The 72,089-nt window shown below is 35.0% G+C and overlaps 5 protein-coding genes and 1 non-coding gene across 11 annotated transcripts; 3 read left to right on the top strand and 3 right to left on the bottom strand.

Annotated features, from left to right (window-relative positions):
- Nucleotides 1-4,362: 4,362 nt before the first annotated feature.
- On the top strand, nt 4,363-4,435 carry TRNAR-UCU (transfer RNA arginine (anticodon UCU)). Its single transcript has one exon. It is a non-coding gene; the product is annotated as a tRNA-Arg (tRNA).
- Nucleotides 4,436-5,560: 1,125 nt separating this feature from the next.
- Nucleotides 5,561-10,152, bottom strand: LOC145581680 (D-cysteine desulfhydrase 2, mitochondrial-like). Of its 4 annotated transcripts, none has more exons than XM_081638706.1 (8): nt 10,026-10,152; nt 9,748-9,879; nt 8,791-9,117; nt 8,327-8,369; nt 7,860-8,201; nt 6,568-6,697; nt 6,321-6,488; nt 5,561-6,085 (listed from the first exon to the last, which is right to left on the bottom strand). In XM_081638706.1, the coding sequence occupies exons 2-8, from the start codon at nt 9,832-9,834 to the stop codon at nt 5,842-5,844; spliced, it is 1,341 nt and encodes a 446-aa protein (XP_081494832.1). In that variant the 5' UTR covers nt 9,835-9,879; nt 10,026-10,152; the 3' UTR covers nt 5,561-5,841. The 4 variants fall into 4 exon arrangements, with proteins under 4 accessions (XP_081494832.1, XP_081494834.1, XP_081494833.1 ...); XM_081638707.1 differs by having other exon boundaries at nt 5,897-6,116; XM_081638709.1 differs by having other exon boundaries at nt 5,956-6,085; nt 6,294-6,488.
- A 2,316-nt stretch (nt 10,153-12,468) lies between these two features.
- On the bottom strand, nt 12,469-28,373 carry LOC145581679 (oxysterol-binding protein-related protein 1D-like). The gene is made up of 8 exons (XM_081638705.1): nt 27,339-28,373; nt 25,610-25,963; nt 24,168-24,255; nt 23,092-23,549; nt 15,853-16,008; nt 15,307-15,615; nt 13,699-14,043; nt 12,469-13,146 (listed from the first exon to the last, which is right to left on the bottom strand). The coding sequence occupies exons 1-8, from the start codon at nt 27,990-27,992 to the stop codon at nt 12,961-12,963; spliced, it is 2,550 nt and encodes an 849-aa protein (XP_081494831.1). The 5' UTR covers nt 27,993-28,373; the 3' UTR covers nt 12,469-12,960.
- A 7,972-nt stretch (nt 28,374-36,345) lies between these two features.
- LOC145581678 (actin-related protein 3-like) lies at nt 36,346-45,510 on the top strand. The gene is made up of 9 exons (XM_081638704.1): nt 36,346-36,844; nt 37,841-38,303; nt 39,583-39,729; nt 41,230-41,322; nt 41,413-41,532; nt 44,082-44,192; nt 44,375-44,500; nt 44,576-44,674; nt 45,081-45,510. Exons 1-9 carry the CDS (start codon nt 36,795-36,797, stop codon nt 45,159-45,161), a joined length of 1,290 nt encoding a protein of 429 aa, XP_081494830.1. The 5' UTR covers nt 36,346-36,794; the 3' UTR covers nt 45,162-45,510.
- A 12,635-nt stretch (nt 45,511-58,145) lies between these two features.
- LOC145582767 (uncharacterized) lies at nt 58,146-62,874 on the top strand. Of its 3 annotated transcripts, none has more exons than XR_014099936.1 (3): nt 58,146-58,361; nt 59,329-61,430; nt 62,027-62,874. XR_014099936.1 is itself a non-coding variant. In XM_081639781.1 (2 exons), exon 2 carries the CDS (start codon nt 59,374-59,376, stop codon nt 61,273-61,275), a length of 1,902 nt encoding a protein of 633 aa, XP_081495907.1. In that variant the 5' UTR covers nt 58,147-58,307; nt 59,329-59,373; the 3' UTR covers nt 61,276-61,653. The 3 variants fall into 3 exon arrangements, 1 of the variants encoding a protein (XP_081495907.1); XR_014099935.1 differs by having other exon boundaries at nt 58,147-58,307; XM_081639781.1 differs by lacking the exon at nt 62,027-62,874 and having other exon boundaries at nt 58,147-58,307; nt 59,329-61,653.
- Nucleotides 62,875-70,650: 7,776 nt separating this feature from the next.
- LOC145580654 (uncharacterized) lies at nt 70,651-71,831 on the bottom strand. The gene is made up of 3 exons (XM_081637782.1): nt 71,627-71,831; nt 71,349-71,554; nt 70,651-71,226 (listed from the first exon to the last, which is right to left on the bottom strand). Exons 1-3 carry the CDS (start codon nt 71,829-71,831, stop codon nt 70,651-70,653), a joined length of 987 nt encoding a protein of 328 aa, XP_081493908.1.
- Between the last annotated feature and the right edge of the window lie 258 nt (nt 71,832-72,089).

The following is a 72,089-nucleotide window of genomic DNA, read 5'->3' as shown; positions in this document are numbered from 1 at the left end:
TCCACTGCTTCAGTGAGTAACATTGAAAACACATTCATCTCATCATGACTTCTTCAAACTGTTGTTGTACCTCTTATGACAAAACATATCTATGGTAAATAATGCCTTAAAGTTCTATTAGTAAAGTTCTATTATTGATACAAGTAGGATGTTACACGAAGTATATTACTCTTCCGTCCCTATATTACATTCCTACTTTTGACATTTATTCCTCACATAATAGAGAGAGTAGGAATGTAATTTAGGGACTGACGGAGTAATAAGGAGTATAATTTACGGAGTATTGAATGATCAATCAATCTTTTGTACATTGATACACATTCTGTCTTATACGAGTCACTAAGCTTAGAAAGAATTCTAGCAAAACTTTCTTATTCAAAACTAGATTAAAAAAGTGAATCTTTTATCAAAATGGCTAATTTGACAAATGTTTTTATCAAAACGACTAATTATAATATTTAATTTCCAAACTAGCTAATTTATTAATTTGGAAGGAATATATCTATTTCTTATTTTTCTTTGAACCGGTTTGGTTCACTTTATGTACGTAGTATATTTATATTGTAGTACAAAGTACTGTTAGGACTACTACGTAGTATAAAGAAATACAGTGCGTACTTTGTACTACGATATAAATATATTACGTAGTCCTAAATATAATACGTACTTCCAAAAGAATTTCCCTTATAAAATTAAGTCCTAAAATTTATGTACGTAGCATATTTATATCGTAGTACAAAGTACTGTATTTTTTTTTTCGCTCCTTAATTTTATAAGGGAAATTCTTTCATTTTTTATAATGTACTCCTTAGTAGTATATTATGTTACTCGAACTCTTCATTTCACCTCACGTAACCGTGTCGTACCCTCGACACTCGGATATGGGTATGACACCCGAACACTTTACTTTTAGTTCAAAATCATGGAATTTTTTCACAAAATAACAGAGTTAGACGCTTAGACACGTATCCGTGTCGGATATGGGTACGTAAGTCCAAGCAACATAGGTAGTATATAGCCTTTGAAGATCGACAGGCATTCCTTACGGAAATCACTGAAATTAAGCTAGCCTATTTTATTAAAGACCTAATTTATTGTTCTTCAGTTTCTACTTTATTGAATTTAAATTTGTATGAGTTGTAACGACGACAATCATTGAACAGTTACATCAAATTAAACTTGCTATCTTCTTTAATAACATGGACTACGAATGGTCATAATGTATCCATGTATATAGCTCTTATAGGTTGAACAAATAATTTATGTTGATGTCTACACTGGGAAATTATTTTATTCGTTAATCACAAAAATAATTATACAAATACTCCTAGAGCCTCTCGTTTGGATTGAAAGACATAAGTCGCGACACAAAATTTTGGGCAGGAAGGGAATACTAATAGAAGATATTCTTTCTTAGGTTTAATTAGGATATACTCCGTATATATATTTATTATTACACAAAATATTATGTATATATCCTCTATCAAATACAATTACGTAATCTATTAGCCACCTCTATTTAATCAAATTAAAGGTATGATATTACTGCCTTAAGACGGAATGTTTTACTAAGCAAGGAATAGATGCATGCATGAAAAGCTTCATGCATAAAGATTGGTGGACTATATATTAATTACAATAAATCTAGATTGTTTGATATGATAAACGTATTGATCATATTCTATACGTATAAGAGCAACTCCAATGGTTATAGCTAGGGATTTGCTTGCAATTTTAAAAAGTCTCTAGCTACTAGCTTGACTATTGGAGCTAAAAAATACAATTAGTTTGGTCGAGCAAATTAGCTTGTCTAAGCTAATTTGTTTGACAAAAAAAGTTTCCAAAATTATTAGAGATTAATATATTAAAATAATTAAATTTCTAGGACTAATTGAGAAAGTCAAGCTTATTTAATTAGCAAGCTAGTAGCTAACCATTGGGGCACAAAATGACTATAAAGAAAGTTAGTTTGTGACATGACAAACTAATTTAACAATTAGCTTACCATTGAAATTGGTCTAAGTTACAAAATTATAGCACTTCATATATACTAAACCTAATTGATTAAATTGAGCAAAAAGAAGAATTTGCATTAAAATTTGTCCCCACTAATTGGAAGTTATTATTTCTCAAAATGGGGAATTAGGGTATACTGTTTAATTTATGTACGTAATATATGAATTTTCTGTAATTTATATAATATATGATCAGTGGATTACTTTTTGGGAGGCATAAGGGTAGGTTAGCTTTATGGTGGACAACTTACATGTATCCGACCCCTTGTATATTTTGGTGATGATAGAAAGGAGTGATTTTCTCTTTTTTTGAGGTGAAACTTTACACTATTGTTTGGAGGTTAGGGATTTAGTATCGATTTTCATTTATTAATCAATTAAATAAATAAAATTTATTTGGCCGTTTTCTAACCTAATTTACATTAGTTGTTACATTGTCTACAAGTCAACAAAAGATAATTCTATGGTCCTAGTTTCTTTCTTTTTTTTTTTTTTTTTTTTTTTTTTTTTTTTTTTTTTGTCAATTGATATTAACACGAACCACATTGAATTGGAACAATATGTAGTGATCGAGTATGAATTAGTTGATTGTTTTTCATAAGTGTTCTACAAAATCTCAACATTTGACCAGATTGATAACTCACAATTAACACAAATCAGAAAACACTACATGAATCAAATTGAATGACTCATCACTCAAATATGACCTAAAGCAGAATGTATATATGGTTTATTATATATCCGAACAAGACGTGAGCTAAGGTTATCCGATATCATTGACGTGTCTGGCTGTTTGTCACCTCTGATTAAGATTTATTTACATATGATAAGTACTAGATTAGCAAGCTAATACATGCACAAAAAGGTGATGGTGGAGAAAGCAATAATACAAACATAATATGTATACAAGCATGGACAAAATATAAATGGGGGACCATCCTTTATTGCCTCACCCTTGTTATCAGGAATGTTGCCAATTGCCAACTCTTTGTTCTTCGTTTTTATTTGTAGTTCAAAAGTTATAAAATCTGCCTACCCCCCCCTTTTTTTTTCTTTTTTCTTTTTTCAAAACGTAATATTCTTTTTCCTTTTTTTTTTTTTAAAAATATTGTTTTTATGTAATAAAAATTATAATAATATGAAGTGATCATATATTATTTGATATGGTCCATACTATGTTCCCAGCATTGTGGCGAATCGTTTTTCATCTTCTACTTACATTATACTGTGTGTTGGGACTGGGGAACTGCCTCAATTCTGATCAAATTATATTCATTATTTATAAAGATATAAAAAAATATTTAGTACTATTATATAGTAGCATATATTATAAAATATAATAAGGTAGTATAATGTTAAAAAGGATGGCAATAATTGTGGTTTTTGTTTAGTTTTGACAGTTAGAAAAGTACGAGAACTACTCCATGACCAAGAATTATGTTTAGTTTGATGTTATAAAAATTAGTTGCGGTTATTAAGCCCAATGTAGTGATTATTGTTTCACTTTTGTACTTCCTATATATTCCATCTCCACTTCTAGCTTGGTGCACGTCCACTTTGCTTCTCTTTCACTAGGATTTGTGCGTACAACTTTTCTACATCATTTAGAGTCAAGTCTCGAGTTTTTACTATCCATTGAAATTTTAAAAGTGGATTTAACTTGTAATTTGAATTGTATAGTTAATAAAAACGCTTTAGGGCCTGTTCATATTTACTTAATTTCAGTTCAGTTCAGTTCAGTTCAGTTCAGTTCAGCTCCAATCAGTTCAGTTCAGTTCCAATCAGTTCAGTTCAGTTCAGTTCAGTTCAGCTCTTAATTTCCCTCTCACATAAAATATTCATTTCAGCTCAATTCAGTTCAGTTCAGTTCCAATCAGTTCAGTTCAGCTCCAATCAGTTCAGTTCAGTTCAGTTCAGCTCAGTTTAGTAAATATGAACAGGCCCTTAATTATAGAACAGTTTGTAACATTCTTATTTACATTTTTTTTTTGTCATATTTGTGATCATTATTGTGCAAGAAATACAAGCTATATATTATAAAATGTGTAAGGAAACAGTGAAATAATTTCTAGCTTGTTTATTATGAGCCTCAAACATAATTACCTTTGATCAGACTAATTCATAATAATCCAGAGTAGCATTTACAAGCTTATTATTAGGGGTGCATGCAATAAAGCGAGAATGATTGATGATGAAGATGTGTTATTAAAATGATAATGATTATAACAATAGAGGCCCCATGTCATACGTCTTTACTCTTTACAAGGAAAAGTTACCTCATTAAAAATGGGGATAAACAAGTCACAAAATACGATATAAACAAAGAAAGTGAACAAGAGCATAAGAAGCGCTCGTGGCCTAATGGATAAGGCATTTGACTTCTAATCAAAGGATTGTGGGTTCGAGTCCCACCGAGCGTGCTATTTTTGGCCCCCCCCCCTTTTTTTGGGATTTGGTCTCCCCTCCCTTTGACAATAACTTTTATTTAGTCAAGCCAAATTAAAAATGAATCCCTTCGGATAATAATTTCTCTAATGTCTCTCTCCTCATTATATGAATATACGATATGAACTCTTATTTGCGTGATACTAACTTGAGAAGAAACACTTTTTATTAATATCTATTTCCTACAAAATACGAAGTATAAAATTTACATATCAAAACCTCCCATGAAAATAGAAATTCCTACATCCAATTAAACATTTTTTGACGTATCCTAGAAATAAAATTCACTGACATTGAAATTTCCTTAGAATAAATACTTCTTACATTTAACCAAACAAGCACTAAGTTACGGCAAACTGTCTACAAAGGGAATCAATTTTTTTAATCTAAAAAGTTTGACCCACATTCCTAGTGGCAGTTTGCATGATAAATTTTGTTAAAAACAACCTGCAAAAGATTGGTGGTGGAAAGAAAATGCAGGAGTACAAGTAGAGACTAGAGAGTAGTAGTAGTAAGAGTAGCTAAGCAATGCAATAGCAATAGACCCCAGTTGAGCCCTTTGAATGCCGTCAGGCATAAGTCTTGTCCAAGTGTCGGTTTAGTGGTTCAAAGGATTGGCTTCCACTATTCATTCAAATTCACTAATTAGCTCACTCACCCCTGACATCTTCTGTAAAAAGAAACTGGCCCATCTTATTTACTGAAAATCCTTTCTTTTTTTAGTATTGCCAAATTACTGAGCAGTGGTGATCCACCATCAACTACAGCTTCAACGTAAAAGAGAATTGAATTGGCCTACAAATTTTTAACTGTCCCCGGAACGAGGTGTGCCCTTGAGTGTTTTTATACGTACTACTCTTTTTATCAGTTTCGCTCGTTCAAAAATGAGCAAAATAATCCCTCGGTTACACGCTTAGTCGCTGCTTACACCGAGCCCTAACCATTCAGATAGAGGTGCTGAAATTGTAAAATAAATTCCCCTGGAACAAGGTAGAGGTGTTGAAACGGTGAAATAGATTCCCCCGAGAACAAGATAGAGGTGCTGAAATAGTGAAATAGATTCCCGTCTCTAAAAAAAATAAAGACATTGTCATGCAGATCTCTGACCATTCAAACTTCAATCTGGGGACTACATTGTACAGAAAAACCTGTATTTTTCTTGGCAAAATTTGAAATCAATTCAGGTCATAATTGAAGTGTCATTCTTAAAGTGAATGACTGTCAAATTGTCAATGAAGATCCTTTTTACTGAGTGCTTGATATATATATGCATAAAACAATGTACATACAGGCAGCACATAGATGAACAAACACAGGTAGAGTAGAGTGTCGCACTGTCGTGTCATTCTACGAGCATCTAGCAAGTATCATGACGAGAGAATTATTGGGGCGGCCCGTCTTTCAGCGTACTAAAGTAGGATTTGTATCTTTGTGCTAGTCCAAACATGCCTAGGGTGCCCCCTGTATGTAGCATCACCACCTTTTCTTCTTTGTCTGGTTGCTTCTGGCTTAACTGAACAGCTAGCTCCCATGCTGCCAATGTGTATATTGGATCAATAGGTACCCCTGTTTGATTAGCTACTTGTTGACATGCCTTTATTTCTCCCTCCAGGACATTGCCAAATCTGCGATGAGTGAGCCTCTTGGCTTAGCCAGCTAACAAATGTTGATAGTCGCAACAAGAAAGAGAGCGTAAAAAAAGGGGACAAAAGTATAGTGGAGGGAATTATGAGAATGATATGGCTTACACACTAATGAAAAGAGAAAAAGATAAGCAAAAATCAAATAGTGATGAAACAACTACTCAATAAGAGATTTAGAGTAACTATTCACCAGAGAGTACTTGAATTTGTAACTCACTTTCTCGGATTTTCACGATTGACCCACTGAACAAGGTCATCCTTCAACTCATAATTCCTAAGATCGGCTGGTGCATATCTTTTAAAATCTGAAATCAGACGATTCTCCTGATTCTTGTATCCATCATAGGAATCAGCCAGCATTACAGCAGTTACCTTCCACGGCAGCCTGATTATTATCGACAGCATGATTCACATGTTTCTACAAGAAACAACGCAGTATCTTAAAACAGAAATTTGAACCATACCCAAGAATTAAGGCTCCAAGGGCAAAACCAATTGCTGTTGTCCCAGTACCCGCATCAATCACAAAGTTATATGGCCTCTTTTTCCCTAGTTTATGGCTTTGGGACAAGTACCTCAATAGGCGAATGATCCCTGCATGAATCAAAGTTTAAACAGATATAAGCAATCCCTATATCACTATTATCAAAAGGGAAAAAAAAAATGTACAATTGACGTTTTAATTCAAACAGATTAAGGTTCAAGTAGAAGGGTAAGAAACATTGAAATGACACTGATATAAGTCATCCCGAATGAGTGCATGCTGCAACTATACAATTTTTTTTTTTTAAAAAATATCTATATTACCCAGACTTTTCACTGAACCTCAATTACCCATGTTGGATCATCGCCCTATGACATGAATATGGCCACTTAGCACTTTATTTTTGGACCAAGAGCATGGATATTTTTCATCAATTAACAGAGTTTGACACTAAGAAACACGAGTGGCGTAAAGGCTCCTAAACAGTGCTTGATGTTTGTCTAGCACTTGTGGTTCAGTCCTAAATACTCCAACATATTCCTAATAAAAATACTCTGACGTATATATAACAAGTTCATGGTAACTTGGAAGCATATTATCTCAAGCATTGAGAAGATACGAACATACTCATTACATACATACATAGTATTAATCACCTGCAACAACTATAATAGGCCAAATAAGGATATGATCATTTAGGATGTGCACAATAATTATACAGTTAAGACATGCTTGGAATGAGGGTAATATATTAAGGGAGTAAAAAGGTCAAAGGTAAAGAAAATGGACATGGATTTAGGTAGTTGTAAGGAAAAATGAGGTAGTGATGGTGTGATTGCAAGGATCAAGATATAGTGGTGGTGTGATGATTAGAGAGGGAGGTGAATTTATTACCCTCATTTTGAGGGTATTTGTTATCCTAGAGTGGTAGTGGTAACTATTAACCTTATCACGAGGGTAATAATCTTCCCATCTCTCTCTTTTCCTCACACCACCACTAACATCTTTCATTTATCAACACCCATCCTCTTTAGCATCATTTACATCTACATTAATTTTTCTTGGTTTGACCTTTTTTTTTCCCCTTAATACATAACCTTCAATCCAAGCATGTCCTTGGAGTAGAATATTATGCATTTCATCAAGATATAAAAAGCATCTCAGAAATCAAATTCAGCAACTTTATGTATTCAAAGAAACAGGATGATATGATATACCAAGTTATCAATGATTTGGGAAACCTATCAATGCCTAACAGATGTCCATTCTCACCTAGCAATGCCACAGCATCTCCTGCACCCTCCTTAACAATTACAACTTTCCTCATGCCATCCTCAGTATTTCTATTTGCCTTTGTTTGCATGCAGTACTTTCCACTTGCTAATTCAGTGAAATTATCAAGAATATCAGTGAGCCACACCACAGAACCACTGGGACCTGCAATAACATTTGCATGCCTATGGAGCATTTCTTCTCTCTTGGCATACAGGGATCTTGGCACATATATTACATTTCCGTATATAGATGATATTAGGTTGAATCCAGTCAAAATCTCTGGCTCTTCTCCTCGAAGAAGCAAATGTGACCTTAGACCTCTTTCTGCACATGATACAGCTGCAGAGAATAAATCAAAAAAATGAAGCCAATCATTGCATCTCATTCCCTTAGATAAATCAGCAATTCCTAATAATAAACAGAATCTTAGTATGTGGAAGAGAGCACCAATGCACATGACCTACCCACAGCAGCTGCATGTGCACTTTGACAACCTCCACAGGTAACCTAGAAAGCACATCAGTCGAGTATTACATGGTCACAAACATTGAAACGCAGAGATGGCACCTATAGCTAGTATGTTGTAATGATCATTAATGCTAAAGCAATGATGCAACAAGAAAAGATATGATAAAGAACGTACAGAGTGAATGAAACCACAATATAAAGAAAGCAGTCAAATGTTGAATTGTTGAGCTTGACAGTAATAGCCATACATCTCAATTGTGGATAGAGCAAAGATAAACACAAAGCATAGAGGTATTCATTATTCTAACCTAACAGAATTCAGTAGCATCATCTTAGCGTAAACTGATTCTAATTCACGAGTACAGCGACAAATGACTATTAAGACAGTTTAGAATAGCTTTTGTAGTATCAAGTTACTAAAATGCTATGATGGATACAGGGAGCAAAAGCAGCAACTCACCACATCAGTGCCTGAGCAATCTTCAATCATAGGAAGTAACGCATCTAGTTTCCTTGCTTTGTTTCCATTGACAAACGGGTGTAAAAGGTCATCTCTTATGACGAAAAACGAAGGATCTTTGCATCTTTCATCCATCATAGCATCACCCAATTTAGGATTTGCATCCATTGAAAAGTTCACATTCCCAAAAACCCCACCCTTTGCTGGTGTTTCCTTCATTGAAATTGTGATCAGGTGAAGTTTGGTATCTGGATTTTCTAATGCCCATCTTCTGTCTAGCAATTTTGACACAGATTCCTCGGGACATAGCTTCAGTTGAGGAGCATTCTAAAGGTTCAAAGGATATAAAACATCACATTTCATGGTTTCACTTGCCAATAAAAACATAATTAACACCCCCAAAAAAAGTTACTACCTTTGTTTCAAATAATTTGCAACAAATGAGTTTGCATGGACTCCTACGCAAAATTTGTAAGTGAGTGTTAAATGGGGAGGGAAAAGATTGAGATACATGTGATGATGAGAGAGATAAAGTGAAATGACAACTTACAAAGAAAAGAAAACATTTGTTGCATGTAATATGTAAAGCCGTTTTTAGTAAAGTTGCACATAACAATATGAAATGGATGTAGTATTAACTTTATTGGTCAATGAAATACTACATTGCCCATATTGGTATTGCCAATTCATTAGAACTACTTCATTTTTCATCAAAGTGTAATTAAGGCCTTGTTCTGTTCACTTTATTTCTACTCCATCTTGGGAGACAAGTTGAATAAAACAAGTTCCGATAAATTATAATAGGGGTTATCCAAGTTGAATTTACAACTACTATAAGTCTATAATTAGTGTTAAATGGACCCTAAATTTTAAAAATTTACAAGGAAAATTAAACATAGTATCAACATGACAAAACTAAAAAAAAAAACCATACATTGAGAGAGATGAAGAAGAAACCTGGTAACTGTTTACAAAATTACGGGTGAGAAACCCATTTCTTTTAGCTGCAACAACTGAAATTTTTGGCCAATGATGCTGCTTCATATTATGCGGCAAATGAATAACATTCTATAATTGAGAACATTGGGGCTGCAACAAAATTAATTCAAACTCAATAATCAGCACTTATAATATTGACAAAGATAAACAAAACCCAGATTCAAAATTCTGGAAAAAACCAACAAAATTCGATAGACTGGGTAATAATAATTCAGCAAACTCTTAGGAGTAATCACCTTGATGGAATGAAGAAGTATATACTCAGTTTCAGATGGATTTGAGGATATACAGATAGAGCCCTCTTGTCTGTTGACAAAGATGAGTCTTGGCAAGCTGAGTTTTGAAAAGTGAATTGCTATTTGCCACAGTACAATTACTCAAACTATGGTATTAAATGACCTTCATGCCCATTTTAATTTTGAAAATTACATACTCATCCAACCACCACTAACTTTGACCCACTACATTAAACTTGACCCTCCAAGCTATGGTTCCACCTTGACCGTCAACTCCACCACAAGTACCGCTACTAACCCTAACCATCCACCACGACGGGTCCACCTTAACAACTAGCTTGACCACCAACATTGTAGATTCAAGACGGTTGACCACCAACATTGTACTTTCCGACTACTAAAATAAGTCGACGCTGGTCCGCGTTCATAATGGAGGCACTTGGTGGGGATGACTACACCATGGTACAGTTGCATATTACATGCGGTTGTGTACCGTTTAAATTTTTAATATATTTTTTTAATAATAATTAAAAAATAACAAAACACATTTAATTAGTAAATTTACGAATTTTTTTTTAATTTTATTTTTTTCACATGAATTTAATTTAATACTCACATTTAAATTTAATTTTAATTTTTTTTTAAGAAAAAAAATTTAATTTTAATTTTTAATATATCACGTAATAGTTTATGAGTAAAAAAAATAAATAAAAAAATTGGAGGGGGCATGGATGGTGAGAAAAGGGGGGTGGGGTCAAATATTAAATTGATAAGGGTAGAAAGGTCATTTAATACCGCGGCATAAGTAATTCCATTGTGGTATTTAGTAACCCCCGAAAAGTGAATTGATTCTAACGCACCTGGAGTCGTAGGGGAGCTCGTGAGTCGTGCATATAGTACAGTAGCTTTTGAATATTTTGGGCTCGGCTAAACTTGACTCGACTAGTTTGTGTACATAACAACTCGAGTTTGAACTTAAATTATGATTTGAGTTGACCTCGTGAGCTCATACATATCTTTTTGATATTACGAGTAACAGAGTATATATGACAAAATTGTAATACGAATATATCTTTTAGGAAATTTTGACATTTGCTACCAGGGAAAACACCTCGCTTCACATTTGCTACCGGTTTATTTATTTATTTATTTTTACTTTGATACCACCTAAATCGGAGTTTGTTAAAAATCACTACCATTCCGTTAAGTTTATTTTGATTCCGTTAAGCTTATTCAAAAATAAAATAAAAAATTAAAAAAAACAAATAAAAAAACAAGCCACCCTTAAAAACCTTGCTTCTCCCGTTAGCCACCCTCCCTCCCCCTTACTGGCGGCCGGCGCCCAAAGCTGCGGCCGACGTCGGTGATTTGTGGCGGAATCGAACCCCTCCCCTTCCCCCACCCAAAAACCGACACGCTAACCCTAAACCACCAGCTCGAAACCACCCTAAACGAGTTTTGGGTTTCACTTATGGTGGTTTTGGGTGGCTGGGGAACTCCTTCGTGCGTCATGGTTGCGATTTGTGGCTGATTGGTGGGCGTGAACTCCTTCAAACCCACGAAACGACATGAGTCGAGATTGGGGGAGAAAGGATCGGTCGGAATGGGGGATAGAGGAGAACGGATCAGTCGGAATGGGGCTGGGATCGGGTTTTCGAGGGGAGGGGGCTGGGATCGGGTTGGGATCAGGTTTTCGAGGGGAGGGGGCTAGGATCGGGGTTGGGATTGGGTTTTGGAAGGGAAGGGCTGGGATCGGGGCTAGGATCGGGTTTTGGAGGGGAGGGGCTGGGATCGGAGCCAGCGCCGACACTGTCATTGGGGGCTGGGTGGCTGGAGTCGCGGGCAGGGGATTGGGCTCAGGCGACAGTGGCGGTGGATTGGGCAGCTGGTGGGTGGGTAAGGAGTGATGGCTGGACGGTGGTTGGGCGCCACTAACAAAAATAGTAACGGTGTAAGATTCAGGTAGTGATTTTTAACGAACTCTGATTTAGGTGGTAGCAAAGTAAAAAAAAAAAAAATTAAACCGGTAGTAAATGTGAAGCGAGGTGTTTTCCCTGGTAGCAAATGTCAAAATTTCCTATCTTTTACCTTAATTACAAATTTCTTGTTCAATTATATGAATAGGTACTAATTACAAGTAAACTTGAACTCAAATTATCTCCGCATCGTTTTTCTTTTCTTTTTTTTTGGTTTCTTGAATACGGAGTAGTGGAGTACATAGGCTGCTTATAAATGCATAATATTAATTTGTCACTACATTTATCTTTTCATTCGCACCAGCCGAGAATCGAACCAGGGTAAATGGGTAATAGATTCCACAACAATGTAGCACTGCTAATTTCTTTTTTTCAACATGTGTTTGCAACACTCGAGGATCAAACCACAATCATAGAATGCATACAATATAGAAGTAATAGTACTGCATTTTTTTTCAGCATGTATTTGCACCAGCCAAGAATTGAACCTGTGTCTAATGTAGCACTTCTATTATCATATCATACAAAATCTGCATCCAACTCTGAAGGAAAACATAGATGCCAAGTAGTACTGTTCAGACTTGTGTACAAATGACTACAGCTGCAACTTTATATGTTTTTTCTTTCTGAATTTTTTCTTGGGATAAATATTCATACGAGTATAGAATACCAGCCTCAATATTGGCCATACAATCTGCTGCATTGGCTAGCAGCAAGAAGGCCAGAAGCACCAACATGTAGAACTCAGTTAAGGCGGGGTAAGAAACCGAGGACCTACAACAAATGATCTAATGCAACTTACACTAACTAGTAGCTACACCTACACCTAACAACCATGGTGGTACAATTACTTGAGGGATGTCAAGATATCCCATTCCACTTAAAGAAACTGTGAACAGGAAGAAGAAAGAAAAGACTTTCTGGAGAGGAAAATGATAGTTCAGTTCAGCCCAGATCACTCATTCTTCTTCTGGTATACTATTACAGGATTGGAGTATGTCGCTCCTCTGTCCAAATATATCAGAAATTCCTTCCCAACTACCTTTTTCCCTTGTTTCCCAGTAACCACCAATGTAACGATAACATCCATCCTCATCTCTCTGGAACCATCTTGGTTGCCATCCACTCTCTTGGATCCTCCTTGCCTGCAGCAGGTTTAAAAAAGTTAACACAAAAAATCAAGAATCTGTATCTGCTTTGTGCCTTGTTGACAGACAAACCAAGAAGATTATGCTCAAAACTGATACCAATGAAGCAGAAATCTAAGTCTATTTAGATAACTTCCGACATAGGTAAGGCATGTGCAAAACCCTTTAACCTGACAAATATACGTGAGCAAGTGACTGGTGACAGCAGAAAGAAATTTCAATAAAAAGCCAGCTTTAATCTAAGAGGACATGATTTCAGGGGCAACACTTAATACTTGTGCTGCATATAGTTGGCTTAACCAGGAGGCCAAGACATTACCATATTGAACTTCATGTTATTTGAACAATAACGCTATGTATAAATTCTAGCACAATTATTACTATTACTCGTACAATTATTATTGCCCAAGAGACATTCATCTCTGGACTAGCATAACTAGCTTTTAATCTGTAGAACATCCTTAGGTAATTGGTATGGTAGGTGGGGTGGGTAGATGGATGTCTTGTAATGAGTATTAATTAATGAGCTTTACTCGGGCAAACACATACCTGTCTTTGCAACTGTTCAAGTCTGAGTTTCTCTGCATTTGCCAGCTCATATTCACCATTTTCCAAGTGTCTCTGATCTGGCCTAAGCCTTGAGTCAGTTGGTGGTAGCTTCTCTTGCAAACCAGGAGTCAACTCATTCAAAGATATTGCAAAAGGCGTGAGGTTGTATCTAGTCTTTGTAGCAGTTTTTTCTCTCTCCCAGAGCAAGACAGCTTCCGTCATCGGATCATAGCCCTTTGGCTTTGTGGTTGGATCCCCTAACACATAGTACATCGCCTCATCCCATTTTCCTACCAACATTGCAACCTTCTCACCAGTTCTGTTGTCTTGGACAAAACCATGAACCTGCAAGCCATAGAAAATAACAGGTGACATAAGATCATGTATATAAGCAACATAGCTTGATACTAAAGCAAGACAATTTGTGACCGCCCTAACAATAGCTCCGGGAAACAACTCAAATCCGATTTGGTTCAAGAAGAGGTATGAAAATAAATCAGTTATAAGTTAAAGGGGTTTGGGGTTCAGTTATCAAGCAGTTGTAGCTTCATTTGAGAAATGGGTTCCAATTTCCACAAGTTGCATGTATAGATAAAGAATGAATAGGTTAAAAAGATTATTCATCCCTTTCCAAATAAAATTTCTTGGATTGGAAAAATAAGTAAACATAAGTAAACAAAACCGTTTAGTATAGAAAATCATTAAACTCAAGTTACTCCGTAGCAAAAGCGAAGCCTAAAAATAACATAATTCTGTATAGGAAAATGTAAAACAAATCAGCAAGTATAAAAATAAATGAACAAAGCTCATAGAATTATACATGACTTGCTGGCATAATTTGAAGAAAAGATCTGGAAAATGAAAGAAAAATTTGGGGCTACAAGATCATTGTTTCTCCTTCAGACTATGCATTAACAAATTCATGCTATACTTCCTCTAGCATAAATGCATAACTTGAAGCAACAAGAAGATAACCAGCAACAAAAATTGAACATTGGCAACCGTGGCAGTTTGAGCCAAAAAATTGGTTTTTGGTCCCTCTCAAACCCCAGTAAATAGGAACAAAGTAAAGCGAAATATCACTGAACCCCTGTAATGTAATAAACTTAAGCAAAATGGGGAGCTAGACATGATACTTTGGGGTTATAGACTTTTAGTGTATCTGACTAGACCCCAAAAAAAAAAAAAAAAAAAAAAAAAAAAAAAAAAAAAGCAAACAGTAAGATTGAGATTCATATTTCCAACCTTTTTCCTAATATTTGAAACCAAAAAAGGCTTATTCTTGGGGGAAAAAAAAAAAAAAAAAAAAACTCAGGTCTCATCCCATGGCATGGATTGATTTGCTAAATCCTAACATCGATACCAAGTCATTACAAATAAATTTGTAACTAATCTCTTATTCACATTAAATTAAATTTTGTGTAAGAAGATTTAGAGAACTATAGCTTAAGTTCCTTAAAAATTATGACACTCTAGCAACAGAGAAGGGCGCCATAACAAATTATCTAAGTGCAGGAATGTTGACACAATACTTTTTTTTTGGACAGGAACATCAATCTGCTTCTTGACATCCATATTCAAGTTACATAGCTATTTCAAAAGGGTTACCTGATGTGGATTTCGTTCTATAATAGATTGCTCTTTGAATTTCAGCTTGCAGGAATAATTTCCACTGCCTTTGATGCGCATGGTTCCATAATGATCACAGTAAATTTTACCAATTATGATGTTGTATATGGAAGTTGTCACCTTGCTCCACTGAAATGTCTCACCATCCTCAAACTGAAGAGTAAGGGCACCAACAGGATCCAGTTGGATGGAGCGCCCCCAGAATTTACCCTTGAGATTAGAGTCAGCCCAGAATCTCCAGCCTTTGCCCTCACAATGACAAGCGACAACCATAGGATGGTGGCTTACCTGCAGCTTCCACAAGTTCCAGTTAGCATCTGGCAGTGACAATAACTAATCCAATTATACCAGCTTTTGGCGGTAGCAGCTAATTATATCCCAATCCATAAAGGCAAAACACTATAACCATTTGCGAAAAACTTTACAAAGAAAAAAAATTTCAATCCAAATACTATAAATTCTTGACTTGAAACAGGTTCTAAATCACACTAACTATAAAGTTTCAGCATACAAGAAAGCAGTTACCTTTTCAGAGAAGAAACGAAGGCCTTTGTCTGGGTAGTCAGCCTCATAAGTCTCTCCAAGAAGGGGATTAAAAGGTTTGCATTGGCGACCTTCAGTTGAAGCATAGCCAGATACTGCGAACGCAGCTACATGCAAGATTCTCATCAAGTCATTTCCCTACAATAATGCAATCATTCTCTTAGTATAGAACTTAATCATAGAAGTAGAGGACTTAAGAGCATCATAAATAATCAAGAAAGATTGAAAGTGAAAGCAAAGTCAATGAAGAGAATTAGTGTGCAAGACCATCCCACAGTCAACAATTTCAAGAAAAATTAAAAGAGTGTTAAGAGTTAATTAATTTAGTCAAGGTGTGAATGTCCACACTCCAATTTCTTCATTGCATTTAATGTAGTAGCCAACTCTAATTGCCACCCTCTAAGGTTATAGCCCACAATGTAATAGTGGTTCTTACTACTATAAATAGCCATGTAATTTCACTTGTATGATGCACAAAATATTACCAAGAGTAATACATAAAAGTAGTAATACTTCTCTTATTACCTTCTTCTCTTAATCCTCTAATTTCTATATATTTCATAACACGTTATCAGCACCATCTTCAATCAGGTATACTTATACCGATTATCCAATTTTTACAAAGATTCAATTTCTTTCACAAATATATTTTGAGGAGTATGCTCTATAGTTGCCCATATGGGATCCTCTATACCAGAAACTCACAATATATTTCTCCACAAAATTACTCTACATAATTAGCCATGTTGATTAAAAATGAGGATATCAATACATACCTTATTTATGATACTTAGTTTGGTAACTCTCATGCATGGTTATAGAAAGTAATATATAATTACTTTTGCATGTGGAAATATTTGTTGTATGCATGTTAATAGAGTAAATTTCATGGTCACACAAATCATGTTTATACTTACTTGTGCATAATTACTAAAATGAAAAAAAAAAATGATGCAGCCTTTATATTTATTTAATTTTTAGATTACACACTTTTATGTTTCTTTCAGTTTTCGAACCCTTGACCTCATGAATAGATTAGGGTTCTCGGACCACTACGGCTTGCATCCCAGTGTGATACTTATTTACGTTTGTAAATATTAATAGTTTGATTACGATTATTTTACCAGTCTACTAGAACATTGTATGATATTTTTACAGTAGTGTAAAGCTGAAACAGATAATTGACCCCCCTATAAAAGGCGGATTACACAAGTATCTCCGTAGAACATCATTTTACATAAGTAACGCTCGGTTTTTCGACAAAGGGAATTCATGCATGTAATCTCCGTAGTACTTCAAGTTTTTTTTTGTCTTCTAGGTAGAATATAAGTGCATTTTGTTATAATAAATGTTCCTTTTGTCTTATCATTAATGTATGTCATTAATATTATTATTATTATTGTTGTTGTTGTTGTCGTCGGTGATGTAGTGATAGTAGTAGTATTTATTGTTATTGTTATTTTTATCATTGTTATTGTTATTATTGTTGTTGTCGTTGTTTAATTAACGTAATTATCATGTTTAATTTTAGCTTAACTTTATGTACATCATAATAATAACCCAAGGGGGAGAAGCAAATATGTTTTAAATGGATTATTATTATGATTACAATTTGATTACTTTAATTATCTCTTGCTTAATTGGCTTAATAATAATTACCTATTTGATTGTAGTTAAAATGGGAGACTTGATGAAAAGACAATTTGACGTATTAGACTTGTCCGGACATAATTATCTTGAATGGACAGTTGATGCCCAAATGAATTTGAAGGCTCAGGGATTGGAACATACAATCAAAGAAATTACCATCCCAGGAAACGAAAAAGATGCCCCTGCTCAAGTTAAAGTTCCAACTGATCAAGAGAAAGCAAAAGCTATAATTCTCTTAAGGCATCATTTACATAACAGTTTAAAAACTGAGTATTTAATGGTGGAAAATCCCAAAGAACTATGGGATAGCCTGAAAGGAAGATATGACCACCATAAAAGGGTACTCCTTCCTTCAGCACAGTTTGAGTGGACAAACCTGAGATTTCAGGACTTTAAATCTGTCAGTGATTATAATTCATCACTATATAAAATCGTATCAATATTGAGATATTGTGATCAACCAGTCACTGAAGTGCAAATAATAGAGAAAACACTCTCTACATTCCATGCTAACAACATTGTATTGCAACAGCAATACCGTGAAAGAGGCTTTGCAAAATATTCTGAGCTTATTTCTACATTATTGGTTGCTGAAAAGAATAATGATCTTCTGTTGAAGAATCACAACCTAAGACCAACTGGGTCTCAAGCATTCAATGAAACAAATGCTGTAGAAAGCTCAAATCCACCCGAGACAAATGTTGCTCATAGAGGTGGACGTGGAAAATATAATAACCGTGGCAGAGGTCGTGGAAATTTCCGCGGACGTGGCCGTGGACGTGGTTATGGCCGTGGTAGAGGCCAATTTCCCCCTAGAAACAACACTCAAAGGGGGCATCAACAAGGAAACAAAAATCAAGCCACCACAAAAGGAAAAGACACATGTTATAAATGTGGCATGACTGGACATTGGGGACGTACTTGTCATACGGCCAAACATCTGGTAGAACTATACCAGGCTTCCATTAAAGGGAAAGAAAAACATGCCGAAACAAATTATGTTAATGAAGAAAATGTCCCTGGAATTAGCCTTGATGTGTCTGATTTCCACATAGACAATGATGAAGCTGGTGGTGAATTTATCTTTGGAGAGAATAATCATGTTTAGATAATTCATCAATTACTATGATATGTATTATGTTTTCATTATGTACTTTTCTTATATGTTTTTTTTTTTCATGTTCAAGTTATGTACTCTTAATTTTTCATCATTAATAAAGTAAGTCCAGTTTAATTATCTTAAACTAATCTTGTACTTATTATTTTATGAAGATATGGATCTGCCCGAAGTTGGTTCCAAATTTCAATGCCTTTTGGACAGTGGAACAACACACACTATTCTGAAGGATAGAAAATATTTTTTAAAGTTAAAATTATTTCAAGCAAATGTTAATACCATTTCTGGGTCAGCCAAGCTAATAGAAGGTTCTGGAAAAGCTTGCATAATACTCCCAAATGGAACAAAATTAATCATTAATGACGCTTTATATTCGAGTAAATCTCGAAGAAATCTTATAAGTTTTAAAGATGTGCGTCAAAATGATTTTCATTTGGAAACAATGATAGTGGATCAAAAGGAATATTTATGCCTCACGGCAGAAAAACATGGCAAGAAACATGTGTATGAGAAATTGCCCAGGGTTATATCATATAGATATACGACCAGTTGAAATAAATTCGATATCTAACCAGAAGTTAGATAATAAGAATCTACTAAATTTATGGCATGATCGTTTGGGTCATCCTGGTATAGGAATGATGCACAAGATTATAGCAAATTCAGTAGGACATTCAATTAGGAATGTTAAAATCTCTCGATCAGATGAATTAACATGCTCTGCATGTTCACTTGGCAAATTAATAATAAGGCCATCTATGAACAAAATTGCTACTGAATCTCCAACATTTTTAGAGAGGATTCAAGGAGACATTTGTGGACCAATTAATCCTGCATGTGGACCATTCCGATATTTTATGGTATTAATTGATGCCTCAACTCGATGGTCACATGTAAGTCTCTTATCTAGTAGAAATGTTGCTTTTGCAAAACTCCTTGCTCAAATTATTAAACTAAGAGCACAATTTCCAGACCATACAATAAAAAGAATAAGGCTTGACAATGCTGGGGAATTTACATCCCAAACATTTAATGATTATTGTATGTCGATTGGAATTGTTGTAGAACATCCAGTAGCTCATGTTCATACACAAAATGGACTTGCTGAGTCATTAATTAAGAGACTACAATTGATTGCAAGGCCATTATTGATGAGATCAAAATTGCCTTCATCTGCTTGGGGTCATGCCATAATACATGCGGCAACTCTAATTAGGTTGAGACCAACTGCTTATCATAAGTTCTCACCACTACAATTAGTTTTTGGTCGAGAACCTAATATCTCACATCTAAAATTTTTTGGTTGTGCGGTGTATGTTCCTATTGCTCCACCCCAACGAACAAAGATGGGTCCACAAAGAAGGCTAGGAATTTATGTTGGGTTTGAATCACCCTCCATAATTAAATATCTTGAACCAATGACCGGTGATTTATTTACGGCCAGATTTGCCGACTGTCATTTCAATGAGATAGTATTCCCAGCCTTAGGGGGAGAGAAAGTGGACCCACGAAAGAAAGAAATAGAAATCATTTGGAATGCAACACAATTGTCAATGTTTGATCCACGAACAAATATGTGTGAACAAGAAGTTCAGAAAATTGTTCATTTACAAAGCATTGCAAATCAGCTGCCTGATGCATTTATAGATGCAAAGAAAGTGACAAAATCACATATACCAGCTGAAAATGCCCCTGCACGAATTGAAATTCCATCTGGTGATAAGATCATTGAAAATGAATCTCTAGCACGCCGAAAGCGTGGAAGACCACTTGGTTCAAAAGACTCTAAACCAAGAAAATTAAAAAGACCTGATGAGATCAACAATATTCCCCTTACAGAAGGTCAAGAAAGACAAAGTACAGATGAGAATAGAGAAAAAGATGATAATCCGAAAGGGGATGAACAAGATGACCATGACATCGATAACAATGAAACTTCAATAAATTTTGTTTCTACCAGGAATTATTGGAATAGAAATGATGTTATCGTAAATGAAATATTTGCATATTCCATTGCAATTGAAATGGCATCTGACGAAAATGATAGTGAACCAAGAACAGTGGAAGAATGTCGTTGCAGGCATGATTGGCCAAAATGGAAAGAGGCAATGCAGACAGAGTTAAAGTCACTCGAAAAACGAGAAGTGTTTGGAAAAATAACCCTTACACCAGAAGGTGTAAAGCCAGTTGGATACAAGTGGGTATTTGTGAGAAAACGAAATGAGAAAAATGAAATTGTTAGATACAAGGCAAGACTTGTAGCCCAAGGTTTTTCTCAAATTCCAGGGATTGTTATGAGGAGACATATTCTCCCGTAGTTGATGCAACTACGTTAAGATTTCTGGTAAGCTTGACAGTCTCAGAAGGACTAAAGATGCGATTAATGGATGTAGTAACCGCATATTTATATGGGTCACTCGATACAGATATTTATATGAAAGTCCCAGATGGACTAAAATTACCAGAAAACCACAAGCCTAGACATTTACTTTCCATAAAATTAAAAAGGTCACTTTATGGATTGAAACAGTCTGGGAGGATGTGGTATAATCGTCTTAGTGAATACCTTATGAAAGAAGGGTTCAAGAATAATCAAATCAGTCCTTGTGTTTTCATTAAGAGATCACAATCAGGGTTTGCAATTGTTGCAGTTTATGTTGATGACTTGAATATCATTGGAACCCCAAATGAACTTGAAAGAACTGCAAAATACTTGATGAAAGAATTTAAGATGAAAGACCTTGGACAAACTAAATTTTGCCTTGGATTGCAAATTGAGCACTTAAATAATGGTATATTCGTCCATCAGTCTAACTACACCGAAAGAGTGTTAAAACGTTTTTTCATGGACAAAGCGACCCCAACAAACACCCCGATGATTGTTCGGTCTTTGACTATGAAATATGATCCATTTAGACCTCGAGAGGAAAACGAGGATGTCCTTGGTCCTGAAGTACCATATCTAAGTGCAATTGGGGCTCTAATGTATCTAGCTAACAATACTAGACCAGACATAGCTTTTTCTGTGAATTTGTTAGCCAGGTTTAGCAACGCACCAACGAAGAGACACTGGAAAGGAGTAAGACACTTACTACGATATCTACGAGGAACAAAAGATCTTGGTTTGTTTTATCAATCAAGGCAAGATGCCACCCTCATCGGATATGCAGATGCTGGATATCTATCAGACCCACAAAACGCCAAGTCACAAACTGGATATCTGTTCACCTATGGTGGAACTGCAATTTCTTGGAAATCAACAAAGCAAACCTTAACTGCGACATCATCAAATCATGTTGTTGATTGCCCTTTATGAAGCAGGACGTGAGTGTGTATGGCTAATGTCAATGATCGGCAATATCCAAGAAGAATGTGGGATGAAAGAAGTAACTGAAAGTCCAACCATCATTTACGAAGATAATACTGCATGTATCGCACAAGTAACTGAAGGATATATTAAAGGTGATAGGACTAAACATATATCCCCAAAACTGTTCTTTACACACGATTTGCAGAAGGAAGGGAAGATAAATGTCCAACAGATCCAATCATCTGATAATCTTGCAGACTTGTTTACAAAGTCCCTACCTTCGAAGAGTGTTGAGCGGTTGGTCCACAAGATTGGGATGCGTTGTCTTCATAAACTATGTTAAAATCAGGGGGAGCATTATATGCACTGCACTCTTTTTCCCTTCGATCAGGTTTTTATCCCAATGGGTTTTTCCTGACAAGGTTTTTAATGAGGCAGTACACTAAAGCATATAGTAATATATTGTTGTACTCTTTTCCCTTAGCTATGGCTTTTATCCTAAAGGGTTTTACCTAGCAAGGTTTTAACAAGGCAACATATACCCTATTCTGTATGGACATTCAAGGGGGAGTGTTAAGAGTTAATTAATTTAGTCAAGGTGTGAATGTCCACACTCCAATTTCTTCATTGCATTTAATGTAGTAGCCAACTCTAATTGCCACCCTCTAAGGTTATAGCCCACAATGTAATAGTGGTTCTTACTACTATAAATAGCCATGTAATTTCACTTGTATGATGCACAAAATATTACCAAGAGTAATACATAAAAGTAGTAATACTTCTCTTATTACCTTCTTCTCTTAAACCTCTAATTTCTATATATTTCATAACAAAGAGTACCTATTACCCCATTATTCTTATATCTAGAAAATTATAAAGTGCATACACACTTCTTACAAGAATGCAGATATATAGGTATAAAATTACACTAGCCATTCGAAACTCAATAGTTTAAAATATTAAGGTACCATTTTAAAACATTTATACATGAATCATATTATTCTCTAGGTTGGGAAAGAGGGGGGGAAAAAAAATTAAATAGCAGAATAGCTACATTAGTTTTAAGAAAAAAATAAATCTAATAACATAATAATCACCACAAGGAACTTTTAAGGAAGACCAAGAAACTGGTAGATAATCTTACCAGCTTCCCCCATTCAAGAGCTCGATCCACCAGGTTTGAATATTCCAAGTCTTCAAAGCATTTCTGCAGTGAAGATAAGGGTTCATTGAAGTAAACAGGAAGACAAACTCCAGAGAGATCCTTCCCAATATTGTCCTTGATAATTGACCACAAGCCCATGGGTTTTTCCTTTTCCTTCGGCTCTGGAAAACTATCCCTTCTCTTTACGTAAGGGTACTCCACAGGTCTAATGCCCATTTGAAGCTCCTGTGAACAATCCTGCCCCAGTGAACTGCAAGCGTCTGCAAAGGATTCCCTTCCACGACAAGAGGCACTTCTTAAAAACTCCGAAGCCAAGTAATCATTTGTATCAAAATAAGCACCATCTTCTTCATCTGATTCAGCATCCCCCCCATCTTGACTCTCATTCTCAACATCAGAGTCAGATCCACTACCCTCAGACATGACAGAATAAAAATCTGTAAGGTTTGAAAGAGCTCGGATTATTTGTAATAGTAATCAGACTTCATCAACAAAACAGAGTAAGAAACACTCAAGCACGCATTCAATAATTTGGGTTTTGAGGAAGGGAGTCAAATTAATACTCTGTATATTTTTTACAAGTACAAACAATAGGTATCCATAGCTCATTAATCTTGCATCAAAATTTCAAGAAAGAGGAGACTCCTGGTTCTCTTAAAGCAAAACTTTATTAAATAGGCAGTGAAACTTGAAAGTCTATGCGACAATATTAACAAGTTCTGAAAGATACATAAGAATACGTAATGAACTTGAAAGTCTATGCAATATTAAAAACAACTTAGAAAGAGATGAAGTATAAGAACATAAGAAGGCGTGAAGTACAGAGCATAAAACTGTAGGTGTAACAGACAACAGTTCCAAAAATAGATGGTTTGGTAAGATACTTCACAAGAACGAGAGATAACAGCAATGGTTACAGGGTTAATAAGAATTTCAATACAATTACTGCTGGCTGTTCCAACTCTCACCAGCAGGTGTCATAGATGAAACTGAAGGAAAAGAATAATGAAGGCAAAGGGGGTAGGATAGAGTAATGAGACAAATGCACCACTAACCGCTGAATCTTCTATTTCCTTGCCCACAACAAGAATCTCTCCTCTTTGTTTCATCTACCACAGTAGTCTCCAATTCTATCTTCTCACTCTGAAATCCAGGGAAATTCACAAATGATCTCACCATAAGACGCCATATAACAAAATATTTCAACTTGTAACATGGATTAACTGTATCAAAATGGAGACAAATTAAGATTATGTTCAAATTTGAGCATTTTCCATTCCATATGAATCCATCAATCAGTACAAACATATCCTATATGCCTGGGTGATCCATGATCTTTGACAGGAAACACAGATATCAGATTCAGGGATTGGTGATTAGTGATGACTGAGAAAGTAACAACAATATAAGTTTAATTGCCCATTTTCCCTAGATGTCCAATGTGCTATAGAAATGAATTTGGAGATTAAATCCCAATAAATGGAATCCACGTCATAAAAAGGCAAGCAAGGAAACAGAAGTTACAAATTAAACTCTCTACAACTCAAAAATCAAGATATCATGCAAAGAACTAATGTAAACAGTATATATATGTGAATTAAATGTCAAACGAGGACCTCAAAGGAAAGTATATTCGGTAGGTTGATCCACAAAAGAAGAAGAAAAATGTATATATGAAGATAGTAGCAGTTATTAAAAGAATATAGCAAAGAACAAAAGGCAGCAAACAAAAGTATAAATCTTATAGTTTACTTGTACCACATCATAAGTTATCAGGTCATGTCATTAGGGGTGAGCAAAAATTCCGGGTATCCGAAATTGGAACTGGAACCGGTTAGGAACCGGCGGGTCCGGATCTAGAATTGGACCCGGTGGTTCCAATTCCGGGTAATAAATTTAGGAACTGATTGCAACCGGTTCCAATTCCAATTCCAATTCCCAATTTTTTGGACCCGGAACCGGTTGGTTACCCGGTTACCCAATATATATTAAACAAAATATAGTTTTTTCTTAAAAAAAAATATGTTAAATGTATCTGGTTAGTAAAATGAAAAAAAACATATTATTAATATCTAACTTAAATAAAATAGCTTCATGCAATCATGCATATATAAATATAAGTATTAAACGCTAAAAATGAAAATAGATCAAAATAAGTATTAAATTTGTATTAAAATTTAATAATTATGTACATAAGTGGGTGCCCGGAACCGGACTCGGTACTCGGCAGTTCCAATTCCTAAAGTTTAGGACCCAGTTGAAGTGGTTCCAATTCCAATTCCAAATTTTAGGACCGGTACCAACCAATTCCGGGTCCGGTTCCTAAAAATTTGACCGGGTACCCGGTTTGCTCACCCCTACATGTCATAGCACCCAGGCACCACCATTTATTTCAATAGAATTGCAAAAAATTAACTCTACTACTTCAATGCTCAGACAGTCAGACTGCTTTATATTAGTCAAAGAATGTGAGAATTCAAGTAAAATTGGGTGATACCTCTAACCGTCTCAAAGTCTCCAGCAATGAGACATGTTTTTGTTGAAGAGCTTTAAACTGATTTTTCAGCTCAGAGACTTCTATGAGCACAATAGACTCACAATCATCAATCACTGGCTCAGCAATGCCTTCCTGCAACATCCTTCGTCGAAGCTTATCTGTTGACACAACAATGTCTTCAGTGGCAAATTCATTGCTCGTCAACACCCGGGGGAAAAGATCTTTTGCAGCTAAGAGTGCCTCAATCCATGCTGCTCTGTCTTCTTTGGAGACACATCGTAGGTGAAGAGTTTTGGTACCCGTATATATACTCAGTCTTTTATCATCTGACTTGCTTGCGCGAATGGAAGAAACCTGTAACGCACCAACAACAATAAACAAGCCATCTCTGGGGAGAATAACAGCTAATCAACTATCACGAGCTAATAGCATATTTGCAGGAAACTAAAGCTTCTACACAGGAAGGTCACGCCAACTTCATTTCTGTAACTGCCAGTTCCAATACAGAACGAATAACAGACAGATGTCAACTATAATACAAGCATCAGAACCCTTTCCTCGATATGGAATAATTAATAATGATAAATAAGCACGTCTCATCAAAATTGGAAAAGCACATAGTATGTGAGTGGAAGGATAATGAATGCTTAAACTTCAGACTAAACAGCGGCACAGCAAATCAGAGTTCTACCAAAGGAAAAATGTAATTAAAGGGACTAACGTAATATCAAAGATAAAGTAGACCTCAGGAAAAAAAAACTTCAGACTTAACACAGTCTCGTAAAATCATATACGGAGTATACATTGTTTTGTTCAGACCTTCCCTCAAACATTCTATATACAATACAGTCTTTAGTTCTTGACCAACAAATTGTCCCAGGAAACTTATCAAAAAGAGGAATAATCTTGAGCATTGCAAAAATACTAAAGATTATCCACTACACCTCTCAAAAGAAGAATCTTCCTAAATCGATGGGCTAAAAAGGATTCAAAAACATACAAAAAAAAAAAAAAAAAAAATCCTGCAATTGCAATGCAAGAACGTTCCACCAAAAGGTGTTGTCAAAATATTGAATTTTCACTTCAACCACAAAGCCAACCAACTCTTCCCCTCCAACCTGCATGCATTGAAATGCTTCAACAATACTTTCGCAGATAAGTCACCACTCACCACACGTTTTGATTCAACCAACCAGACAAAGAACTACCTTAATCTTACACTGAACCAATCAAAATTTTCTGACACTAACTTAAATTCAAATGTGATTTCAATCTACACACTACTTTTTTTTCCCAGCCAAAGTGCCTAATTCAAGTTTATAACCAATAGAATCAATCTCTTTGGATCCACACCAACATTGGTCACGCCCGATTTCTTAAAGTTTTCTTCTTTATACTCTATGTCTCTATCCAATGCAATGTTTTAGCAGATGAACCAGCAGATCCAATCACACTACAATCCCCGCCCCCCCCCCCCCCCCCCAAAAAGCTAAGATTCCATTATTAGTCCAGAAAGGTCCAGATGTACACAATCTTACAGCCTAACCCGAAACCGGCCTTAAAAACACACAAGATATCAAACAACCAAACACATTACCAATCACTCTCAATACACCAAACACATAAATACAAACAACAACAACAAAAATAACACAACAACAGCAACAAGAAAAGCTAAAATTTTACCACAAATGTAAAGGCAAAGACAAAGTCAAAATCAAAATCACACCTTCAAATGTACTTCCCCATAAGGCTTCCATTGCTTATTATAAGTTGACAAATTACTAAAACTATTACTAATCCTAAAACCATTACTATTATTAGTACTAATTCCACTACCATTATTAGTACCATTCTTCCCCCAACTATTATTCTTCTTCATATACTTAACAGATTCTTCCCCAATCACTCTCACCCCTACCTTCTCCCTCCTTGGACTCGAACCCGAACCCGAACTCGAAACCACAATCTTATCCGGACCATGCAATTTATAATATGATAACACCCCATCTTCCAACACAAACCACCTTGACCTCCACCCTTTTCCATAATTCACCCATTTGTAAAGAATCCCAGCAACCGCACCCCCACCATTACTACCATACACCCTCGAATCTCTACCACTCATCACCATCACATCTTCTGCTTCGTGATGATGCACCTGATCCAACGCTGCAGTACTGCTACTCACCGACGATACTTGCGCAGAGTAACTATGCCTGGAAAAACCCAGATTGATTCCGCCATTGTTGCCGGTGATTTGAGTTTGATTCTGGTTTTTAAGGGATTCAAACCCGATTTCCGGCGGTTTTCCAATGACATTACCGGTGGGTGGTTTTTCACGATCGACGGAAACAGGAGCAATGCAGCAGAGAGGATTCATGGGGGTTTGGGAGGAGAGAGAAAATGGGTATTTTTATGGTGCTGCTAGTTCTACATTGAAGGAGAGAGAAAATGGTGGGTTGAGGAGAGAGAAAATGGTGGGTTGCAGATCCATTAAATTGACACTGATGAAGTGCAGCAGAGCATCAGAATTTTATTTAATAAAATAATGAAGATGAAATCAAATTAAGGAGAGAGATTATTAAGAATAATAAATGAAATTTGGTGAAAATTGAAAATAAATGCGAATCAAAATCAGAAAAAGAAAAGGGTATGAAATTGAATTGAAATTTGTTGGGGTTGAAGAAGAACAAAGTAGAGAAAGAAGAGAGTGAGAGAAAGAAAGAAAGAGAAAGGGGGCAGGTAATGATTGTGAGAGGGAGACAGGTAACATGAGCATAAATTGGGTATTTCTATCTTGGCCTCAACTTAAACCCATTATATTTTTGTGATTAGTCTTTTTTTGTGGGCTCTACCTTTGCCTATTCTTAATTTTTTCGACCAAGGTCATGTTCTAATCAGATTATTTTCAGTTTAGTTCAATTCTAATAAGTTCAGTTCAGTTCAGCTTTTTTTTTTTTTTTTTTTTTTTTTTTTACAAAATATACTGCTCCGTATTAACGAAAAACAGTATTACAACCTAAAATACAACACTAAACAACCTAAAAGATACACACTACTAACCATACCCTTACAGGAAGAATGAAGAGAACAAAACACTGAAAGAGTCTTGCAGCAAACCAATAGCTGCTGAGCCTGGACAACCAAGAAAACCGAACCACATCTCTACCATGGACCAAGAGAAGCCAAATTAACTTAAACATACGAGATAGACCAAGAGCGCGGATCATAAACATTGAAGAGAACCCAAACTGATAGTGACAACGAAGGAAACTCATGATGGAAATAGATGGGAGACGAAAGAACCCGAAATATGCATCCTGTTGGTGAAGAACGGACCTATAACACCATTCCACTCCTAGGGGTTGAAAAGCACATCTGCATCCAAGGAGTTTGCGAACACAACCTATAAAGTCATTTTCGTTAACGACTCTATGAGAAATCGTGCATTCAAATGCAGGTTCTCTTATTGCAACTCTACCAACAGAGAATGCAAGAAAACGAAAGACTTTGCTTAACCCAAACATCAAAGCTGGGTAGCCTCCTTCAACATATTGATTAACACTGATTACTGACCTTGTCATCACCCAAACTATTATGTTATTTGTTGAGTCCATTTTATTATTGGTCTCATTTTTAATTTATATACACGAGTTTATATAGTAACGTGGAAGAATCTTATTGTTTTGAACTACAAGGTATGGAGTAATTTTCACTTAGTGTAATATAATTATAATCGATCCTATATAGCAGTGAGAGGTTAGTTTTTACATGTTGTATGAATTGAATTAACTAGCTACTTGAATGAGGTGATTAAACTACTAAATTGTTTGATAAATTACTATGGACTAAATAGCTACAGTACTTTATTACACTATTGACCAATAAGAGTATTTGCATAATTCATTATTAGATATAACAGACTTGGTAAATGTAGTAAAATTGATTAAATTTAGGATATAAGATTAAGAGTCATTTCCCTCGACTAACAATAATAGCTCAAGTCTATACTTGTATCTATGGCAAACCAGTGCATTGATATTTGCCAATCCATAGATACTAAAATTATGAAACAAAGAAAGTACTAAGTAGTCAAAGTTGATGCAGTAGTATTATACCATAAGTTATTTTGATATCATCTCATATTAAAGTACCAAGATTTTTCCCATAATACATTACCTGAAAGTATAAATCAAGCATTCATACCCATTTTTAATTTTTTATTTTATTGGTAATTTTAATTTGCATATGAAAAGCATTGTATGGGTTTGAACCCATAGTTAAATAGTTACTGTATAAGTTATTGAACACTTTATATTAGTTTTTGAACATCTTGACTTTTGAGATTTAGGTATAAGTTTTTGAAAATTTCATATAAGTTATTCGACGTATCAATTTTTGGAATTATATGTATTTGGTGGGTAGACTAATGGTGAATAGACCCACTCAATATATAGTTTGTGTGTTGTGTGTTATGCTAACTAGTTATACTATATGCATTGTAAAAGTTTTGTTTTAAAGAGACTTTAGAATAGTTACCGAATCAAGAAAGTTTTTTATTTTTTTCCTTTTGTTGATTGGAATTGTAATGTGCATTTCATCTTAACTAGTTATACTATATATTATCAATTATAATCAAATAAGATTTTATTCTTAAGGAAATTCTGAAATAGTTGCCGAATAATGGCTTGTGGCTATAGATTTATCAATTAAGGGTATGTTCTCATTGAATGAAATGAGCTGAACTGAACTTATTAGAGCTGAACTGAACTAAACTAAACTGAACTGAAATGAATATTTTATGAGAGAACAAAGTTAATAAACATACACACTACTTTGACGTGAATTATAATCAATGATAAATAAACAACACTTTTTTTAGGGAAAAAATATGAATTAATATAATAATTTCTTGAAGTAATTTAACATATGTCGCAAATTATGTTAATATTTTCTATTATAGTCATAAATGATTGTGTGGAAACTGGAAATGTATATCAAATCTTTATTTTATTTTATTTATTTATTTATTTATTTTATTTACAGCTTTTATCTTTGTTATTAACATATGTCAAAAAAGAAAAAATATTTATAATTGAATTTTTTGAAAAAAAAAAAAACTACTAAGGACATACCAGGAGATGACACGTGTTATTGTTGGTGTGTCTTTTAGTATATAGTTATTGATTGATTGATTATTGATTTTTGGGGTATTGTATATGATAACTACTCCCCCCGTTTCATATTGTTAGTCCTATATGAAATCAATCACATAAAATAAGAAAAGAAGCATATATGGAATACAACATTAAAGTACAAAATACTCCCTCCGTTTTTTTTTATTTGCACCACTTTCCTTTTATGGGTGTTTTTTTTTTATTTGCATCACTTCTATGTATAGTAACTTTACATAATATTTTATTATTTCTCTCTCTTACTTTAAACCCCACTCAAATTAATTTATCATTTCTCTCTCTCATGATCCCCACTGCTCTATCACATATTTTCACTTTCATGATCCCCACATTACTTTTACCATAATAAATTATTCATCCACTTACATTATTAATTCATTCTTCTAAAACTCCGCGCATATGCAAGTGATGCAAATAAAAAAAAACGGAGGGAGTAATTCATAATTAATTTACCTTATTTAAGTTTTTTGATATTTTTTAGAAAAGCATAAGTCATAATGCATAATTCAAGGTAGAAATTTCCTTATTTAGAGCCATGTCATCAATCCACAACCAAATAATTCCAAAAAAAAAATTAAGTTAAAAATGGAATGTATTCAATATGGATAGATATTTTTGAAACGCCTAAATTAGTATATGGGACTAACATTATGAAACAGAGGGAGTATCAATATCCCTCCATTAGTGGCAATGAAATGGAAATGTGTTATGCATATGTAACTCAACTAGATCAACAATCTATCCAAATAATGATAGTCTTTCTTCTTGATCTCTACCCTTGTGTTTATTGTTTATTTTGTTGTGTGTTTAATCAAAATTGTCTGAATCAAATAATTTATTCTATTGTATTATAAAAAATAAAGACTTTTGATTTAATTAAATGTCAATCACACTATCTTCCCTCTCATCAAAGCTTAGGACAAAGTATAACTTGATCTCACTTCAATACCACTTTCGAACCTAAATAGTCAAAGAAAACCCTTATTTTCTCCCTCGTTGGTATTCTCTAACAACTAATCTATCCTCCTCTCTTTCACAAGTTACAACCACGGAAATGGCAAACTGATCTATCCTCCTCTCTTTCACAAGTTCACAATTTATAATAGGTAGTTGATGGCATTGACAAAAAAAATTTTTTTTTAAAAAAAAATTACTAAAAGAAGGGAGGGGAGTTTTGGAGGGAAAATACATCAATAGGAAGACATGTGTCATTCTTGGTGTATGTCTGTTTTAGTATTATGTTATTTATTGATGTTGGACAATACAATTAAAGGAAAAATAAAATACATAAAATGGTATGCATCAATCAATCATGTCATGTTTGCATTATAGAAGGTGTTAGAGCATTTAGAAACAAGGTCAAATAAGAAGTTTTTATTTATTTTTATTTTTTTTTTTATTTTTTTACAAAGTAGGAAAAGAAGGATAGTTCCCAACAGACTCGAGACTACACGTAGAGCGATGAGAAAGTCTATCTTTCTTAAATGCCCTAACACAAGAAATAACAGGGGATGAGGGTACAACTTTCATGTCCTACTAAGGCCCTGTTCTTTAGAGCTGCTCTGCTCATATCAAATCTGCTCTGCTCAAAAGAAATCTGCTCTGCTCTGCCCTGCTCTATTTTCAAATAATAATTAATAATAACAATAATAATTAATGTCCAATAATAATAATTAATATTGTATTGATGATAATAATTAATTATTTTAAATAATTATAATAATTATTAATATTATTAATAATTATAATAATTATTAATATTAATAATAATTAATATTTATAAATCATAATAATAATTATCAATAATAATATTTAATAATTCAAACTATTAAGAATTAATTTTAATAATATTATTAATTAATAATTTCTAATAATTATAACAATTCTTTCAAAAAAATAAATAATAATAATAATAACAATTAATAACAATTTCTTTTTATAAACATTTGATATTAGAATCACAATGTATAGAAACATTTTATGTGGGTATTGATTGTTAGTTCATTGAGTTGACTTATTTTTCAAATCTTTCCATACAATTTAAGAATTAAAAAAAAAGAGGTTGTTTTCAAGTAATACTTTGTATATCATTATTATTTTGAGGGTTAAAAATATATGATTAAGACATATTTATAAGTAAAATCATTATTACTCATTAAATCATTTTATTTTAAATTTTTTGTGAAATGAATATAAGGCCCTGTTCTTTTGAGCTTCTGGGCAAAGCAGAGTAGAGCAGGGGTCAACAGAGCAGAGCAGATTAAATTTCAGCAGAGCAGAGCAGATTAAATTTCAGCAGAGCATAGCAGATTTCAGGATAGCAGAGCAGAGCAGAGCCGAACCAAGCAGAGCAGATTTCAACATTATTATTAATGTTATTATTATTAATGTTGTTGTTATTGTTATTATTACTATTATTATTATTACTATTATTATTATTAATACTATTATTAATGTTATTATTATTAATGTTGTTGTTGTTGTTATTATTATTATTATTATTATTATTACTATTATTATTAATACTATTATTAATGTTATTATTATTAATGTTGTTGTTATTATTATTACTATTACTATTACTAAGTGCATATACCATTGATTTAGGTAAGTGAAAACATAAATATATGTATACCATATCTAACATATGTTAATAGTAGAAAGATAAAAGACAACGGTTTACTTATATTTATTTCACAAAAATTTTAAAATAAAATGATTTAATGAGTAATAATGATTTTACTTATAAATTTGTCTTAATCATATATTTTATACCCTAAATATAATAATGATATACAAAGTACTACTTGAAAACAACCTCTTTTTTTTTTTTAATTCTTAAATTGTATGGAAAGATTTGAAAAATAATTCAACTCAATGAACTAACAATCAATACCCACATACATATAATGTTTCTACACATTGTGATTCTAATATCAAATGTTTATAAAAGAAATTGTTATTAATTGTTATTATTATTATTTATTTTTTTTGAAAGAATTGTTATAATTATTAGAAATTATTAATTAATAATATTATTAAATATTAATTCTTAATAGTACTTTGTTAAATATTAATCATTATTATGATTAATAAATATTAATTATCATTAATATTAATAATTATTAAAATTATTTTATTAATAATTATTCAAAATAATAAATTATTATCATCAATACAATATTAATTATTATTATTGTTATTATTAATTATTATTTGAAAATAGAGTAGAGCAGAGCAGGGCTCAGTAGAGCAGCTCTAAAGAACGGGGCCTAAGTAAACTGTTGTTTTTTATCTTTATACTATTAACATATGTTAAATATGGTACACATTTATTTATATTTTCACTCACCTAAATCAATGGTATATGCACTTAATAATAATAATAATAATAATAATAATAATAATAATAGTAATAATAATAATAATGTTGAAATCTGCTCTGCTTGGCTCGGCTTTGCTCTGTTATCCTGAAATCTGCTCTGCTCTGCTAAAATTTAATCTGCTCTGCTTTGTTGACCCCTGCTCTGCCAAGAAGCTTAAAAGAACAGGGTCTAAGAGTACAAATATGGGATCTGACGATTTCCTTTATGGAGGTTAAAGCATGTTCTTTAACGCTTCTTGGACCAACAAAAACAAGAATCGCCATCTCCTGGTGTGGAAATGTTTAAATAAGTAGATCTCATATAAGTAATGGGCATGCTTGACGGAGGCAAGCAATGAATATGGCATATAATTTCACAGTCAACAAGCACTAAACAAGAATCTCAAGCTAAAGATATTGGTGCTCTATTTTATCTAAAGAGTCGAGAGCCATTTGCTTCTCTAGTATATTCGCCTATTATCAATAGTTCTAGTATTTAGCTCGTACGATGTACAAGTTAAATTTATTGGTAAATGTTTTTTTTATATAGACAAAACTTACATTTAATTTCATCAAAAATTTTATTTTATTTTTTTTTAAAAAAAAACAAAACATACATTTAATTCCATGAAATCTACCACAATAAAAAAAAAATTATTATTTGTATTAATAGGTGTACATATCATCACGAATTACATTAGGTAATTACAACATATTTTAAACAAAAAAATAAATCAATAAATTCATCAAAATTAAATTTACAAAGTATTAATTTTGCCATTCTTTGATAGATTTCATGAAATTAAAGGTATGTTTCTCTGTATTTATTTATTATTATTATTTTTTTTTACAGATGTTTCTCTGTAATTTATTTGGTAATGTATGTCAAAAAAAAATTTATTTGATAAATTCATGAAAGCTATCACAAAAATTACAAAACTAATATTTTGAATAGACTATTATATAAAAACGAAAATCAACTCATCCATCAACCCCATTATCATTTAGAACTTAAAAAACACATAAAGGAATTGGAAATGTTTAGAGAAATTAAAATGTAAAAATTGACTTAAAATATGAAATTAATATAAGGTGAAGAACACTTGTAACTAACCTTTAAAAATGCATAGAGATTATAGGTAGGAGAAATAAAGATGATTGATTAAGTAACATTGAATAATTGAAAATTAATTTATTTGTAAATATTAAATAGAGAAACTTTAGGGGAATAGTGTCATTTGGGAAATGATAATGATCGAAAGCTTTGTTAGTGTCATTTAAGAAATTAAATGATATGAAAGCATTATTGGAAGTAGAAAAACTATCAAAAAAAAAAAAAATCCTACGTGACACTCTGTATGGCTTTTATATTTTCCTGTTATTAAATATTAGTATAGATTAGAGGGCATGACTTTCGACATCATATACTTAGGGCTTGTTCACATTTACTGAACTGATTGGAGCTGAATTGAACTGAACTGAAATGAACTGAATAGAGCTGTAATGAATATTTTATGAGAAAAGGAAATTAGGAGTTGAACTGAATTGAACTGAAATGAAATTAAGCTGAAGTAAAAAGGCCCATATCACTTACGACTTGACCCTTGATTTAACATTACAACCCCTAATGAAAAGGACTTAACATTACAATCCACTATAAGCAACTCTTCTTTTCATTCACTCAATTGTAAACCATGTAGTTTTTTTAATGGTGCTCTCATATTTTGTATATAATATGAGAGCACCAAAAAAAAAAAAAAAAAAATGTCTTTAGCTTGAGGCTCTTGTTAAATGTTAAGTGCATGTTGACTGTAATATTTGCTATATTAGTTGCTCGGTTCCGTTAAATTAGGATGAAACAGTACCTATTCAATGAGCGTACGTCGATTCAAAACACTACTTATTCTTGACTGACATGCCCATTATGAAATCTTACGTTGAAAAACATTTCCATACCTGGAGATGGCGGTAATAAAAAATTAGACGAAACAAAAACTTGTGTTTATTTGCACTTTGCGACACAAATTTTTTCCCACTTATTATTTTTTTCATGTTTGATGAGGTAGAATTGGGCTTAAATCTTTAAACTCAAAACACAAAGAAAATAAAGAAGAGGCCCATAAAGTAACTATGAATGTCAGTGTGTTTGTTCAATTATTTACACAATCTCATAAACCAAGAAAGAAACAGACAAAGAAGAGAGAGAAGAGAAGAAAGAGAGAGTCGTTGAGTTGTTGCTGTTTTTGTTTAGCTGCTAAGGTAAGAATAATCATCCAACCTTCAAATATAAATTCACTCATTCAACAATCAATCAATCAATTTTCCCAAATCATGTTGAATTCAAACCCTTATTAGCTAAATTTGGGGGAAAATCATAATTCAATTGAAATGTTTGGAGATTACTATACTGGTGTCAACCCATCATCATTTTCATCAAGAAGAGAAGGTGTTAATCATCATCATATAATAACAGTAGCAGTTGAATCGAATTCATTGGTGCCCCTTTTGTGGCGCTTTCAATGACCATGATCATTTCCCTTCAATCAACCTTCTCTCGGATCTCAGTTGCAGGTCCTTCTTCAAAATCATCGTTTTCTCCCTGCTTTTGCTTTCTTTCTCTCTCATGGATGCCTCTTCTTATCGCCCTGCTGTCGTGATCGACAATGGCACCGGGTATTTCTCTCTCCCTCTCTCTCACACACCTTTTCTCTTTCTATAAGTCTGTATATATTGATATATGTGATTGGGTGTAGTGTTAAACTGGGATTTATTATTATTCGAGCTCTATGATGAATTGGGTCGATGGTAGATTTTTCATACGTTTTGTTGGTGCGTGGGAATTGTTAAAACATAGCTTGCCCACCAATTGTTTGATGAAATGCCTCTGATTAAAAATTATAATGAGATGGACCTTTTATTGTTATTTGATATTTGATTTGGATTGGGGTTGATGGTGCGTTGCGTTTGACTGTGGAAAATCTTGAAAGTTGACGATCCTACCAAATGTTTGATGAAATGTGTTAATAAAAGAAAGCTGGTGTTGTTTATCTGAAGCTTGATTGAGCTTTGAGTTGATGGTAGATAATTTTATTTGCATTGGGTCGCTGTATGAAAAAAAAAATGATTTTTTTAAGGACCAAGTGATTGATGAATTGCGTCAATGGTCAAACAGGCATTTGCCATCATCTTGAATGTTGTTTTGGAATTGGGTTGATCACAAGTTTTTATGTACTATGGGGATTTTGGGGAACATTGGATTTCAGCTAGTGCAACTAATAGTTGATGAATTGTGCTAATTATGAACGTGGTCTAAGTTCTTGAGTGTGTGTTAAAACTGAGTGTGGATGCTTATTAGAAGTTAGGAAGGTGTTGAATGCGGATTGCCACTAGGTAGTTCTGCCATTCTGGTTACACGAGGTGTTGGTAATTTGACATTTTGACAACGTCTAGTTTCAGTAGTAATGTGCACAAGGTGCTCTATGGAAATACTTCTATAATAGTGTGAGTGTGGTGACTGAGGTCTGCTTAAATGCGTGTAAATTTTGAATTCTTTTGTTCTGCTTCAGAATGTAAAAGTCATTGAATTCTAGCTTCACATCTTGAGTAAATGAAATTTCCCGGCAACAATGTGTTTTTTTAATTTAATACCTTGTCCACCAATCACTGCAGGTATACTAAAATGGGTTTTTCTGGGAATGTGGAGCCTTGCTTCATTGTCCCAACAACTGTCGCTGTGAATGATTCTTTTGTAAACCAACCGAGAACATCGAATAAGAGTAGTAATTGGTTGACTCAATATAATGCTGGTGTTATGGCTGATTTGGATTTTTTCATCGGGGACGAGGCTTTAGCGAGATCTAAGTCTAGTAGTACGTATAGTTTAAACTATCCCATTAAGAATGGACAGGTAGAGAACTGGGATGCTATGGAAAGGTTTTGGCAACACTGTATTTTTAACTATCTACGCTGTGATCCTGAGGATCATCACTTCCTGCTGACAGAAAGTCCTCTGACACCTCCTGAAAGCCGGGAATATACAGGTGAAATCATGTTTGAGACTTTCAATGTTCCGGGGCTTTACATAGCAGTGCAGCCTGTGCTAGCTTTAGCTGCTGGTTACACTACATCTAAGGTTGGTTATTTCTTCATTTACAAGTTTCAATTTAGTATTGACTATTGAGTGATAATTTCTGCATTTGTATATTGAATTATGAACTTTACACCTGCTTACCCTGAGTCCAGTCAGTTATAGGGTGACTGAATGATTGTTGCAGTTTAGCTTTATGATTTTGATGTTTGGATTCCATCAAAATGGATTTGTAGCACATTTAATAGCCTAATATGACTTTGGACTATGTATGGTGTTTCAAATCAGTTCAATGCATTATGAACTTAAACACTAGCTACTGCTGTACTTGTTTGGCACTAAATAGAATTATTTCATGGTGATGTCTTTATCCACATTCAGCTTTCCTTATCATAAAGTATGAAAGCAACCTTACTCTATAATTAAATAACATAACATACCCTATTTACTTCATTTATTTAGAAATTTAGAATAGTCTATGGCTTTGCTTCTATGATAATGTAACTATTAGCCTTACCTTATTTATCAGTGGTGCTGGGACATATGTTAGGGATTGGGTCATCCACATTTTTGGAATTTGATTAATGTAGTGGTGATGCTGTCCTTTTTTTTTTTTTTTTTTTTTTTTCCTTTCATGGCCTCCCCAGGTTTGGGGAATTGGTGATGACAGTTGGATGTATCGGTACGATGTTGAATTTGCAGAGAGTGGTAGATCTGTAGATGTAATGGTGTTGAGGATTTTTGTAATTTCTGTAAAAATATTTAAGTGACATCCATCTATTGTAAAAAAACTGTCTGAATTCTTTCTGTTAATTTGCTGCCTTTCCTGCAAAACATGCTTCTGGCTCCAGGAAGCTTGGTCTTTATTTTTCCTATAGTTAGTTCCTTTATTACTGAAACTAGGCTATTCTCTAAACTGAAAGGAACCACCAATTCATATATCCATTTATTTTGGCCAGTATGTGAGGGCTCATCCATGAAAAATCTAGTTCAAATAGATTTTATTTTAGAAGAATGTAAATCAGCAACTATAATTTTCCTGAAAATTTGCTTTTAAGAATTAGGGATTCTCGAAGTCACATGTATCATCTCATGGAAGGCACCTATTCGCTCCTCCTCTGTCTGTTATTTTAAGATGTGCATATGCAGAATACTCATATAGAGTTGCTATTAAACTTGGTCGTTTAATATGAAGAGAAGATTCAGTTTTACTTATGCATGTGGCCATATTATATATATGGATTTCCAAAGTCTTCTTTCTTTCACGTCATTTGATTTGTGTTTAGTGCATAAAGTTGATTTTATTGATGATATTTTTCATTAGTGTGAGATGACAGGGGTTGTAGTGGATGTTGGAGATGGGGGTACGCACGTTGTACCTGTTGCAGAAGGCTATGTTATTGGGAGCAGTATCAAGTCAATTCCCATTTCTGGAAAAGATGTTACCCTTTTCGTCCAACAGCTTATGCGGGTAATTTTCCATTAATTTTTCCCAATTTTTTTTTTAAATGTACTTATAAATTATAATGATTAAAAGCACTGTCTGCCAGAAATTTCAGATTTGGTATGCACAACTATAAAAAAATTATTATTCAATAATGTTTCAGTAAGTTCATACACATCCTTAAGACCACTTTTTCATTCCTTTTTTGGAAATTTTCCACACTATTCACTCACCACCCCTTGACCATCTACCTTGATTTTTACACTAGGAAAAATATAGCTATGTGGAGTCTTATTAGGTTTGTCTTGCTGTAAACTTTCAGAATATAAACTATTTTTTTAATATATACTTCCTCCATTCTTTTAATATTGCACCATAAGGGTTTTGCACAAATTTTTTGGTAGTGGGAAAAAGGAAGAGAGAGAAAGGTAAATGTACAAAATTGCCCTTGTGATTGTAAATATAAACTAAAGAGTAAAGTATTAAAAAGTAAGGGTATATAGAGTATTTGTAGTGTGAAGTTGTGAACATAAATATTTCTTTTCCTAAAATGGATATGGTGCAATATGTGTGAAACTTCCTTAAAGGGCAAGTGGTGCAATATTTAAAAAAAAAACGGAGGAAGTATATTACTTGTAGATAATTGAAGATATTTATGGTTGAAGTCAAGCATTGGGATGCATGAAACTTCTATTGTTGTGATATATAAATAGTGGAGGAAATACATTTATTTAGTCAAATTTCAATTCTTAATTCTTGGGTATAATATGAAAGCAATATTAAAGGAAAAAAATACTAAAGGAGAAAATGGATGAATTAATATGTTGAAGAAAGAAAACTAGTGAAATGGAAAAAAGAAAAAAAAAAAATCATAATACAATGTTTGAACAAGCTAGAGCCTAGAACCCATGAATTTTTATTTTTTTTTTTAAAAAAGAATTTTATAAGGCAGAGGAATTCATTTTGAACTGGGAACCAGCGGAATATGTCAAAGCATGTGATACAAAGTATATTCCTACAAATTAGAGCCTTACTTTTGCTTCCCATACGTGATAAATTGTTTTTAAAGAAGGTACACAATTCCTTCCTAATCGCTCTATGTGGATTCATCGATGGTCTGATGCTCATATAATCTGTCCTGGATGCTTTTAGCTTAGAGTGGATTATAAAGATGATGCTAGCTACCATTTATGTTTCCACCTTTGATCAATTGCTAATCATGTGTGGCGGTGTGGCCATTATTTATCCTTGGTTTTTGGTCTCAAATGCATACTTTGTGTTCTCTGCTCTTGTGTACATGCAGGATTATATTTCCTTATCTTTAACTTGTCTTTTCTTTGGAATGAAATTTACCTCCCTTCATTATCATGGATGTTGGAATGTGTTTATATATGGCTTGGATGTCCAATTCCTCTCACTTTGCTATATATGGGCTTTTTCCTATCCGTTTAAATTTCTGCAGTAGTTCAACTGTGTTCTTTCTATTTATTTATTTTTTATTTATTTTTTATTGGTTATGTATTGTAGGAAAGAGGAGAGAATGTACCACCAGAAGACTCCTTTGAAGTTGCTCGACAAGTGAAGGAGATGTATTGCTACACTTCTTCAGATATTGTCAAGGTACTACTTCAACTGATCTGAATCTAGTACAGTTTAATTGTACATAGTTGCTGAGTTGATATACTTGTCACCTAACTTTTGGTGTGTCAGGAGTATAACAAACATGATAAGGAGCCCTCTAAATATATCAAGCAATGGAGAGGAATAAAACCAAAGACTGGAGCTCCATACAGTTGTGACATTGGCTATGAGCGGTTCCTTGGTCCTGAGGTTCTTTCTTATGCCTTGTCATTTCACAGTAACGATTTACTTATATAAATTGACCTTGTATATGGTGGAGTACTGGAGTTATCTTGTTATAATTAGGGCTGAGCACAAATCTGATAATCAATATAAATGATTTCTGTATCTGATCCAAAACTTTGAATATTGGATAGGTATTTGATACCCAAATTTTGTTGTTTTCAGTGCCTTGCCTAGTCTTCATTGTTACATGCATATATTAAATTCACAACAAAATTTCTGTGCCGAATACTACTGTTGTATTATCAATTTACCATGAACGAGCTAAAGATGATTTTAGGGACAATAAAACACAAAGTATTAGAAGAAGAACTGATAAAAACACACATTAGAGCGATTGAGTGAATAATTGATTTATTACCTTACAATAAAAACAATCGATCTATCAATTAGATTAACACGCATGAATCATTAGATCAATGAATCTATGTAAGGCACTAGTTCTTGGCATTATGGTTTTACTGAAGTTTTTGGCCTTGTGGCGGACATGAGCGCATGACCTTACCTAGTTTGACATCTAATCACTCTGGAATTGGTTAGGTTTTTTGCTTCACTAGAAAATTTGCTTTGGCTTTCTAAATCTTGGCTTGGATTAGAGGAGGATGATGAGAAGAGAGGAAGGGGGCAGATGACATGAGAAATGATAGCATAGATGAGGACTTTAGGAGGAACATAAGTAGGTTTTAGGAATTTGGAGAGTTAGAAAGGGTAATGACTAATGAGGAATGAAGATGGCTGGAAAGTGGGGAAAAGGATGTGAGAAAATTGAGGAAGGATTGTGATCCAACTAGGAATCAAGCTTGATCTTTTCATGTTTTACAAAAGAGCCCTATATATTGGATATTGGATACCCGAAAATGCTAAATTACATATCTGAATTGGAATTCATTATCCGAATTCTCTGATATCTGAGTCAAATTCATTTTTCGGATCGATTATCTAGAAAATCGGATATAAAGGATTGATTTTTCAGATTTTAATATAGTTTTGCTCTGTCAAAGTTATAATGGTATGTAACGGTTGATTTTTGAATAACTCATTAGGTAAGGTAAAAAGAAATACACACCTTTGACTGCGCATAACTTTGGTTTTGCAATGTAAATAATCACAACAGGCTAATATTTTGAATATATACATTGTGTCTCATCTAAACCTAACGTGGTTATATCTCTTCGTATATAGTAGTAGAAAAAAAATATTCTCAAAGTTCATAAAGTTTGACTATGAAAAGACAATGGTGCTGCTCAAACAGAGGAGCTATTTGGTGACCGTGATGCTTTCCTTACATTACAAAGTTACACAAAAATCCACCATCATTACTTCCTACCAAATGGTCTGTGAAAAAATTACTATATTTATTCTTGGAAGCTGGAATTTTTTAGTCCAAAGGACTTTTCAACTGAATTTCCTTCTGTTTGGTTTGGTTGGCTTTCTGATGCATATAGAATGATAGGAGAAACAGATTTATCTATGACTTTTCTTGATTGTCAATGGCCTCAAAATTTCAAATCTCAATTTGCTTATACATGTCTTCTTTGTCCGCATCACAGTGTTATAATTGTTTCTTTATTGGCTTCAATTGTATTTATTGCTAAGGTGACCTTTTTAAACTTTAAGGTTCTGTTTATTCAATGGAAAACATCATTCGAAAAAATAATTTCTCAAAGAAAACAATTTTAAAGGGAAAACATAATTGTAAAAGCAGTTTTCCTTTGTTTGTTTCCTTACAAGAAAGGTAATGGAGAAAGAGGAAAAGGAAAATTGGGAGTGTAAGGGAGGAGAGGAAAAGAATGTTAGGAGTAGGGAGGAAAATGTGACATACCTTCTTTTCGAAAGGAAAAGGTTTTCAATTTCTTGGAAAACTATTTTCCACCTTTGAATTTTTTTTTTTCCACCCTTTACAAACCAAACAACAAAAGGCAGGAAAAAATTTTCCTTCAAACAGACTGAGTTTAAATAGGACTAGATCTACAGACTGAGTTTAAATAGGACTAGATCTGATTATGCCATATATTGCTAATTGTGTTGCTTCAAGTTCGTTATCGACTTATCCTTGATCAGAAAACTTGACTTCTGCAATTTATTAAATTTATACCCTTTGTTTATGCCACCTTTTAGGTGCTTACCTTTATATTTTCTTATCTCACGGGTGATAATCAATTTAGGGAAAAGAGGGAGTTTGATTTAAGGTAGCAATCTGGTTTGATGTAGTTTCTTAAGGCTGATTTAATGTTTAGTGTTATATGAGATGGATCAGTGGCTGTAGTTGAAACCCCAAATCCTGTGGACAAATTAAGATTGTCTGGTATCATTGAGAAGAAACATTGTAAATTTTTATTTTTTGGTCTTGATGTATAGCATCAGTCATGCAAGCAAACAATAAATCCAAGTATGTGTTTTAAGATTAATGGCCTCTGAGATTCTGTTTATTATTGTGTCTAATATGCATGTGTGCCTTTTTACCCTCACGCCTTTTGAAGCTACGATGTGCTTATCATTGGCTGTATGGTTCACAGGTTTTTTTCAACCCAGAGATCTACAACAGTGATTATACCACTCCTTTACCAGCTGTGATTGACAAGTGTATCCAGTCTGCCCCAATTGACACCAGACGAGCACTGTACAAGGTAGAGTGTTATATGCTCTGGTTGAAAGGTTGATATGAAGTATTTAAGATTTTAATTCATTCCTTCAAAGAAAACACTTTTTGGCTATATTTATGTGTCACTCTGCTTTAGGTGTATTAGGCTGTACTGTTGTAGCTTGGAATTCTACTTTTGGGCCTAACTAATTATGTGGAATGTGCCAGAATATAGTGTTGTCTGGTGGCTCAACCATGTTCAAGGACTTCCACCGTAGGTTGCAAAGGGATATAAAGAAGATTGTTGATGCTCGAGTTCTTGCATCTGAGACACGGCTTACTGGAGGAATGAAGGTAAGAAAACCAATAATATATGTCAGTACTTAGCAACTTCAGCATTATGTGCCTGATCTCTCAATTTGTTGGCAGTCACAACCGGTGGAAGTCAACGTAGTGAGCCATCCTATCCAGAGATATGCAGTATGGTTTGGGGGATCCGTACTTGCTTCAACTCCTGAGTTTTTTGGAGTATGTTGCTTCCCTTTTAATTTGAAGTTGCTATTCAACTTGATTTTGCTTTTAGCTTAAATTATCATGTGACTGCCAGATCCTATTGCTATTTGCCAATGTTATCATGTTACATACAATAATTTTTGCGTAACTCTACTGCTACTTTGTCCTTCATGACTCCATTTCAAGAAATAAATGCTTGACCTTGGGGCTTGGAGAACAGCTTCCTCTTAAATTAAACTGTATAGATTTTGACCTCCCAAATTAAACTGTACTAGATATTGAAAGATCCATACACAAATTGATCTATGTTGCTATTTCTATCCATTAGTGTTTCTGGATTAATTTCATGCTCTCAAGATGGTCGTCTACTTGTTTACTCACCAAAATGAATAACTGTATAAGCAAACTCTGTTATGTGCAGGCTTGCCATACCAAAGCTGAGTATGAAGAATATGGGGCAAGTATTTGTCGCACAAATCCCGTTTTCAAGGGGATGTACTGATGCAATGAGCACTGCAGCGAAATACTTCAGTTGCATTGTATCAAATGGCAATTTTGGCTTAGGGATTTCCACTTCCAACATTAGGACTCCAGTTTATGCATGCTCATGACTCATCTAGGTGGTTTATGCGTTTTAGAGCAACTGGAAAGTGGTGTAAATTAGAAATTTATTTAGTAAGAAAGCTTGAATTCTCCTGTAGTAATTCTTTGTTAGGAAGCTGTACATTGCAACTCTACAATCTACACTGCCATTGGATGCTTTTTATAGAATTTTTGCTACCATTGATTGTCAATTGGTTATACCTATGCGTTTTGGTGGCAATAAATTGCTTTTCGATCTTCTACTGTTAGATTTTTTTTTTTTTTTTTAAATGTGGTTCTAATTTTTGGTATGTATAATCTATAATGACAGTAAAATCTAAATAAGAAATTTCTAGGATCCAAAAAATTGGAACTTTTGAAATCTCCTATTTCAATTGAAGAAAATTCAATTCTTTATAGGTATATTTAATAAATAATAACCATTTATCACTGAACCCTCTATATTTTTCCTATATACATAATAACCATTTATCACTGTGCCCTCTATAAAAAATAACCATTTATTCCTACAATGTTTTGACTTTTACGTTTTTTTTTAAAGAAGTTTGACTTTACAACTTTTTTTTTTTTTTTTTTTTTTTTTTTTTTTTTTTTTTTTTTACAACGGAGAAAGCATACACGAAATAAGACTATGGGTTTGTTTACATTTACTGAGCTGAACTGAACTGATTGGGACTGAACTGAATAGAGCTAAATGAATATTTTGTGAGAAAAGGAAATTAAGAGTTGAACTGAATTGAACTGAAATTAAAGTGAAGTGAACAAACCCTTTATCTCATCTCTAGCGATACTTGCTAGATTTTGAGTAGCCTTACACAAGAAACAACACTACTACAACACTTAAAATTAGAAATACAAATAATAAAAGTACGCTTCTTTGGATGGACGGACGGAGAAAATCGCTGATGTACCACCTTTCCTCTTCATACCTGCATGAAAATTTGATTTTATGATAGGATAGGCATGGTTAGAATGCAAGCTCGACCAAACTCCTCAACTTCTCTCTACGGAATATTCTCCTCTAGGTTTATGATATATTTTGTATAAGATTATCTTTACATATCTTGTAGTTATCTAATATGAAAATTCTTAATCAGAGAGGTTTCTATTGATCAATATTTATAGGATTACATTGAGAAACCTAATCATATTAGATAACTACAAGATATGTAAAGATATCATAAAGATAATCTTATACAAAATACTCTATCTTAAACCTAGAGAAGAATATTTTATGAATATTCTCTATAAAAAATGACTCAAAGCAAGCTTACTAGTTAGAAAATCAATCGTGAATCGACATTATACTCAAAATAATCTACAAATATTTTATCAATATCTTCTAGTCATCATTCTCTCTATATAGAAAATATAAACATTTGTTTTATCTACTCATCCATTCAAATACTTCGTATATATTAATCTTCCGAATTCATGGTGTGACAATTCGTTGATTCCACATTTTCTTCTCTTGCTCTAATCCCATAGATTAGAGTTTACCTTGTTTGACCGTTTCATGTTAAGTAGCTCTGTTACAATGATAGTTCAATCCTACTTTACTCTATAAAAACATATTATAGTTTTAGATTGTATGTTTAATGAGAAGTTAAGGGGTTTTCATGTTGTTTAGGTCTTTTGAATACAAGTATTTTCAATATTAGGTTTATTTGTTGTTGTGTAGAGCAAACAAATCTCAACATAGTTGTTTACCATACAATAATTCTCCCTTTTTTTTTTAAAAAAAAAATATTGCCTCGTATTCTATTTTGTGACGCCAGTTTGAGCCAGTCGCATATATCTTTTGATATGTTTCCCCCCTTGCTCAGTCTCTTTCTATCTCTTCATGTGCATAACTTCATCAACCTATACATATAAATATAATTTTATGTCTTTAATCATAACTTAATAGAATTAAAATAAAAAACATGAAATTTTTGTAAGTGAAAGAGAGAATAAACTTTATACTCCCTCTGTTTTTAAATACTTGTTCCATTTCTCCATGCGCAATTGAAGAATGTAATAAAATATGGAGGTAGTGGGGTTGATGGAAGAATAAAAAATTGTAAAAAGTAAAAGTAGTTGAGAGATTTGGAGGAGAGAGAATATGAATTAATAAGGAAAATTTGTCAGAAAAAACCTTTTAAATGGCTCATTTTGCAAGAAAAAACCTTTTAAAGCATTCTTTGTTAAAAAAAACCACCACGATCACTTTTTTTGTTGAATGAAACCTAGGCTAACTTTTCTGGCATTGACCAAGACTTTTTGGCGTTGACTCCCTTATTTTCCTACTTGCAGCCTACAGTTATTGATTTTCCCTCCTTTTTTTGGCTCCCTTATTTCCCCCCTATATATAGTGTAGGAAAGCCCTCCCCAAATCACTAAATTCCAAATTAGGGCAACTTCTCCCCCAAAATCAGATCAATTAATAGGTAAATTAAGGTTCTTCATCAGTTTCTTTCACAGTTGTAGTCATCAAATCTCCAAAACCGTTCTTCTGTTTTCTCTAATACCTCTATTTTTCTGTGTTATTGTAGGTAAAATGGTGAATTGCGGATGTGGTTTTCCTTGTGTGAAGAGAACCTCCTGGACTCATGATAATCCAGGAAGAAGGTTCGAGGCTTGCAAAAAGTACGACCACGACACTGGTGAACGAGGTTGCAACACATTCAAATGGCTAGATGAGGATCAAACAGATTGGCAGCATGATGTGATTAATTTCCTTGTGGTTGAGAGGCACAGGAGGGCAACAGAGCTGACAATCGTCAAACCTAGGATGCTGTGTTTAGAAGAACACAAAAACCTTCAAGCACCAGGGCAGGGGGGGTTTAAGCATGTAACACCCTAGAAATTCCTTTCTTTTAAAATATTTGTTTTGTCCTGTTTAAAACTTTAAATAGGAATATCTAAGACATTACCGCCACCGTGAGAACGGCTAAGGCAACTATCAAAGACACACAGCGGAAGACTAACTTCAAAACTTTTCAAAACAAGTCTACTTGAAAAGTCAATCCACGAAAGTAAAGTCAAACCAAAGTCAAACGAAGTAAAATAAAATCAACCTACAACTTGGAACCATTATAGGCCCTTATTAAAACCAAACCAAACCAAATTCAAAACCTTTTCGTTAGTCGCGCATAATAATATTATCATAAATAATTAAAGCGATAAACACATCATAAACTTATGGAAACTAGCATGATACGCTCTTCACTCATGCCCATTCATGAATATACTTCAACACCTGAAAAGCTTATCTCTACCTATTTCCACTACTCTCCATTATAAATGGGTCATCATAGGGCCAAGATAAAGACAAGGCCAACAAACACACAAAACACACAATCAGCAAAGCTGAGTACATAAGCGTAATTAACACACTAGCATACAATTCCTTATCAACACACGACTTACCTTGTTGCACCTGTTTTTTTCAAGCATACAACATTCAATAAAATTCTCACTAGACACTAAATAATTTATTTAGCATTGATTATGCATCAAACGGGTTTCCCCCTAGCCTCCCCCAAATAAATTGAGGTTACTGACACGGGAGCTAACCGTGCCAGCATCAAAAACCACACATAGGTGGCGGAATTCCTGCGCATAATAATAATAAAAGGAATATACAACGTCCTGTACTCCATTAGAAGTTATGGTTAAATATAAAACCCCATAACTCCCCCCATATGTTCATACTCAAGGTATATACGTTCCAAGAGTTTTGGTGCGTAATCTCTTTCACTTTACGTTATTTACCGATTATTAAACTTGGTGATGACTCTCAAACCATAATCATTCAATCAACAATAATTATTCAAACAATCAAATATATCAATTTAATTCTTGAATAATTAGTGACCACATAATATTTAATATTGAACCCTTTTTAATTCTACCTCGGTGCCAATGACACCTTAAACGCATAAAGCGCCACAAATCCTATCCCTCGGTGTTAAAAACACCTTAAGTGCACTAAGGCACCAACATACAATTTATTCCTCGTGTACATAGACACTTATAAAGCTCCTTTCCTCATGCTTATAGCATCAATAAAAATTATATGAACCATAAATAAATTCTTTTTCAATATTCCAAACCAAATTAAACATTTAGTTTAATTAAACATGCTCCCTATCATGCCATAAATAAATATGTGGTTCATAAATAATATTCCAAACTATTATTTTCCATCCAATATTCCATCACAAATAAATCATGCTTCATAATCCAATCACCGATGACATCCAAATCATAATTTCCAAATCAAACCTAGCATGATACTACTTGAAATCAATTAAACACCTTTAGCATGCTACTAGATCAATGTAATTATGCTAAGTACGCGAACGTACCTCAAATAAGCCCTTAAAATAGCCGATTACACTACAACAATTCCCGAATCAAGTCTCCTACATAAAGGGACAATAATACTATATTAATTCTCCTTGTATACACAATTTTCAGCAACTTAAATTTACTTTAGACTACTTAAAAAAAATCTGAAAATTATTTAAAAACCCCTAATTAAACTCCTTTTTAATGGGTAATCACACCCTTTCATTAAAATCACAATTATACTACTTTAAATAAAATTCCAGCATTTTAAACTAATCAAAAACCCTTTAAAACCCAAGGATAAAATTTAAAGCATAAAAAAAACTTCGTTAAAAATAAAAAACTGCTAGAAAATCATATTTAGAGGCTGAATTTGGCCACGATAGGGTGGTGCTCATTACCAAAGGTAATAAGTCTTTCTTAAAACATTGTTTCCACATGGAAAACACTACTTTTTTTTTTTTTTTTTTTTATCAAAATCAGATGAGTTCAGAACCTAATCGGGACTAAAACGGGATTAATATTAACGAATGTAAATCTAAGAATTAAAACACGAATTTACGTGTTCAAAATATTCTGGGATTAAGTTAAACTAATCAGTAGTTATAATCACCAAAATTTCAAACATCATTATTATAAAAGCCCTAAATCAATTGTTCGTAAAAACCCTAAAATCGTGATTTTCAATAATTAAAAACCCTAGGTTATAAAATTTACAAAATCTGAAAATTATGACATTTATAAAATCTGAAATTATAAAGTTTAATCATCAAAATACAATTTGATACTAATTAAATTAATTTCAAACAATAAAATCAAAACCCATAAATCAATAATTATAATTACACAAATTAATAAAACAAAGGAGAAAATAAGACTAACCTTTTTGTGTGGGAAGTTTTTTGGGGATTCATGGTGTATTTATAGAGTAGAGAGTGTAGGGTTAAATTTGGGCTTATAAAGATGTGGGCTTAAGTTATGGGTTTTGGGATGGGTTATTCCAATAAGAGTATGTAGGAATAATTTACATTGCCCAATAATTAATAAACGTTTGGCCCAAAATATATTTTACTTTTATAAAACCTTATATTTAAAATACTTTAACTCTTTAAAATATTTAATTAAAATACTTGAGCCCTTAACAATACATTTTATTAATACTTAAATACTTTATAAAAATACATAAAAATACGGGGTATTACAAAGCAGATTGGTTTTTGTGTTGTTGTTTTTGTTATTGTCAGTGTCATGTTGATGAAAATGTTTGCTTAGATTGCTAAGTTACTGGGGTTATTTTGGCAAGTAGATGTGTAAGTCAGTGTTGTATTATTGACTCATTTTGGTTTGTACACTGTGTGTGTGTGTGGGGGGGGGGGGGGGTTAAGCTAAGTGAAAGTGGTGTATTTTGTACCCCTTTTTATGAAAATAAAAAAAAATCTAGTTTGGTATCAATCATTTTTGGTTCATGTTCCTTGCTTACTCCATTATCTTATTTGAATAAAAGTATGACAAAAAAAAAAAAAAGTAAAAGTAAAGCAAAATTATAGCAACAAGAATCTTCAAATCTGGCATAACATACCACAAGTAGCTGTGATCATAAACAGATCTTCACATCATGAGTTTGTTCACAAAAAATTAGTTTTAAGTAGCAACATTGATCACATACAACCTTTGATAACCAACTACACCAATTGTTCTACAACAAAAAAAACACGTTCAACTTCAAGGCATTATTCAACTAGCATTCTGGGTCCCATGTGGTGCAGACAGTGAGATGGAGTGTTGTGAAGCTTGGGATGAGGTAGCTTCTACTGCTTGGACTGGTATTGTTTTCCCTACTACAGGTTGCCTTGTTGCTGCAGCACTCTTTGGTTTGCCAGGAGGCCTCTTTGGCTTATCAATAGGTGGGGATGGACACTTATTCTTGTAATGCCCCAAGCCACCACAATTAGAGCATTTGTTTTGCACCTTTGCCCTCTTGAAATTCTTCATCTTTTTCTCTTCCCCAGCTTCTTTCTTTCTCTTTTTACTTGAAGGCCTTCTAGGTAAGTTTCTATGTGCAGGAGTGTAGGGAATATTTCAAGCATTACCCCAAACTTGAACCCCACTGTGATCATACACTTAAGCATGGTGGCGTCCAAAGGGAAGGAAACTAGAGCAAAAGAGTCGCCAACAAGTTTTAGGAACTTGTAAACCGTTCACAGGGTGAAGGTTACACTCCTTAACGATCCATGAGATTGTCAACTCCAAAAGGTCTTGAACCAAATAGGGTTCGGGAATGAGAGTACGAATCCAATCTACAAAAGAAAGAACTCTCCCTATAAAATAGGCCTTTACTTTATTCTACTCGTATTCATGTGCGCTTTTTGACTAACATGCAATCAATAGGTTAACCCTAAACCTGTTTAATCTATGTTGGTTGAATTTAATGCACGAATAAAACTATTATTGGCGATCACTTGAATTATAATCATATTAACCTAAACAAGATTATTAATTATCTTATTAAGCGTGATTACAAGTACAAATTCCCTTTAAACACGCATAAAAGGCGTGATCAAATAACAATCATAATAAATATCAAGCAACATAATAATAAAAATTATAAAAATAATAATCATTATAACAATCATAATAATCATGTTAATAATAAAGCTTAAATATAATAGCAAGATCCTAGGCATGATACTAACAAGATTAATAACAAACCCTAGCATGTCACTAAGCAATAAAAAATCAAAGCTTTAAACCTAACGTGATACTAACATGATATTAGAAAAGAGTAAAAGGCACCCTAAACATGATACTAGAAAGCAATCCTAACATGATATTGGGAATTAAACAAATTTAAACATGCTTTCTACAAGAATAGAGCAATAAGATTACATACTTTGATGCCTCGTATCTCTTTCTAATAACAAAACACACGCGTTAGTAACTTCAAGGAAAAGTATAAAATCAAACAAATTAAATTAAATAACTGAAATAGAGATTTGGGACCAAACCCTCAGAAATTATAACCTTTCACGTCTAGGGCGAAGGCAACTTCGAACTTGGCTAGGTGTTTCTAGATCTCGTGTATGCGGAATTGTGTTTGTGAAAAAGGTAGAGAGATGAGAGCTTAGAGAATAGATTGATTGTAGATTGTAGATTATTGATGAATAAAAACGGAGGTTCAGGACCCTATTTATAAGAAAACAGTCCGAAAATAGGTAGAATTTGATAAGGAATAAAACTCCACGCTGTCGCCGCAAAACCAAACTTGTCGCTTGGTGTCAAGCTCTGTCGCGCGGCGACAAGCTCTGTTGCGTGGCGACAAGGCTTGTCGCGTAGCGACATGCCTGTCGTTTGGCGACAGCCTGGATTCCTACGCGCTTTCAAACACGGAGTCCACTTACCAATCAAAATTGACTTGTAAAGTCCGTATGAAAACTGAAATCGTATTTTCCATAAAATAATATTCCAAGTAAAACTTATCAAAATATAATTATTAATTCTAATTTTATTAGAACTTAAGAGAACCTTCTAGAGAATTCTAGAAGACTATAATTAACTTTAATAACTTTAGGAATAATAATTAACATTGGGCCCTCCCCTAAATCATCGGGCCGCATATAAAGATCAACCGAGCCCAGTTTAGTATTTTGGTCATAACTTCCTCATTATTCATCGAAATTGGGCTTATAATATATCGTTGGAAAACTCTTTGAAAGCCCCATCCAACTACACTATTATTGGACCCTTGTCGTGGACCAAACTAAACTGGATCGGCTATTTTCATAAAATAGAGTTGTTTTTCGAAAACAGAAAGAAAGAATTTTAATAAAAACCAACCGCAACACCTGACCTTTCACACTTTCACTTTATTCGATTATCATTCGACGCAAAAGATATTCATCACTGGGTTTGGTTTTGGGGAGACACAAATAGGGATGGCAACGGGTCGGACTCGGAGCGGATTATGCTAAATCCGACTCCGATCCGACAAGAAGTCGGATGTTAAATCCGACATCCGACTCCGACTCCGACATCCGACTCCGAAATCCGACTCCGACTCCGACTTCAATATCCGACCTCCGACTCCGACTCCGATCCGACCCGACTCCGAGTTTCTTTTACATTATTTAATATACTTTGAGATGTTGGGCTATTTGGGCCTTGACAACCCACACCCAATGCCACCATGACCCACACAAAAATCCACTATCTATTGGAGTCGGAGTCGGATAATCCGTCAAAGTCGGACATTTGTCGGAGTCGGATTTTTTTCTCGGATTTTTTTTAGGATCCGACTCCGACCCTCCTCCGACTCGGAGTCGGATTATTTTAACGGAGTCGAACTCGGATTACTTTTTTCTCGGACTCGGAGCGGATTTTTTACCTCGGATCGGGGCAGAGTAGGGTCGGATTCGGACTGGATTGCCATCCCTAGACACAAATGGGTGTCTACAAGGAGGTAATGGCCTTGGATAAAGAGTGACTTCCCACTGCTGATGACCTGGCATTGCTTTAAAAGTTGGAGCATATGTCTTGGTGTATGTCTCCACATGATAAGCTGGGTGAATGAATTGCTCAATGTCAAGCCTTCTCAATTGAATACAGGCAAGTGCATGCCAGCAAGGAATTCCCGTGAGTGTCCATCTGTTGCAGCTGCAAGCTTTGGTGTCTAGGTTGACAACATATGTGTCTTCTGTGTCATCAACTTCAAACTTCATTAAGTCAACTTGAGTTACTCTCATGTTGGACACTTGCTGTAGATCTCTATGCACAAACTTCAATACAGTTGGCATTATGAAACCAGTGAAAGATTTAAGCCCTTCCTTTTTTGCAAACAATCTTCCCATGACATATCTTCTTACCCACTCCATCAGCTGCAGAATAGGCTTTGTTCTAGCTTCTATGAGAACATTGTTGAAGCTTTCACAACAATTATTCAAGAGCATACCTGACTTGGAGTGAGAGTTGAACTTGTGTCTTGACCAATGAGCAGGTGGAATGACATGTAAGTAGTTGTATGCATCTGCACTAAGCTTTTTGATCTGTTCCATATACTGCTTGAAGTGATGCTATGGACACCATAACCAACAATAAACAAGTCAAATGGCAGCTTACATATGTTGCATATCTAACCAAACAAACACTACACTATGCCCTGTACCTCTGTGGTTGACCTTGCAGCTTTCCAAAAGTGCTCTTTGTAGACAGTCCCAAAAAATTTGTTCTTGAAGTTGCTCCAAATGTGCCTACAGCAGTACCTAGTATCTGCATCAGGTGTAATTGTAGCAAATGCATCCAACAAGCCCTGTTTCATATGTTCAAAATTAGCAATAAGCAATAAGCTAACTTAATTGGATTTTGGTTTGGAAAATAAACTAACTTGTAAGCAATATAACTACCTTTTGCCTGTCACTCATGTAAGTGAGTTCAGCAGCTTCATGAACCCAAGTCACAGAGTCTGCAACTGATGCTATGTCCTTCCTCAGTAGCTCCAATAACCATGTCCAAGTCTCACCATTTTCAACCTCTACAACTGCCCATGCTACTGGAAAGATGTTGTTGTTGCCATCTTTCCCTACTGCTGTTAATAGGATGCCTGGATAAGCCCCCTTCAAGTGAGCACCATCCACTCCCAAGATTGGTCTACATCCTGCCATGAACCCTTGCTTGCAGGCTTGCAAGCATACATATAACCTTTGGAAAACAGATTGGGGGTTAAGCACTCCATCTACCTTTACAACAGCTGTACTCCCTGGGTTATATTTCAAAATGGCAGCTGCATAATCCCAAACCTTCTCATATTCCAAAGTTGCATCCCCAAAAATCATCTTAAATGCCCTCTGCCTAGCATACCATACTAAGTAGTAGCCTATTTCTACTCTACACTCTCTTCTTGCCCTTTTAATGAATGCAGCTAGCTTCCATGTAGGGTCATCCCCCCAGTCTTCAAGGTACCTCTCAGCTAGGTACTATGAAGTTATCTTTGAGTTCTTATGTTGGTACCCACATATATGCTTAAGCCTCAGACTCTTAATTTGCCAAGTTGCCTCACCTTTTAACTTTATGCAATGTATCTTAAACCTACACTTTCTTTTTGCCTTGCATTTGCATTCCAAAATTCTAGCTCTCTTCCAAGGACACCCACATCTATGAGCACAATATGCACTCACTCTTTGGTTGTTGTTATGTAGAAAATAAAAGTCATAACCATGGTCAATAGCATGGTATTGTAAAGCCCTCCTAAAGCACTTGTTGGTTGGGAACTTTAAGCCTTTAGTCAACACCACTTTGCCCTTGAAATCAACCTATGGGTTGAACTCAGGATACACTGGCCCCTCATCATCTGAACCTACCTCACTGACCACTTCACCATCTGAATCCACTATGTCCTCATCATTTCCAATATGCAAACCATCATCAATTTCATGTGCAACATCATCCTCTACAGCTTCCTTTGACAGACCCCCTAAACTCCTAGTCACCCTCTCTTGTATATCATGATCTACAAACTCATCAAACAAATCATCATCATCTTTGTCCTCATAATCATTCTCACTTAAATCAGCATCATCTTCCTCAATTTCAACCAACTCATTGTCCTCACCCCCTACTAACTGCTCACCAGAATGCACCAATTCACCAGTAGGTTCTGTCTCACTTGGGTTTGTTGTTTCACATTCACTTACCATCAACTGCTGATTGTTTGTGTTTGGGTTGGTTTCTGGCAAACCAGACAATGTAGGATGAACCCCTAAATATGGAAGAACAGGGAAGCTATTGGTAGAATTGGAAGGGGTACTTATATCAATGAACTGGGTGGGTGGTTTTTTGGTTGCTGAAATTATTAGAAGCTTTGGCCTTCTACTTGACTAAGCTGGTTTGGAGGGGAGAACAGTTTCAGAAACTGTTTTGTGTTTGGGAGCACTTTGACTGCCAGAAACCTCAGATCTAGGGTTTTTAGTTTAGGAATCATGCCTTTTTTTTTGTGTTTGTGGACCCCCTCTACATTATTTAATGTAGCACTACCCCCATTGCTTGCCATATCATCCTCTTTCCCACTTGTGCTCTCACTATCTGTGTAAAAAGAGACACCTAGCCCATAAAGTAACCTCCTATTAACATCATCCACCTTCTCTTCATGCACAACATAAAGGTGATAAAACCCATCCTTCTCAGGTGCTTCCAGAAACTCTGCTATGTCCTTATCTCCCTCTATTCTAGCCCTCCCAGTGTGTAAAGAACACCCCTTTTTCCTAAACCAAATTTCCCCAATCTCATCAAAGCCTAAATCTGACTTAATCCAGTATGCAAATTCAAAATAGCAAACCTCCTCCACATTCACACGCAATGCTATCCCCCACTTTGTTGGGTCTACATTTGGTTTTCTCTCATAAGTTGTAGTGCTTTTCTTAGTCACAAAATGGCCACCATAGTACATCCTAATGTTAATGGGTTCCATGAATTTAAATTGAGGTTCAAACACATTCACTCTACCATTAAACCTGACAAACACAGCAACAAAAACAAAATTCCAAAATTTCAACAATCTAGGGCAAAAATTTCAAAATTCCAACCAAAATTTTCAGCAATCCAAACAAGTTTGCATGCATTATTTAAGCCATAACAGTTCAAAATCATCAAACAACCAACAACAATTAGGTTAATTATGTTTGATTTATGTCGATTTTTGGTGATAACACCTAACAATTTAAACGCAAATTGAGCAAATGAAGAACATACCTGGGTTTGTACTTCACTACGTAATTGGGAAACGTTGATTTGCTTCCAAGCGTCGTCTTCCTTTGTCCTTTACCCATTGAAAATAGTAAAAAAAAAATGAGTAAGTTTGCTTGTCTTGAACACAGGTAAAACCCCCAATTTTTTAGGGCGATTTTCGAGTTTAAAAGTGATTAATTTACACTTACCTCAATTTATTGATCACGTATTAATGGCGAGCTGAGAGGGAGAGAGAAACCCAATTTGATGTGACTAATTTGCAGAGCATTCATGGAGGAGAGGAGAGAGAGTACTAAGGGAATACTTTGGAGGGAAAATGAGGGGAAGAAATAAAAGAGGGAGTGCAATTAAAAAACAAAGGGTAGCAAGTAGGAAAATAAAGGAGTCAACGCCAGAAAGTCTTGGTCAATGCCGGAAAAGTTAGCCCAGGTTTAATTCAACAAAAAAAGTGATCGTGGTGGTTTTTTTTTAATAAAGAATGCTTTAAAAGGTTTTTTCTTGCAAAATGAGCCATTTAAAAGGTTTTTTCTGACAAATTTTTCAATTAATAAAATATAATTTATATTGGATTCACTAGTTAAGAGAAATTAATTAAATATTATAAAAACTTTTCAAATAAGGAAATGAAACAAGTATTTAAAAACGGTCGAAAATGAAAAGTGGAGCAAGTATTTTAAAACGGAGGGAGTACTAAGTTTCCGGTGAAAGTATATTTACGGAGTATGAATCTACGTATCCTTGTACGGATTAATCTTATCTTAATAGGCCCCGTAGAAAGACAATGACAAATTGAAAAGAGATTTGACTGTAGATATTTTCCAAAAAAAAGAAAAAATAAAAAAGACCCGTAAAAATTAGGAAGAAACTAGCGAAAGAGAAAGCCCACCAATTAATTTGTCTGACTCAGGGAGCTGCTCAGAGCCTGACTACCGGAGACACCCAATAACAACGAGAACATAAATTGAATAACCAAAAGGTATAATCTTTTCTGTGGATTTCTTATATTGGCAATCCTTTACCATCATAATTGGTTAGTAAATCATCTTAATTTTTAATTAAAGTTTTGATTTTTTTTTTTTTTTTTTCCTATTATATATAAAGTTGCTTCCTGTTCTTTATTTTTTTTTTAATCATTGGGTTTTGTGTATTTCTTTGGATCTGTGTTTAAATTGGTTGAAATTATGACTTGATTTGTTGAGCGGTAGGTTATTTAGATGATTATGTGACCTGGGTATGATGTTGTTACTTATGATTTGTGATCTGAAGAAGTGGGTAGTTGTTAGATTTGTTTGTGATGCTATATGTTATGGTGGGTCGATCAGATTTTGGCTATTGCTTTGAGGGTTTTGGTTTAGATGAAGAAATTTGCTTGTTTTGCTATATCGATGTTTTTATTTCTTTTTGTTTCATGAGTTTTGATTTTTTTTTTTTTTTTTTTTTTTGGTTGAGGATTTGAGTTAGATCTCGATGATTTTCTGTTTAGTTGATGATTTAAGAATTGGATTTGCTTGATTTTGCTCCTTTATTAAGATTTATTCACACAATCACACATGCTTGTTTGTTTGTATGATATTTGGGATTGAATTACTCAACTGGCCATGAATGGTCGATTGGTTTTCTGATTTGCTTTTAAGCATTTGATTGCTAGAAAAGGAATATATGCTGAATTGAAATGCATGACTTACTTTTCTGATTTACCTTGTGCTGATACTAGTGGAGTTTGCTGACATGGAGCCTCATTTCCCTATATCAGACTTTCAGTTCTTTATCTTGTGAAACAGTGATTTGTGGCTTTTGTTTTTAATTGATGCTCGCCTTAATGTATAACGAGTGCAAGTGATTTATGTTCTTCATTGGTTTGGTATAGATAGAGCATCGCATGTGTGATTTCAGTCACGTTGAACGTATGAGAGAACATATTGCTTTTCTATGTGGATAGTAAGTTAATATTGTGATAGTTAATTAAATCTTCACTGTATTTTTATTTGAAAATTTAGGTGGGAGGATACCATCTTAGCATTGTCACTATAAAATAGACTTAGATGGATCCAGCTGCTGAAGAACAGATAGATTATGGTGATGAGGAATATGGAGGTGCTCAAAAGCTACAATATCAGGGTAGTGGAGCTATTCCAGCTCTAGCAGACGAGGAGATGATAGGCGAAGATGATGATTATGAGGATCTTTATGATGGGGTCAATGTTGGAGAGGGTTTCTTGCAATTTCATCGGTCTGAGGCACAAGGCCCTCCTAATAATAATGTAGGAAATGGTGGTATCCAAACTCAAACCTTTAATACCCCTCAACCTAGACAAGAAGCTGGTGTATCTCATAATCTGGGAAACTCTGGGGTTGCTTCTGATGGGAGACTCCAAAATGCAAGTCTTGGTGTTAAAGAACTAGAAATGGGATCTTCTAATCACATTAGTGGGGCTCTAGGGCCAGAAAAGAGAATTCATGATACTGCTTCTGGGAATATGGAGTTCCAAGGTTCGGCCCCTATTGCTCAAAATACTACAGGTAGTGTTCCAGACATTAGTAAAGCTACTAATCACGTAAGTGGGGGTCCAAGTGCTTCCCAAGGGATTGTATATAATCAGATGTTGGCAAATGCAAACATGAATATGGACCATATGATGGTCAATGACAATATCATCCGGCCACAAATGGATAACGGTCCAACCATGTTGTTTGTGGGTGAGTTACATTGGTGGACCACTGATGCAGAGCTTGAAAGTGTACTGTCTCATTATGGAAAGGTCAAGGACATAAAATTTTTTGACGAAAGAGCAAGTGGAAAATCAAAAGGTTACTGCCAAGTTGAGTTTTATGATGCTTCTGCTGCTGCTGCATGCAAAGAGGGGATGAATGGGCACAATTTCAATGGACGGGCATGTGTAGTGGCTTTTGCTTCACCCCAAACTTTGAAGCAGATGGGAGCTGCCTATGCAAGCAAGAACCCACAGCAGCCTCAGTCTCAGCCTCAGGGAAGAAGAAATGTAACTGAGGGCGCTGGAAGAGGTGGCGGGATGAACTTATCAGCTGGTGAGGGAGGAAGAGGTTTTGGAAGAGGTGGATGGGGAAGAGGAGGACAGGGTGCTTCTGCTAGGGGTCCTGGTGGTTCAGGGCCAAGGGGAAGAGGACCAATGGGCCCCAAGAATGGCCTTGGGAATGTTGGTGGAATGGGTGGTGCTGCTATGGGCAATTTCGGGCAAGGTCTTGGAAACCCTGGATTTGGGGGTCCAGGTGGAGGAATGATGCATCCTCAAGCCATGATGGGTCCTGGATTCGATCCATCATATATGGGCCGAGGAGCTGGGTATGGAGGCTTTTCTGGCCCTGCATTTCCTGGAATGATGCCTCCCTTTCCATCTGTTAATCCTATGGGTATTTCTGGTGTGGCTCCTCATGTTAACCCTGCCTTTTTTGGCCGTGGTATGACACCAAATGGAATGGGGATGATGGGTAACACTGGAATGGAAGGACATCCTGGGGGGATGTGGGCTGATCCTGGTATGGGTGGATGGGCTGGGGAAGAACATGGACAGAAGACAAGAGAGTCAAGTTATGGTGGTGATGATGGTGCTTCTGACTATAGATATGGGGAGGAAAACCCTGAAAAGAGTTCTAGGACAAATGCTGCCCCTCGTGAAAAGGAAAGAGCTTCTGAGCGCGACTGGTCTGGAAACTCTGAGAGGAGATATCGTGATGAGAGAGAGCAAGATTATGATAGATCTGATAGAGAACGCAGACATAGAGAAGACAAGGATGGCTACAGAGATCATCGTCGAAAGGAACGTGATTCGGGTTATGAGGATGATTGGGACAGGGGACAGTCTTCTTCAAGATCTAGGAGCAGGTCCCGGGCTATTCCAGAAGATGGTCACAGGTCCAGGTCAAGGGATGTTGATTATGGGAAGAGGAGACGTGCTCCATCAGAGTAATTGGTTATCTTCACATGTATGTACTGTCAAATGTGGCCGTCATCAATCTTCATGTTTGCTATCACATGGTCTCCTCCTTACTGCAGTTTCCTGATTTTGGCCAAGCTTTCTAGGTTCCTGCTTGTTGCAGCAGTTCTGGATTTTCACTACCAAAAGTAAGTACGGTATTAACTTAAGGCAGATTAAGGGAAAAGAAATTATTCCTTCCCATTTTGCTCGCTAATGGACATCACTAGATGCTGTATGCCTGTGTCTAATATACTTTTGAATTTGAACATTTAGCTTGATTAGTGTAACAGTGTGAATCTTATTTGTTGGTTGGTCTCTAAACTCACCAGCCAAATTATAATGATTTTGTCTCATTCAGTTTGCTCAAGATATCACATCTTTTAGTGAGACTATAGAATCCTTCATGACTGCCTGGGAGTCATCATGTGTTGTGATGACTTATGATTGGACTACCTTGTCATCAGTTTCAGCTGTTGTCTGAATTCCACTTCATGTGTCCAACATCTGTGCATACCACTTTTTTGTGCTTCTGCCATTTTGTGGTTGTGGATGAAATTATGTGGTCTTTATAATTCCTATTGTATCAAGTTCAGTGTTGGTTTATGGATATGATTCTAATTCTTCTTAAAAGTTATTTGGTGCAATGGTCAATGCTTAAGCATGCTGAATGTTGGTGGTAGATTACGGTATGCTGTATTTCTTTGACATGTTTTGACTTAAAAATTTTGGTCATATTATTCAGGGAGCACTCTTTGCTTCGTGATTGAATCAGCCTATGTTGATAATCCAGAGAAAGATGTTTTATGGCTGCCTGCAGTAAATTCCTCTATAATGGCCTTCCATGTTTTCAGAGGAGCTTTTATGATAGTGCTTGAAGAATGTGTTTTTAAGAGAAAATATTATTAACTGTTTATAACTAAAATGCAACAGATTTGCAATCAAATTTGTGAAGTGTAATCATTTTCTTGTAACTTTTAATGTACTCTTGTATGGCTGCTATTAGTGCATGTCACTTTGTATCTGTAGATATAACTTAGGAGAGTCATAGCTTTTTGTTGTAAATGATTCCTGTAAGGCTTAGCAACTTGTTTCTGTAAACAAGGGTGGCTGTTTTTCAAGAACCACCCTTCTGATGTATACTGGTGCTTCTTAATTCTGTAAACTTGGGTGACACCAGTACACATTGATGACCAAATTCGAGATAGCAGCATACTCCAGAGGCAGTGTAGCTTGCATGGGTTAATTTTTTCATTACCCATGTAAAGAAGTCTGGTTCTTGGCTTCTAGTCTGACCTGCCTTTCCTGCGCTTGGAGCTGGTCTTATGCGTATTAATTGTAGTTTCTCATTTTTCTTTGTAGGATAGAGTGATAGACTAGCTTGTAAATTCACTGATGCAGTTTGGTGAGGATTTTTTTTATACCCTCTCTTCAGCTGTTAGCAGTTTATCACACAACAGAAACTAGGTTTTTCTTCATCTTTTGTACATAGGATTCACTTTATTTTTGAATATTTCTGTAAAATTGTGTACAGGTATATTCTTTGTACCGACATTTTAGGGCAGGTCTGGAGACATGAAATATTTCATCTAATTTGTCTCTATAATCCATTCCAAGTAGTATTAGATTGGAAATTCATCATGCAATTTGGCCAATTTGGCATGTAAATTGTGTTTGCTATTGTTGATGCAGTTTAGCTGTTCTGACCTTTAGTTGTTCAAGCTGCTCTTTGGCAGTTTAATACACCTGCCTTGGTATCCCCTCTATGGTATTGAGACTGTTGATTTTATTAAATTTGTGAACATTGGGCAATCAATAAGTTCAGTAATATGTTACTCTAATTCAAGTGCTTGTGTTGGACATGAGTCCGTGGCCGGGAGTGTGAATTTGGCCATTCTATGAATTTGTTGTATTCTAACTCAGGTGCTTGTGTTGGATGTGAGTCCATACCCGAGTGTGAATTTGGCCATTCTATTACTCCATCTGTTCTCAAATAATTGAAACACTTTTTTTTTCGTTTGTGCTGAATAATTGACACAATACAAAAAAAAAACAACCCACCAATTTTAAGGGTTATATTATAATAATTCTCACCCCCACTCAAACAAGTTTTAAACTTCGAGCCCATATTAATAGGTCAATTATATATATATATATATATATATATATATATATATATATATATATATATATATATATATATATATATATATATATATATATATATATTTGTACATATGGTTTTATGAAATGTAAGTGTCAATATCATTGTTGGAATATCAAGAATTAGTTATGGGATTTAAGATGAATAATCCGAGTAGTATAGGTTCAAGTAATTACATTTAGCTGATTGATACCGACTTCACTTATATTTTTAGTGCTCCACTTCTTTGTCATGGTTTGAGTTTGGAAGCTTAAGGCATTCCTTATAAGTTGATACCCTCTCTTGGGTCGACATGACCCGATGATTTGAACTTTCTTTACTCATGACATGAATAGGAATTAACGACTTGTCTGAACGCATTAGCAACTTGTCCACCAAAATCACAGAATTGTCACCGTACTAAAACCATATCTCTGGTAGAGTTTCGGATGGTATTCAGAATCTTGTCAACTTGACAATGATCCAGGTTTATAATAACAGACTATCAAGTAAGATTTCAGAGACCTTAGAAAACCTGCATAATCTCAATGGTACAAAAATGAACAAGGGAAGGAAAATAAAACAGAAATAATTTTGGTGTTGCGTGATCACAAAAGTAGGGCGCAATTGTAACAAAAATGAGTATCCCAAAATAATCGTCAACCTCAAAAAAGCTGGTGTGTTTTCATGCCGGCATATATCATAAACAGCAGGCAAACACTCATCACCACAGCTTGATAACACCAATCCTAACACACAAAAAAAATATATCAGTTGTCAAAGAGTACCACATAACATTGTATTATAATTAATTACAAATTAACAAATTACATGAAACTATGTATATATTAAATAACACATTATTGACACATATAATTATTGGTATTAATAGACTAATCATAATTTTATATCATTTTTCTCATATTATATAATTCTAAGTTAAATAATTATATTTTATCTTTCAAATATTTGTAACAAGAATTTTTTTTTACATTATAAGAGGGGTCAATACATTGAACCTAGAACCGCCCCTACCTGAGTGTGGCCCGACAGTGGAGAAGGAGAAAAATCAGAGGGTGAGGGTTGACCGACGACAGCCTGGTTTCATGATTAATGACTCAGTCAATGTAAGGTCATCTTCAAAAAACACTAGAAAAGAAATTCTCCTTCTTCTATCTAGAAATCCTAGAGCTTATCCTTCCACCGCCTCAATCTTCAGCTTGCCGGCGAAGGGTGGCTCTACCCTTCTTGGCTGCTCTCGCCGGCGAGCTTTTTAATTTTCTTTGTCTTTCTTTCTGTTTTTGGTTAGTTTTGGTGTGGGTTAGGCTTGTTGTTTTTGCAAGTTTAGTTCAGGGGAAGCTCCAGTCAAATACCGACGCCGTGATTAACTTTGTTAGTTCTGCTGTGGTTGCTCGGTTACTTAAAGTGGTAACTTCGTTCAAGCCCACCAGTCGAAACTCCGTTTTTAATTTTGATTTCTTTTGGTGTGGTTTAAGTTCTTTTAGAGGGTCTATGTGCAGGGGATTTCGATTATGGCACCGTCGTTCGGTAATATCGCCCTTCTCTAATCTCCTCTTTGTGTGTTGGAAGTTTTTGCTTTGGTTTTTGTATGATTTGGGTGGATATTATGCTGTTATTGTTGGTTGGGGATATCATGTGTTCTTGCTGCAATCGTATTGGGTTGTACTTGTGTTTTTGATGTTTTTTGAGCATGGTGGGATTAAGATCTTATCTGCTAATGTTGGGACTCAAGTTTCAATTTTGGTTTTAGGTTGTAGGTTCCAAAATTATTCCTTAGAATTTTGGTTCCTTTGTTGGTGTGTGCCATCAATAGTGTGTGGTGGCTAGTGTTTTCATATAGGGATTGTGGAAGAGTTTATAAGAGATCCAATTCAGGATTCTCAAGACAATTCTCAATTTTTATTGTGTGTTTTTTATGTGGGATTCATTTCTTCAATTACAATTGCTATGATGTTGTGGTTTAGGTTAGGGATTACAAAAAACCCCTCAACCTCGTGTTTGGTAATGATGGCCAGTAGAGCCATCATCGCTTTTAATCAAATCTTGATGGAGACTCGTCACCTGAAAATGGCGAGGGAAGCAAGTTCCTCCTTGAAGGTCGGACATGCTCCTAGTCAAGTGATGTTTGGTATTGAGTTACTAGGAAAAGTAACTCCCGGTCAAGGATCCCAAGATGATCGTTTCTTGTTAGGGCCTTGGGATGACCTTAGTGGCGAGTGTAGGTACTCGCCTATTGTGGCATGACAATCAAGTTCTGAAGAGGTAGTGTTTAGCTCACACCGTCTTCCATCAGTGTTGTTTCTCAACCTATGTTCTTGGCCCCTTTTTGGCTTCTTTTTCAGTTCCCTCGCCTATTTCGGACATCATGTGGTGGCAGCAGGTTCATAATTTGCAGGTAAGTTTTCACAGGGTTTATCTTGCAGGTATCCGCTCAAATGTTTGGGGTAGCAATGCTCTACTTCGAATTTGTAGTATAGCCAAAGCTTGTAATAAGGTTTTAGTATGTGTGTCTTGTATTTTAGTTTTGTATTGGTACTTAGTGTGTGTGTTCTTGTATTAGTTTGTCTTTAGGTTGTAATTTTGTTTTTCGTTAATAGAATCTTTTGTCAAAAAAAAAAAAAAACACAAAACAATTTCAAAGAGAGCAATACTTGTAACCCATAGTGCTTCATCTTAAACTCTTCATTTTATGACAACTACTTTATGAACAAGTCGTTAGTACTTGGGCCGTTTTGATTCCCTAGTTAATGTTTTGTTAGGTTATTTTTCCCATTCCTTTTCCCCTCTTGTTTCCCCACTTCCCTCATTCAGTCATTCCTACCACCTTTCCATTTTCTTTTTTGAGCTACCTCATACAACACCACAAAACCATACCCACCAAAACTACCACCCGTCCATCCCACTACCTACAACAGGCCACAACACTCCCCTAAACCACGCCCCACCCTCTCAAAAACCACCCCTACCATGCCACCAACTAAGTTGGGCATGGGTTAGGCGAGCCCGCGGGCAGCACAGGCCCGAAACGAAAATGGCACGGCACGACACGAGCACGCCAGCGGCACGACACGACACAATGAACGAGGAGTGGGCCGTATCGTGAACACGATTTCGAAAATTTGGCATGGACACGACACGAACTAGCGGGCGGCACGATACTATGGCCCGCGAGCACGACCCGCCAGCATGGCACGTGCAAAACGGCTACTCATTCGCTGCTTCAAATAAATCAATAATAAAAATAACGTAAATAATAAAGAACAATAATAACAAAATAAATAAAAAGAACAATAATAACATAATACTAAAATAACATAAACATAAATTAATAAAATTATTTAAATAGTATATCCATTTTCAAAGTTGTTCAAAAACATTATATCGAATTTTTTTTTTTAAAAAAATGGGTGGCACGGTGACCGGCCCAGGACGGCACGCCAGGCACATGGGCCGTGTCATGCCGTGGGCTGAGGTGTGACAAATGGTGGCCCGGCCTGGCACGGCCCGCCACTAGGCACAGCGAGGCACGACACGAGCCACCACTAGGCATGGCGAGGCACGATGTCCACTTCTACCACCAACCCATAAAACCCACCCTCTTCCACCAAAAAAAACCAACAACCATCCAATAAATGACTTTGTTTTTAAAGAAGAAATGAAACTTTATATTTTAATAAAAAAGAATTGGAACTAATACTGAAGAAAAGAGCCAAATTGCTTCTAGAGAGAAAAAAATTTAAATTATATTCCACAATCAATAAATAATTTTGATTGAGCAAATATTATACTTTTTTTTTTAACAAAAATTACATGTAGTTTATATTACTTGAAATTTTATAGAACATACAACAATGTGGAAGAAATACCTACTTTAAAATGCCTTACACGTGGGAATAATGTAAGATTTTTAGATCTGATATAAATATATTTTAAGAGGAAAGAAAGATTCATTGGTAAGCTCCATTTGCCAGGGCGAACAAACGACAAAAATCAACTTTGCACTCATGTCCGGTCGGATAGACGCCGCTCGCCCAGACGCCCAGACATATAAAAAAGCACTTGTACTCACGCCCGGTTGAACGAACTCCACCCAATCAAGCGAGAGGTCAGCTACCTTTCCTCTTATTACTCCAACAATAACTACTAACCCTACATAAAAAATAAAAAAAAATAAAAAAAGTTGATCACCATGATTAATAATCATCCACAGGAGACTGATCAAAATTCTTATAAAGATAAATGGTACTCCTACTGCTCCACTTTCATTATGCGGTATTCTATGAACTCTAATTGACCTTACTTGTTCTTTCTATGAACTCTAATCCACCGGAATTTTCACATCTACTTTACAACATGGAAATTTAAACGATCTCAACTAGACTTTCAATGGTAAAGAAATGCTACTCACCTTTTAATTTTTTTCACAAGGACCCATATATAGAGAAAATTCATCCACTCTCAGTTTCACAACTAATGCTAAATTGCAGTTTAAGCCTCCATTAGAACAGCTTAATGAAGAGATTTGATATTACACAATACCATCAGATTTTAATTATCCTTGAGCAATCATTGCAAGTGGCATAAATAAACAACAAAACATATAAATACAACAAAAATCAAAGTGGCTAACAACTTGTAAGTTCACAAAAGGCTTGATTATACTTGCGATTCTACGAAGTGTGAACTTCCTTAATTAGATAGTCACTGGAAACTATTCACTTATTCAAGCAAAGGAACATCAAAGTTTTGGCTTTCATTTACCCTCGTTTGAATTACTGTTAAAGCATTAGAGGATAACAATCCAAGCACAACATAAACCAAACAAACTTAGTTAACTATGACGATTACAAAGACAAATATATATCAAACCTGTAGTGAGTATGTTAATCATGAGCCTTCTTGCCCTTTGCCACTCAACAATGTTGCTTTCTCAAAATAAACTTAAAGGTTTGAGTCTTTAATACTACCTCCGTTTATTATTATGTGCAACTTTTGCCATTTCGGGATGATCACTATTACGTGCAACTTTCTGTTTTCATTCTATTTATAGTATTAAAAAACCCATGAAATTACCCTTTTACCCTTACTTAAAAATTCTGATTTTTTTTAATGTACCCTTTACCTGTATTAATCCTAATTAACCTAAACCTAATCTGATTCTATTAATCTAATGATTCCCTCCCTTTATCTACCTAAATCCCCCCAACTACTCTCATTTAATCCATTTCCCAACCACCCAAAATTAATTGCAATGGTTGGGGTTCTTTATTTGTTTTGGACAATTCTCCAGAGGAACCCTAGTTCTTCGTGTTGCTCTTTCTCTCTCCTCTTCATCCCCAGATTTCTCCATTCTCTCTATCTATATTTGAGTTTCAAAACCCAGATCATTGAAATTCGGAGTCCCCAATCACCATGGTTAACCTTTCTCCCCTCCATGACGCTTTCATGGCCACTGATGACGTGGGTGAGGGTAACTTGATCTTCTCCCTCATTCAATCGATTGAGACCCACTCGCCGTTTCCTCGCCAATTTTATGAGTCAGGTGAAGCAGGGCCATACTGTTCGTGCACCACCTACAAGGCTTTGGGCCAGGTTCTTGAAAGTATGGAGGACGAGGAACGCGTGACAAGGGCTGAAGGCCAAGGGGAGTCCCGAGGGAAGAAATCGCTCGATTTTAGTGGTGTTGTTTTAGATCCGGTCCCTGAGGTCGGTGATGGGAGCTCTGTACCTACCAAGAAGCCCAGATCTAAGAGGGCTAGGCCACCAACAAAGATCCGGGCTAAGAGGAAGGCTGCACTGGTGGCTCTTCGACGAATGCGGGGCTTGCCAGACCATGAGTTGATTGTTGTTTCCTCTGATGATGAGGCTGAGAGGGAGGGTTCATCACCTCCTTCGAAGAAGACTGGGAAGGCTAGGTCAGGGCTCTCTCCAGTTCAAGTAGCTGAAATTGAAGGCTCTGGTCTCAAACACTATGTGAGGCGGATGAACCCAATGGTTCAACCCTCTGAATGACTTCTTGCGTAACGAACCCTAACCCTTACTCTTTTAATTTATTCTTTGAGTCCTTTTTCATTGATTTAGTGGCATGTTAGGTGGTTAAATTTTTTTTTATCCTTGGTATTATTTCGCATTGGTGGGTAATTTGTAAATGATTTGCCTTGTTGGATTTTTGGGTTAGCCTTGTTTGATTGTTAGTTGTCTTGTTGGTTTGAGATTGGCATGTTGTGTTGGTTACATCTGTTTGATTGTTGGCAGTGTTGTTGGTTTGAGTTTGGCATGATGTGTTGGTTGGATCTTTTGGTTCAATTTGGTTTACTATGTATGTTGCTTCATTGATAATTGTTGGCTTGTTGCATTATGATGGACTCTTGGTATGTTGGTTTATGTTGGGTGATTGGCTTGGTACTGCTGTGTTGGGTGTTTGATTTGGTACTGCTGTGCTGTGTTGGGCGTGTGGCTTGGTACTGCTGTGTTGGGTGTTTGGCTTGATACTGCTGTGTTGGGTGTTTGGCTAAATGGTTAATGCTAGTTTGGTGGTGGACCCTTTAAGCTGTATCATTTTTGTTTTTTGTTTGATGGCAGTTTGTGGGAGTTTGATTGATGAATGATGAGATCAATATGTGCTGTGTCTTGTTGACATTATCTGTTGGTTGTCCTACTGTTCTCAACGATCATTTAAGTAGAGAACAATGTCAGCCCCTTTACATTTTGTGAATTTATTCATTTAGGAGTCCCTTTGTTACAAATAATGACCTTCCATACATTGAGTCCCCCGTTTCTTTCTTTTTTTTTTATTTTTAAATATTGACTCCAAATGATGAAGGGACTCCATTGAATTACACTACACACAAGGGCTTTGCTCCAACAATCCCCTTTAAGGGGTTGTTGTTGAGGTAACCTTGTGTTGAGGTGTTGTATTCAAAAAACATGCACTCTTCTGATGGTTTCAACTTCCATAACTTTCTCAAAAATGTTCATTCCATTTCATTCAAAATGTGGCAAAAAGAACAACCTACCTTGTTGATACAAAGATACATTTGACTGCCTTTAATGTAAGAAGCATCCTAATAAACAAAATACACCTAACCACCTAGGCTTTTCACTTGAAACATAAAAACAAAATAAAGATGTCAAGGAAACAATTACTACTAAGTGGTTAAGTGTGCCAGTCAATGTTATTGTTCTGATAACCCTTGGAATTTGCTTTAGTCTACATCCACTTCCATGTCTTCCTTCGCATCATGATTGCCTTGAGTTGCTAGCCTAAACATAGTGTTTAGGTAATCAACAGCCTCCAACACAACTGCATTGTGTACCTTAACCTGATCTGGCAGAGTTCCAAGATTTTCCAGCTTCTTTTTGTTCATGTGTGGAATTTTGTACGTGTTCCCTCCTTGGTCCCTGAGAATTTTAATCACGCATCTTTGCAATGTAACCCAAATGTACTTGTTCACTTCTGGCTTGAATGTGTCATATGACTCAATGACTTTGGCAACAAGCTCATCTAGGTTTTTAGGGAAAGATTGATATTGTAAAGATTGAATTGACCTGAACAAACCTAAATCAAACACATTCAAATCAGGGGACTGAGGTGGTTGGAATACAAACTGAATATTGAACCCATTTGTTGTTGTTGCTACAATGAACTCCTCATCTGTTGGTATTTGATGAGGCCTTGCATTATCCCATTGGACCACCACATTTTTGGGCAAACTTTTCGGCCACTTAGATACAATTGCTGGTATGACCTTGTTTAGCAACATATCTCTGATGATACTTCTCTGTTTACATTTTGTAATGCCTTTGTTACCATTATGCATGTTGCTCTATTCTTGCTTGTTTTCTTTGCTCTCTCTTTGTATGTGAATGGAAATGCTCCATACTTTCCATCATGTAGAAGTACCCCATTTGTGTCATATAGTGGCTTTCTAATGACTGCCATGAACATTGCCTTAAGCTTGAATCTTCTAGATTGTTGTGCCATGTATGGGTCCTTTTCACTTGGGAAGAGATAAAATCTTCTCTTATCAGGGTTGAGGTAGAACCATTTCTCATCTATGTGTATTTGTTGGTGCATGTCAACAAATGTAGGGTCCTCATTGTATGCAACTGGGTTTATATGAGACAGAACTCATTTCAATCTTGCCACTTTGTGATTTGAGCTCAATGCAGGCTTGTTACTTGCTGTGTGTGTCCTAATCCTTCCCTTTTTCTTCAAGTTGTGTAGTGCCACATGTGAAATCTTCAATGCAGCAGCATAACTTCTCTCTGTCTGCCTTAGATGTAGGGGGACTGACCGTAGGAATTCATCTGTGAATACCCTTGGCTTTGGACCAGTTCTGCCTATCTTCTTGGTCTTGACATCAATCAAATTCCCATTTTCCATCTGTTTTTTTATGTCATTGAATATTCTTGTGATTGTTGACTTGTGAACCTTGAATTGCAATGATAATTGATTCTTGTAACCCCTTGGCAAATTCCCATCTTGTATCTTAACTAACATTACATCAACAATCTCCCTCTTTTGATGCAATGTTAGTTGTTTTCTGTTGGTCACTTCACTGCCTACTTGAGTAGTGTTATGTATGTCTTCATTGTGTTGTTGTTGTCATCGTTGTTGTTGTTGTTGTTGTTGTGTTTCAAT

This window comes from Chenopodium album, chromosome 15 (genome assembly GCF_948465745.1).
Source record: "Chenopodium album chromosome 15, dcCheAlbu1.1, whole genome shotgun sequence".
In the NCBI taxonomy this organism is placed as follows: Eukaryota; Viridiplantae; Streptophyta; class Magnoliopsida; order Caryophyllales; family Amaranthaceae; genus Chenopodium; species Chenopodium album.
The sequence above is the reverse complement of the archived record's forward strand: the minus strand, read 5'-3'. Positions and strand labels throughout refer to the sequence as shown.

Excerpts from the sequence above, each read along its gene's own strand:
- LOC145581679 (XM_081638705.1), bottom strand. The coding sequence starts at position 27,992 with ATGAATCCTCTCTGCTGCATTGCTCCTGTTTCCGTCGATCGTGAAAAA. Across the intron at positions 25,964-27,338 it reads ATGGGGAAGTACATTTGAAG|GTTTCTTCCATTCGCGCAAG; the intron begins GTGTGATTTTGA and ends GGTGCGTTACAG. Across the intron at positions 23,550-24,167 it reads AGGAAATAGAAGATTCAGCG|ATTTTTATTCTGTCATGTCT; the intron begins GTTAGTGGTGCA and ends CAAACCTTACAG.
- LOC145582767 (XM_081639781.1), top strand. The coding sequence starts at position 59,374 with ATGGATCCAGCTGCTGAAGAACAGATAGATTATGGTGATGAGGAATAT.
- LOC145581680 (XM_081638706.1), bottom strand. The coding sequence starts at position 9,834 with ATGAAGCAGCATCATTGGCCAAAAATTTCAGTTGTTGCAGCTAAAAGA. Across the intron at positions 9,118-9,747 it reads ATTTTGTAAACAGTTACCAG|AATGCTCCTCAACTGAAGCT; the intron begins GTTTCTTCTTCA and ends TTGAACCTTTAG. Across the intron at positions 8,370-8,790 it reads ATTGCTCAGGCACTGATGTG|GTTACCTGTGGAGGTTGTCA; the intron begins GTGAGTTGCTGC and ends TGTGCTTTCTAG.
- LOC145580654 (XM_081637782.1), bottom strand. The coding sequence starts at position 71,831 with ATGGAAAATGGGAATTTGATTGATGTCAAGACCAAGAAGATAGGCAGA. Across the intron at positions 71,555-71,626 it reads GATTAGGACACACACAGCAA|TTGCATACAATGAGGACCCT; the intron begins GTAACAAGCCTG and ends ATATAAACCCAG. Across the intron at positions 71,227-71,348 it reads CACTATATGACACAAATGGG|AGAAGTATCATCAGAGATAT; the intron begins GTACTTCTACAT and ends AAATGTAAACAG.
- LOC145581678 (XM_081638704.1), top strand. The coding sequence starts at position 36,795 with ATGGATGCCTCTTCTTATCGCCCTGCTGTCGTGATCGACAATGGCACC. Across the intron at positions 38,304-39,582 it reads CTGGTTACACTACATCTAAG|TGTGAGATGACAGGGGTTGT; the intron begins GTTGGTTATTTC and ends ATTTTTCATTAG. Across the intron at positions 39,730-41,229 it reads TCGTCCAACAGCTTATGCGG|GAAAGAGGAGAGAATGTACC; the intron begins GTAATTTTCCAT and ends TATGTATTGTAG.